The sequence below is a fragment of the Onychomys torridus genome, chromosome 5 (assembly GCF_903995425.1).
Source record: "Onychomys torridus chromosome 5, mOncTor1.1, whole genome shotgun sequence".
Taxonomy (NCBI): Eukaryota; Metazoa; Chordata; class Mammalia; order Rodentia; family Cricetidae; genus Onychomys; species Onychomys torridus.
The window spans coordinates 44417854-44489942 of NC_050447.1; the positions used below are offsets into that span (position 1 = coordinate 44417854).

Sequence of the window (72089 nt, forward strand, 5' to 3'; positions counted from 1 at the left end):
GAGATGGCTCAGAGACTATGAGTGCTTGCATGCTCATGCAAAAATCTCAAGTTGAGTTCCCAGCACATCAGATGGCTCACAACCATCTGTAACTCCAGCTCCAAGGGATCCACACCCTCTGCTGATCTCCATGGGCACTGCATGAATGCACACAACCAGACACACACACACACACACACACACACACACACACACACACACACACACAAGTAGATAATAAAATGAGTATTTTTTAAATAGTGACAGCAGTGAGTTTTCAGGAGCTTATCTCATTTCTGTCATGACTTGCTCACCGATTATTTTCCTCTTTTTAAAAAGGATTTATTTTGTCTATAATTACATGTCTAAGTATGTATCTGTGAGTGGGTATGTGCATGTATGTACGGGCATCTGGAGAGTCTAGAAGATTAATGCAGATCCCCTGGAAGTAGAACTTGAGTCCCTGGTGGTTGTGAGCCACTCATTGGGCATGGGTGCAGGGAATGAGCCTTGGCTAATGGAAGAGCAGTCAGGTCGCTTAGCCACTGAGCCATCTCTGCAGCCCCTACATTTCCCTTTTGTTCTTGAGTGGGTATTGCGTGAGTAGGAGATGAAACTAGGACACAGACCCATCCCAGCATGGAGTTTCATCTTACAGTAGACCTGTCACTAGATCACATTCATCCCAAGGAGTCATGGAGCAGTTTGAGAAAATGGAGAGTTTGAGAGGTGGAGACACTTTCTCTAGAATAGATGTTCAGAGCCATTTCTGGCTCACTTTACTTTCTGAAACTTTCTAGAAAACTATGTCTAGAAGCTTCAGTTTGACAGCACTCCCACTGCTGAGGTGTGGCATGAGACAGAACACGGGCGCTGGCAGAGTGACTCAGTGGGTAGAGGCCCCTCAACCAAACCTAATAACCTGAGTTCAATCCTGGGGCCCAGAATGTGGAAGAAGAGGACACTGACTCACACACACGTGTACGTACACACACACACACACACACACACACACATAAGTAAATAAATAATAGAAATGTAACAATTTTTTAAAAAACCACTGGTAGGAGATTGGGGATGAGCAAGGAGAGGAAATGTCCAGATGGAGTAGTCAAGAAAGATATCTCTAAAGAGGGAACATTGATGCTAAAGACCTCAAGAAAGAAGCTTGTCATGAAAAACACCGGAAAGAAAAGTGTGTTGTTGTTGGGTTGGTTTTTTGTTTTTTTTTTTTTTTCATTTTTACTGGAAGAGCAATAAAATGATAAACACGTCCATGGTAGCTTTCAGTGTCCCGAGTATTTCTGCATGCATTGTTCCACATCACCCCACACTGGAAAGGCTTTAGAAACAACCCCCACTTGAGGTCTTTTCTGCAAGCCTGTGTCTAGTTACTTGTTCTCATCCCCCTCCACTATCTGTGAGTGGGTTGGTTAATTGTTGCAGGTCATGAGTAAATGCTGGCATAAAGGTCAACAAACTCTGAGAGAAAGAGAATCCTCCAATTAGTTAAAAATTAGTGCAGAGTGTTGCCCATGGCCAGGGTGAAGAGTATCAGGTTCATCAACCATCATTCACAAAGCAACTCCTTGCTCCTTGGGGAAGGCCATGCTTGGCCTCTCTAATGAGCCTTGAAACCTTGAGCAAACACATTCTGAGTCCACAGGAGAGGCAAGCAAAGGACAATGAAAAAGAGATCATTAAACACTCTGGTTGCAGGCCCCTCTCCAGTGTGGAGCAGCGCCATGTGCTGGGTAGTTTTCATTGTCAACTTGACATAATCTAGAATCACATGGCAGAAGGACCTCTGAGGATGTCTGTGAGAGTTCCCTCTTTCTGTTATTTTTCATGGAAGGACCCACCCACTGTGAGTGACACCATTCCCTGGGCCTGTGATCTTAGTCTGAATAAGAATAGAGAAAGCTATGTGAGCTTTAGGATGCATGCCCTCTCTGCTCTTGACCATGGGTATGAATGTGATTGATAGCTTCAAGTTCCTGCTTCCTTGACATGTCTGCAGTGATGGCCAGTAAGCTGGGACTGTGAGACGAATAAACCCTTTCTCTATAAATTGCCTCCTTACAGGGTTGTGGGGGAAAGGAGAAACTCCTAAAACATACTTTGTTTGAAAATGCTACAGTGAGACCTTGGATGATATATTTTTTTTACTTAATACTTTTTAAAAAAATTGCTCTGCCAGGATATTTTATCGCAGCACCAGGGAAGGAAACTAAGACAGCTAATGATCCTGGCGAGCCATCAGGGAGACTTGTGGTCAGGAGGGACCTCCCTTCCCATCCTTTCTCTGTGTAATGCCCAACATCCTGGTCTTCCACTCCATATCTGATATTGAGAACAGTTTCCCTTAGAGTCAGAGTTGTCAGTGTGGATGCAGACACTGTCATTACACATGGAGCAGCAATTGCTGTCCTGTCACGTCAACCTCTGAATCCTGCTCAACACAAATCTGGAACCATAAACCCAAATAAAATTTCTTCCATAAGTTGCTCTTGGTGGCAGTTTTTATCACAGCAACAGACAACAACTATTACACCATCCATCCCCTTCCTCCCCCTATACCTCCCTCCCTGATTCATACCCTGGGAGCATCTCCTCTTTCCTTCCATGCAGCCCTATTATATAGCCCATCCCTCCATCTCCCTGCTAACACCCTGGCTGATGTAGTATTAAGTGGTCCTCAGAGCTCAAGATTCTAAGAACCAAAATAAGACCTTTGTGCCACTCAAAATCACACACACACACACACACACACACACACACACACACACACACACACAGACTTACACTCTCTCCTTCTTTTCTCTCTAATAAGTTTTCTCAATTGTAGGAGAAAGCAAACTCAGCTTGTATTAATAGCAAAGCCTTCGTCAGTGACTACTGGGCTCAGCTAATTCTTCTTCTCTTTCCATTTCAGTTTTAATTCCACCTCCTGCTGGATTGTACACTCTTGGGAAGAAAGGACCATACCTTTGAAATTTGAAATTTCTAAAAAGGTTTCTACATCAAGATTCAACAGTGTGTTTGTTCAACTGTATGGTCTGTTTATGGAAATGTGTAAAATGTAAGTTGTCTCCTGATTTAATTTTCTCTCTTGACTTTTTATTGAGAACATGGTAATATTCCCAAAGACTTTCAAGAGATTCTATTTAGCTTGATACCTTCACATTTACACTAAATTTTGAACACTTGAACACGCATACACACACACAGACACACACACACACACACACACACACACACACACACATCAGTTCTCCAAGCCCTAGAGTTAATCATCCAGGGCATCAGGGACTGGAATGAGGGGAACACTTTATGTTAAGGATGCTCTAACTTGAGCTTGTATAAAGAAGTATTAAAGGCTCCTGGAGACACAGATGTCAGGGTCCCACTCTCAAAGGTCCTGGCTCCAGCAATCTGGGAAAAGTTCCAAGTCCTAAGAAGGTTTCAGGCTTATTGACACTGCTGGTCCAGGGACCACAATCTTTGAAACACTGTCCTGTGCCTTTGGGAGTTCCTAAAACACATGGATCTACATTCAAATACTGCCAGAATAAGGATGAAGTCTTCAATCCAATTCTTAAACCTGAATCAACCAGCTATGAAGCCATATTTTCTTTAAAAGGGTACTGTGAGGCAGGAACTCTGTAGGATGCTTTTATATGGCTCTCAATCACTCCTCCACACCCTGTAAACATAACCCATCATTATTCTCAATCCACAAATAAGAGCAGGACAGGACTGAGAGACAAATTGTTCTGATTTATAAAATGACTCAACTGGGGCCTGTGAGATGGCTCAGTGGGTGAAAAGAGAGAACAGGTCATCATAAGTGTCCTCTGGTCTCCACACCCACGTGATACACATGTGCCCACATACATACATACACACACAATTGGTCAGAATGCAGAGAACATCTGATCATGGGGGTGTCCATCCTCAGCTGATACATCTACAACAAAACCGCTGTACCTAAGGCTCAGGACCATCTAGGAAGAGGGGATGGAAAGTTTGGAAGACCCAGAGGACCAGGATGTCTGCTTCAAAACAGTGTCTTCTATAGATGTCCAGGAAGCTGCTCATGAAATCTCAACTATATGACCTAAACAATGACAACATCAACTGATATGACAACAGGAATGGGGACATCTCACAAGTCCCCACCTCTAGATGAAGAACTACAAGCACTTAGCAACTGACTACATATACAATATTTTTATAAATATGAAAAATTAATAATTAAATAAAAAGAGGCCATGATTTGAGAGAGAGCAAGGTTTTTTTGTTTGGTTGGTTGGTTGGTTTTGTTTTTGCTTTTTTATTTTTTTAATTTTCTTTATTTTATCTTACATACCAACCAGTTTCCCTTCCTCTTCTCCGTTCTCTCCCCCTATCTCCCTTTTAACACCCCCATCCACTCCTCCTCCCATTCCGTTCAGGTGGGGTAAGTAAGGTCTCCCTTGGAAATCCACAAAGCACGCCATATGAAGTTACAGCAGGACCAAGCTCCTGCCCCCACATCAAGGCTGAACAAGGTATCCCACCATAGGGACTAGGTTCCAAAGAGCTAGTTCATGCATCAGGGACAGGTTGTGGTACCACTACTAGAGGCCCTACACAAGATCAAGCTACACAACTGTCACCCAGATGCAGAGGTCAGTCCCATGCCAGTTCTCTAGCTGTCCATCCAGAGCCTGTGAGCTCCCACAAGCTCAGGTCAGCTATCTCTGTGGGTTTTCCCATCATGATCTTGACACCAAGAGCAAGGGGTTTAGATACATGAGAAAGGTTGGAGGAAGTGGAGGGAGATGAAAAATTATGTAATTACAGTATACATATATGAAAAATGTAAGGTAGATTGTAGCTATCATACCAAAGAAAGAAATGACTAAATTGCTCATAAATTGGAATATTATATCATAAAAATCACATACCTTACCATTTTTATAGGTATTTCTACTTTGTAATCTCTGCCACCTTTATTAATACTGAACAATTAATCTAGGCCCATATATTGTTTTCTCAGACTACAAATAGGTTTTGTGTAATGAGATACGATGCCCACACCTTCCAGACTGGTTGGGACTCTGCAAAGAGTCCGTGTCTCAAGGAGGAAGTTCTGCTGTGGGGAATACGAAAACTATGCACAAAATGAGAATCCAAATTCTAATCAGCAAATATTTATAAAAGCGTGTATTTGTATATTTGATGTGCACCCTAATTAGACCAGAGCATATTTAATTAAGCAATCAGCCCCAGTGGAAGCCACAGAGTTCAATGCTAATAAAGCTGATAGAGGTGCCTGCTTCTCACACTTTTTTTATTTAATGCCTCAACCATGTTAAGTCAATCTGTAACATATGGGCAAGTCCCTCACTATGGATTTATCATTTGGGTGTTGCTTTCTGTGAATTAATGCAATCAAACTCCTGCCAGGGTTAATTCTTTTTCTCTGAGAAGCAAATCCCAAAATTTAGCAATAACCAGCTGTGATTTACCACTGGCACGGTATAATAGATTTCTGCTGTCTGCCCCTGTCCCGGGCAGATGGAGAGAGGCTGTGGTGCTCCGGGCTGACCTCAGCTTCTCCTCATCTAGACACTGGCGATGTTCTTGGCACTTGCAGCCGCTTCCCACCCCCACTTTAGGAGCCTGCTCCTTGTCATTTGCAGCAAGTTTCACTCCTAAAAGTCTTGCTTGTTGCTAGATGACCTCATGCCCAGGAGGGCTTGTTAGGTGCTCTGTACTACACTCACCTGCACCTAAACTACACTCTTCTCAGGTCCTGTTTCCAGAACAGTCCTTGGAGACAGGGTCTTCACCTCTGTTCCTTCGCAGTGCTCTTTCCAATGGCTGGGTGCTTTCCCCCACTGTAGCTTCTAATGAGTGATGGTCCCATGATGTCACTCTACCCTGACTATCCCACTGAATGCAGTTCTCATCCTACTGAAATGTTTCTTAATTCTCTATTTTATTCAAAATACATGATCTTAGTTGCCTAGTTTCTGGGCTCGCCTATTTGTTTGGTTGCCTCCCCCCTGCTCTCTCTCTCGCTCTCTCTCTCTCTCTCTCTCTCTCTCTCTCTCTCTCTCTCAACAGAAGCTCCCTGAGATGAGGTGATTAACTAGTTCAGCACCCTCAACTTCTAGTTCCTGTTAGGAGAGAAAATAGGAGCCAAATCAACAGTCTCATCCTGAATAAACAAGGAAATCTTAAGAGAGATGACTGTGTGTTTTCCTTTCCTGAGTCTTTGCTGCTTAGAAGATAAAACACTTTGTGGTTGGAATGACAAATGTCCCCCATCAGCTCATGTGTTTACACACTTGATCTCCAGCTGGTGGCGCTATTTAGGAAGGTTATGGAACCTTTAGGAGGTGGAACCTTGCTGGAGAAAGTATACTGCTAAAGGGGTAGGCTATAAAACCTAACAGACCTCCCTTCCCCAACCCTTCCTGTGTGTGGCTGAAATGTGATTTCTCTGCTTTCTAACCAATGTGTCTTCCCCTCTGAAACTGTATCCCCTCTAGAACTGTAAGCTACAGTAAACCCTTTTCTCCTTTAAGTTGCTTTTGGGCATGATATTTTATCACAGCTACAGGGAAGTAACTAGGGCAGCACCAAATAACTGAAAGCATTATCATGATCAGTGCTTTAGAGTATCTCCTGCTAGTCAACAAGAGAACAAAAGCAAAGTCAGCAGTCAGACACAACATGCAGATGCTCCTAGCTGAATGGTGAAATGGATCCAAATTTAGAGAGATTGAACTGGGTCTTGAATTCTGGTGGTGCAGCATCCAGTCACTCACAGCCCTCTCTGAGTTTTCATTTTCTTGTTATCCATGGTAAATGAAGCCATCACTCAACTGATCTGAGAACATAATTCTTCAACCAATGGTCTTTAACCTTGGTGTGGTGGCTCATGCCTGTGATGTGATCATTCAGTACATTAAGGCAGGAAGATGGTCACAAGTTCCCTGACAGCCTTAGCTACATAGTAGTAAGACATAGTCTCAAATAACAACAACAATGAGGTTCTTAAATCTGAATTGGAGGAAAACCATTCTCATGAGAAGAAGGGATGTCGTTATTGGAGATACTATCTGCACATAGCAACAAGCAAATGCCCAGCTGAGTTGAATATTCATAACACAGGACCACATGGTCCTATGGAATGTGGGTTTGTTGGACTGGTTCTCAATGGTAGAGGTCCTACTAAGGCTGTGCCAGCATAGCTTAATGGAGCACTGCTTGAAGAAAATTTCTCTGTCCTGAGCATTTCTGTTAAACAGAAAGAAAGGGAGAACTAGGCTGTGTTCAAATTGAGCTTCGTGGTTGGCATTGTTAATAGAATCCAGGGCAGGTGGCAAGGGGATTTGCAAGACACCCATTTCTTTGAAGTTCTAAAGAGTCTCTTTGTGTTGAGGATGCTGGGTCCCATCAAGGATGGCTGTAGGTGGTAGATACCAGAGGGTGGGATTTGCCCATGATATACATCTGGTCTATGGCTGTGCTTGGAGAAAGGGTGGGTGAGAATAGCTTGCAGTGGAAATGTGAGGTTGTTTGGAGACCAGTTCAGGAACATGGGGCAGTGGGAGGGGCAGACACATTACCAAAATTCTTCCTTGTTCAGTAAAAGAACTAAGGGTATTGACGAGCCCAGAGAGTGAAGCAGCTGGTCTTTGGGCCTCTGGGATTTCAAGAGGGAGAAGAAAGGAGCAAGGCCACCAGGGCTGGAGGATGAGTCAGAAGGGCAGACATTCTCTGGGACTACACAGAAATCTCCCAGAATTGTTTCCACCTAGAAAAGAACAGTTTGTGACTGGCTTTCTGGAGAGATGAGCATCGGATGCAGAAACTCACATTCTCTAACTATTTAGCCCCTCTGTGGCCAGAAAAAGAGAATTAAAAATACAAGACATTTCTTAGCCCTCTCAATTACCAAATTAAAGCAAGAGCAGGACCATACATTCTGCTGTTGATATTGGATAAGTCTTCAAGGATGAACAAAACCTATGCACAGCTAGGGCCTAAGGACAGAGGGAGGCTTAGGAGTGCTGGTGCACTCCACAGTGGCATATCTCTCCCAAGTGACAGTGTGCTCCATCTACAAATCTTCAGTGGTAATTTTGTTAGCTTGTCTGGTTTTGAGGTAAGGTCTTACTATGTAGCCCCCAGTGGCCTGGGACTTGCTCTGTAGACCAGGCTGGCCTCAAAGTCATATAGATCCACCTGCCTCTGCCTCCTGAGTGCTGGGGTTAAAGGTGCACATCACCAAACCCAGCTTGCTCATTTTCTTTTGGTTCACTAAAAATTCTAGACTCAATGGTTCTCAACCTGTGGGTCAAAACCCCCAAGGGGCCACATATCAGACATTTACATTACAATCCATAACAGTAGCAATATTACAGTTATGAAGTAGCAATTTATGGTTGAGAGTCACCATAATGAGGAACTGTATTTAAGGGTCAGAGCATTAGGAAGGCTGAGAACCACTAGAATCTAGAGAAACGTTCACATAAGGATTCAAGGATGTCCCCTACAGCCTTGTTGGTAATTCTTCATTTTAAAATTTCAGAAATAGGTTGTTTCCATGCAGTCAAATCCATGCGCCTGCTTAAAGAGAGTTTTAGCTTTGAAATTCTGACACAGAAAGATGTCTTTGTATGTTGTTGAAAAAACAAAGTAATTTACAAAATAGTACATAATACTATGATACAATCTAGTAAAAGTTAAAATTGTGAGTGTATATTATGTTTTTATACACACATGAACCTGGCTGGAATATACTTCAAAATATTCTTGGGCATTAGGCTATGAAGAAAGGTTAATTATTGTTTATTTACTTTCCCGACTTTTAGCAAGAAGGTAGGTTATAAAACTACAAAGACCGGGGCTGGAGAGATGGCTCAGAGGTTATGAATGCCAACTGCTCTTCCAAAGGTCCTGAGTTCAATTCCCAGCACCTACATGGTGGCTCACAACCATCTGTAATGAGATCTGGCACCCTCTTCTGTGTACATGATAGATAGATAGATAGATAGATAGATAGATAGATAGATAGATAGATAGATAGATAAAACAAACAAACTACAAAGACCTTTGAGGAATTCAGACATCTGATCAACATTGCTGTATCCATTGCCTCACCCATGAAGCAGGTAAGGGTTGGTAGCTGTTAGCAAGAAGCTATGAATTTAGCATGCTCTGCAGTTGTCATGGCTCCTACATGCTTGCATTTCCTGCGTGTCTGCTCTCTAGTAGGCACTAAGCTGCATGTTGGGGGATTAGGGTGTTCTCCAGATGGCCATTGTTCTCTGGAATTCACCACTGGCAGGAAATCTCCTTAGAAATACCATATAGCAGCAAGGATAAAGTACCTAAGAGAACTAATTCAATGGCTGAGGTCCAGTCACCTCAGAAGAGCATGGTCATTCCCTCTGTATCTCATCTCATGACATTGTTGATGCATGAGCTGTGTGATGGAGAGTAGTCCAAAACTCATCTCTGAGCCTTTGCCTACTCATTCACTGACAGAAGTGTGTTGAATGAAGAAACAATTTAACTATGAGCTAAGCAAGCCCTTAACAGGGACACATGCACATGTATGCATAGACGAACTTACACACTCATATACATGCATATAGACATGCACACACATAACATCACATGGACCAGTAATTCCATGTTGTCACTATCTTGATGTCACAAACTTACTTGTAATATAAGTGGGATTCAAATCGGAGCCATGTCCTTGAACTTTCAAATTACACAAGATCATCATGAGGATCCAAGAATAAAGGGTCTACATAGATGAAACCCTGACACGCTCTACAGAGTTGGGAATATAATTACCTTTAAAAAAATAATGAAGCCATAAACAGGGTTTATCCCATTGCAATTTCTGGTAGTATGCACTGTGGGACTTCTTCCTTCTAGCACCTTCCACTCTGCATTCTGGCAATATCCATTTCACATTCACAGTTAAGACAAAAAGATCCATCCACTTCCCAAATGCCCTTGCTTTTCTATCATCCATACACTGTTCTGCTGTGAAGCTGTGGCCATGCATCTTTTCTTGGCACCTTTCTCCTAGTTTATCTTCCTTGCACACCCCGTCTGCTCTGAGCCTTATAATGAAACCAAAGGTTACATGTTTGAAGACTCAACACCCACAACATTAAAACAATTGGATGGGAAATAATCTCATCACAGCATGCTGGGTGAGATTGCTGTGCGCCCATTAGAGTTAATGGGAGTTCCAGCCAAATAGAGGTGCGGCCTCTGCTCCCAAGGGTACAAGGATAGAGAGAAGTGCAGAAGCTTAAATGGGAAAATCTCCACGAAAAGCAGCAGGAAAGAGCCAAGGAGTCTAGTGATAGACTTTGTGAAAATCATGGACTTTTGAGAGACAGTCTCTAGTCCTGAACTCAGACAAAAGTGAGAAAATCCATTCTGTTCTCACCTGTCCTACTTATAACCTTGAGAAAGTGAGTCATTAGTACATCAAACCTCAGTTTATTCATCTGAGGAAGGGACAAAATAATGGCATATAATAACCCAAGGAGGCAAAGCCCCATTGGGATGTTAGACAGTATAATGCATAGTGTACCATAAAGATTTCTGTAAACTAGCTAGATCTGGATGGGAATTCTGTTCAAACAGTGGGGTTCTTGCTAAAATAAGACAATGCAGAGACTGACCCAGAAGCCTAAAAGCTGGGGTTTCTGAAAGTTTCAGGACAGCAAGAATAGAGATAGGTCAGTGAGCAAATATCCATCAACATTCCCATATGAATTCCCTCTGGAGATATCCAGGACACCTAGGAGGGCTGAGATACAAGAGGAAACTAGCCACAGAGGCCTGGCAAAAGTCCAGGAAAAGCCTAGCAACCCACATCCAGTCTCAGTGTAATGCCCAAACAAATGGCAGGTGCTGTCCTCCTGAGGGCTCTAGCCTCGGTCACCTCCCTCCTTCCCCACTGCCGCTATTCCAGGCAGGATTGGGAGGTCTTTAGTCTGCTCCACCACTTAAAATAGTCCACGCAAGTTTAATTTGGATAAAAAGAAATCTTGGTTATAAATTCCATCTAAAATTGAAATGTAGTGTCTCTGGGCTCAGGAGCATTTTCATGCCAAGTCTCTAATTTCCACTGAAGGCTTCAACCAAGAGCTGTTCACCTAAGCTTCAGGACCACGCCAGGGCAGAGTTATCTTCCATGCCCAGATAAATGACCAGAAGTAGAAATAGTTGCTGCAAAATGCCCAGGTCCAATGACACTGGCAGCAGAGGTTCAGATCTCCCAGTCCCAAACTCTTTTGCCATATTCTCCCTGTTTTCCCGCTGAGATCTGTCCTGGCCCCACGTTAAACAGACAAGCTCTCCTTCTCTAATACGTTGGCATCCCAGTTGGCGCCACTTTGTTTCATCTAAACTGTTCTTTCTTCCCTGTTTCCATCCCCCAAACATTGCAGCAGAAGTAAAGTGGGCTTCTTCCCTTGCATTCTCCAGAGGAAGGTAAAAAGGTGTACCTGTTCTGACTTTTCCAGATAAGAGTGGAGACTGGGCTTGGCCTCAGATCTCAGCAGCTCGTGTCGATGGTGTGTTTCATTCTTTCCCTACACCTTAATTTTCCCCGGGAAACAAATATGTGATGTGGCAGGTGTGTACTTGCGCCTTATTTTTTGTTTGTTTGTTTGGTTTGGTTGTCCTGGAGATCTGACTGTTCATTTCTTTTTCCCTTGGAAGGGCCAGAGTCTTTCAAAAGTTTCAACTCTGGCTTTTTGAGAAACGTATCCGTGTGGCGTGTCTGTCACTTTTCACAGTCCTCAAATGAGTCTTGGCAATTTTCACATAATGGCATTTGTTGACAGGTTGTTAGGCTGACAGTGAATATTTTTGAAAAACTGTCAGGCTGGTGGAAAAAGAACCAAAGAGAAAACCTCCTTCCATGTGAAACATCATGTTAAACTTCCAGCGTGCTCTCAAAAGCAACGTCCTCACTCTCAGCCAGATATATGCTCACAGCGACAGCCCGGGAGGGTAGGATCCCTAAAAATTAATGTTATCTTGTCACTTCAAAGGTCAAAAGGCACATTACCACTAAACTCTATTTATCTGCATAAAATTGAGTTGCCTTTAATGCTCAATAACAGGTGATGGAAGAGGGAATCGCCACGGCCCCTGCAGTCAGGGGAAGGACACAGGTGTTTAATTGGGTGAGCTGAACAACCCAAGGAGTTGGCAGGGAGCCCTGGAGTGTGGTACTGCAAGATCTTTCCCTGAGACCACTGAGGCAGATGATTGTTACTCAATGGGTCTGCAGGGTACCTGTGAGCTGATGAGAGGGGAGTGGGGGATGAAAGCCATGGGTGCACAGAGTGACACTGTCAATTGCCCATCAGTTGAGCAAAAGAAAACTGTCCTCCCGTGTCTCAAAAGCTTCCGCCGATAGGCATGTCAGGGGTCAAGGAGATGACCTTGGTGTGAGCACATGACATTTCTCTGGGATCACTGGAGTGTGGGAATGACTACATCTGACAGTTGGGCACACACTGCAGGTCACTCTGGGAAGCTCACAGCCCATGTAGGAACCCAGGACGGGCACCTAAACTACAAACTATAAACTCACAATACAGCTGAATAGAAGCCCCTCAAAGATTTAGAGGCCTGACAAGGTTGGTGCTGGTTCCCTCTCAGTCCTCTCAGTTCTCACTGAGCTCAGCTCACCTGTGGCTTTCCTCCCCATATCTTCTTCGAATATGATCTTCACTGTATTGGATATCTTAGTGGCTGGGCTGTGAACAACGGCCACAGTTAGCTTCAGCTGTCAACTTGACACACTTAGGGTTGTCCCATGTAGGTCCATGTGCATTTTCTTGATTGCTAACTGATGTAGGAAGGCACAACCCCCTGTAGCTGCTTCTATTCCTAGGCAGGTATGCCTAAGAAAGGTATCTGCTGCAGGCCTGGAAGCAAGCCAGAAAGTGGCATTCCTCGGTGATCTCTGCCTCAGTTTCTCCTCCAGGTTCCTGCCTCCACATCCCTTGATTTTAGATTGTATCCTGTAAGCCAAACAAACCTTTCCTCCTCAAGTCATTTTTGCTCATTGCAACAGGAAAGCAAGCAAACTAGCCATCAAATTGGCACATCTAAAACTCAGCTGTCAGGGGTTACCTAATAATCACATGTCCTTGAACAACCATTTTAATTCCCTGAGAGCTAAATCCCCAGAGGATGGAATGGTAGTATCTTTATTGCTGAGTTATCCTAAGGATGAAACACGAAATAATATATGTACAATTGTCATATCAAGTATATACTAGGTGCTCAAACTCTAAGAAATCAGGGAGACCAAGGTTATGGAAGTTTCCAACAACTTTGTTAAATGTTTCTAACTCTTCCCTTTAAAGTGAACCAAATTCCATTAGAGCCAGGTCGCTCTAGCTACGAACTGTGTTTGCTTCCAGAGACCCTGGATAAACCCTTCCACTGGTTAGGAATGTGAGTGTTTCCACAGGGTCTCCCTCCAGCCCCTGAGATCTACCCTTTGCCTGGAGTTTGCAAGCTCTGCAAAATGTAGCATTTAATCAAGCAAGGGCTTGGAGGCTCCAGTACACGTGGCCTGAGGGGCAAGCCTGCTGTCTCCTTCCCACATGGGGTAGAATTTTGAAGGGGAGAGTCAATTCGGATTTTACAATCCTGTTTCTGAGATTACCCAGCGGGTGGACAGAAGGCTGACAACAGAGTTTTGCAGAGCGCTGGGCGTGGCCTTTCAGAAGGATGCTCCTGCTGGAACTAGCATACAAAGGCAAGGCACTTGCAGGGAAACCCTCTGAGACAGCTACTCAGAGCAGAGAGCAGCCAGCGCTCTGTTTTAATGTTAACAGTTTTGATTAACGCCTAGCAAACACACAGAGCCATGCACAAGCCATCAATCTGTCTTCAGGAGCGGCTGCAGCTCGCCCACGTTCTTCTTACCAGGTTCAGAAGGATCAACAGTTTATTCCCAGCCCTCTGGTGACTTGTCTTATAACTTACCCCTAGTTACCAGTCTTCCTCCTCCTTCCCCTTTAAGGGCGATCTCTCCTCTGACTTCTTTTTTAAACTTTAATTATTTATTTTTGTTTGGGTGCGTGTGCTGTGTGCATGATGTGGATGCACAGGCATGCCCAGCGAGAAGCCAGAGAAGGATGTCAGGTGTCCCATTGCATCCTCTCCACCTTATTCCTTTGAGACAGAGTCTCTCATCGAACTAAGAGCTAGACTAGTGGCCACCAAACCCCAGGCATTCAACTGTCTCCATGTCTAACAGTGCCCGGATTACAGGCATGCACAGCTATGCCCTGGATTCTTACTTAGGTACTAGGATTTGAACTCAGATCATCATGCTAGGTTCTCTTACCCTGTGCTCCACCTCTCCAGCCCCGCCCCCACTCTCCTAACTCCTAACACTTCCTAGCTGCAAACATTCATTGTACTTTTCTTGGAACTTTACACGGACACACACTCTGCTGTGTGTGTCCTATGTGTCCAGTATTGTTTGCTTAGTGTGCTGCTTGTGAGGTCCATCCACAGAATCCTGCACAGCAGTCGCTCATCTTCATCATCACTATACAGATTTGTGCACACACTCAACAACGGTAGCAGAAAGTTCCTACTGTCTCACAGACCCTCAACACTTGGCATCATCAGACAGACACTGGTCTGCTTTCAAATCAAAGTTGGCTTTTACTGAGATGTTTGACCTGTGACGAGTGTTGTTCGTGAGCAACTGACATAGTTTCATCTGCTTCAATTTTTCAAAAGTAACAACCTCATTTTTCTAATTAAATAGCAACAATTAACGCAAGGGAGACCGTGAATTTGAAAAAGAGCAAAGAGGAGTATATGGGAAGGTTTCAGGCAAGGAAATGGAAGGGGGAAATAATGTAACTATAATATTAAAAATAAAATACAAATACAAAAAAAACCCCAAATGACAAAAAAGCACCCTGAAATGACTCTATCAATTTTTTTGAATGAAGTTATTTGCCCCGATTTACTTCATCCTGTGTCAGACCTGGGATCCTATTGGGGGTTGGCATGTGTCAGTACCACAGTTACTATGCTATTTTCAATTAGCAATGGATTGAAAGGCCTTTTCTCTTTTTTTTGTCCTTCAAAGATCACAATGGTTTCAATCATAACTACTTTTGCAACAAATGTGGAAGTTTCGGTGGTGTAGGCAAACAGGACAGGCTTTCTCAGACCCTGCTACACGGCCTGGCCCAGCACTTTGGTTGAGTCTTTGCAAAGAGAACAAGAAACCACAAGCTGGAGCCAAGACACAGAACAGGAGAAACCCAGGTGTTTTGAGCCATTTGCAACTGGACTGACCACCTTCAATGTTATAGTCCAAAGAGCCCGAACCTCAGTCTCATCACTTACCAAGTAGGAAAGTAATAAAGCATGCTCTTAAAGGTTAGATGCAGAATGCATGTAAAGACCTTACACATGTCTAATGCAAAGACACTTTGTCTCTCTGTCTTTCCTAGTATGCAGATATTCACTGTATTCCCATATTGGAAAATGTATTCTTAGTGTCACTGAAGCAAGGGACAGTTACATACCAAAGCAAGAAACGCTAATCCTTGATTTCAGTAATTTCCATCAAGAGTATGCAAATAAAACATACATCAAAGGGCTGTTGTGATGGCTAAGTTAACAAAGTTTGACTGCATCATCAGGGCCTGAGTTCCGTTCTTCAGAACCCACATTAAATGACAAACACTATGGCATGTATCTGTAATCCTGCTTCTGGGAAGGTGAGACAGGGGCATCCCTAGCGTTTACTGAATGCCCAGACTAGCTGAATTGGTGAAATCCAGGCTCAGTGAGAGACTCTGCCCCAAAAAACAAGGTGTAAAACTATTGAGCAAGTTACTTGGCATTGACCTCTGGCCTCCTCACATATGTATGTGCACCTGTACATACAAGAGAACATGCAAATGTATACACACATACTCTCATACATACACGCATAGACATATTTGCACACACACACACACACACACACACACACACACACACACACACACACCTAGAATCCCAGCAGTTGTTCCTCGGGAGCTAGGGACAGAGAAAGCAGAGCCATGTGGTCTTAGCAATGACTGAGCCATGTGGTCTTAGCAATGACTGTTGCAGTTCCCTTGCTGTGGCTATTGCTCCCTACCCTGTATCTTAGAGAACTAGCCTTCTCAAACTGCCTGGATCACTAGCACCCCTGACATCTGAAGCATAACAGGATAATCATGGAGGAACGTTCCAAGATTCGCTCATAATTTTTGTTGTTGTCATTTGTTGCCATTAACAAGTAACTTGTGACCTAATAAATGTCACTATCCATTTTCTTTAATTAAAATAATAAATATTATGCAGTCACACAGATTGGCATTATACCTCCATTTCTGAGATGTGGAATTTACAACAGAGCCTTGTATTTATTTTTTTTTGAGGGGCTCCACAAATAAAGATTATTAAGCTGCCTCGAGAGGATCCCAAGAGCCCAGGTTAGTGAAGCTGGACGATGAAGTCCAGGAGGGGAAGCCCTCAGCCAGAGAGGAAAGGGAACCCTCACCCAGAGCCAGCATTGTCTTGGGCTGACATCATATGCTCCGTTCTTCCAGACAGCTCACCTTGAAAGACAGGCAGGTCGACTCAGAGACATCAACAGCACTGCTGGAACTTGAGGGTGGACAGGCCTGTGTCCTACCTGTGTCCTTGGGACTCACTGTTGACCACTCACTTCATGGCCCATAAAAAGGGTGTGAGAGAAGTCCAAGTAAGCTCCCTCTGTTTTAGGAAGAAGGAAGGGGTGGGGAAGGAGACCAAAAGGAAAAGCAGAGAGAGGAGAAAAAAGAGGAGGGAGAAGAGGGGCAGAACCTTCCCTCCCCCTCCAAAGACCCAACAACAGCCAACACAAGCAACAACACACAAACAAATAACAGCAAAAGCCAGAAAAATAAGCTCAACAACACTGCCCACTCCCCTCATCTTGTCTTACCTCTGGGATTCTTCTGGCATCCAAAATGAAGGGAGGACTCTAGTGTCCTCAACCTAAGACCTATCCCAGTGTCAGGTGCATCTCAGGTGATCAGACCTAGCCACCTGCCATTCCTCTTCCCCGACCTTAGCCAAGAGCCTTGGCTCAGTGACCTGGACTCCAGTAGCCATTATGAGTCAGCACTCAGGTTCCTCGGGAATAGTTGGTTCATGTAGAGTCACACCTCCATGCCTGAGATTTCTCTCTGTGGACTGTTTTACACCTCAGGACCACAGACATTCCACTCACATCATTCCATATCCAGGTGGAAGCTAGGCCTGAGGGTGAGGACACTGCTAAGCATCACTCCTCAGTGACCAAGATAGGCCCGGATACGGACACAGCTCTCAGTGGTGTGTCTCAGTACCTCTGTTCCTAGCGGTAGCTGCTAAACTAGAGGTCATCCATCTCCATGAGGCTTAGGGCCCAGGGAAGCCAGCAATTCTCCACTGCAGAGTAGGTCCAAGAAGGGGAAGGGAACACAAGGGGAAGGAGGCTCAACTCTAAATGTGGCCAGAGCAGAGTTCAAATTCTGGCTCCACAGCACACTAGAGAAAACATATATAATGGAGACACAAACACTAAGCCCCAGCACAGAGAAAACTCTGCCTCCCCTTTCCTGCAGTGCCCCATGTCAGGTAAGATCTGCTTTAGGACTTTAGGGAAATGTCTCTATACTTTCCATCTCCATCCCTCCCTTACTCCCTCTCCCTACCTCAAGTTTGAAGGCCCAGTGAATTCCTTTAAGGAGCCCATAACTGACTTGGTGAGTGATTCCAACAGGACAAACCACACACATTCCATGACTGAATTCTCAACAGCTTTTTGAGCACCAGAAATGATGGTGTCCAGCCTCAAGAGAAGTGGCCTTTACAGGTGATGGAGACACAGTTGGCCTCAGGCTGCAAGATTAGCCATTGGTACACTGGGATGTGAGCCTGGAAGAATGTAGACCCCCCCCCCTCCAAAGAGGATGACAAAGAAACGAAAGTAAGTGGTGGGCAGACTTCACTGAACAGGCTTTCTGTCCAACTCGGGCATGTCTGACTTGGCTGTCCCCTCAGCGCAGGAAAATTGCAGCAATGATTCCTGAAATGGCCCAGCACACATGGAAGTCCAGTTTCACTTCACAAACCCCATTACCTCCCTGTTTGTCCATCTCCAGCCAAGTTCAAGCTGCCTCTCCTTTGTCATAGGGGACCACATGAATAATAGATATGTCATTTTTAACTGTCAACAACATAGCTTGAGTGGTGCCCTTAGGATTTTAAATAACACAGTGAACCTTTCTGCTGACATCATCTTTACCTACATGCTTTGGGATGGAACTAAACACACCCTGGAATAAAGTAAGCATGCATGCACACACACACACACACACACACACATTACACTACAAAACTATACTTGCCTGCATGTCTTTGTCTGCGTCTGGTGCTTCTCTGGGTTCTGCGTTCCCCTCCTCCACTGATAACAGCCATCTGCTGTGGAAGCAACACAATTAAACTGTTCTAACATCTTCCTGTGGTTAAATAGGCCCATCTTTCCCTATGACAGTTAGTTTATGGAATCGGGAGGGGATAGCTGTCATCCATCCCTACTTGGAAGTGACATCAGGATGATTAAGAAAAACAAACTGCTTCCTTCCAACAAGATCCTGGTTAGTCAGGTTTCAAGCACCCTGGGTTTGGACACAGTGACATGAATCTCCCACTTTCCTGGCATAACAGAACATTTGTCCTGAGACAAAAATCTTGTCAGGGACAAGTGTGTCTCCACACAAAGTAAATCTTTAGGCTGGTTTGTGGGGTGATATACAGTGACCTGGCACAGATACGATCAAATAAAGCTATGGGTTTCCCTGGGCTCTATCAGTGAAGAGACTGGCAAATGCCAGTCACATTGTGAGTACTCAACCAAAATTAAAATGTGATGAATGGGGTAGTTCACCTTGGGGAATGGAGTATTCTCAACTGTGTCACTTTAATGTGTTTTAATTTCCAGAAACTGTAGCACAGGCAAGCACAGAGAGGAGCATGGCATACACACCACAAAAGCACATGGGGCCAGTGAGATGGTCTAATGGGTAAAGGCACCTGCCATGAAGTCTGCTGACCTGAGTTCAATACCCAGACTCCACATGGCAGAGGGAAAGAGCCAACACCTGCACCTCTCCCGACACACACTAAATAAATAAACAAACAAATAAGTAAAAATAGAGCATAGTAGGTACCAAACTCACCCCATATACCATGCCAGCCCAGGGTGACTCAAGGGACTCTTGCCTCATTCATTCCCCACCTACTTCCTTCCCACATGTGGATCTTTGGGCGGCAAGTCTGAGCTGTTGTATCATCTTTTGCACAAATCTCAGTTGCCATCTAAATATTGTGCAAAGATATATTCTTCACTTTCCTTGCCCTTCTTCAGACCCTTGGTCCATTGTGGTGAATTAAACAGTGATTTTTTTTTTTTTTTTAAGATATGGCCAAAACCTAAGCCCTGGAAATTGTGACTATGACTTAGTTTGAGAAGGGTCCTCACAGATGTAATCACTTAAGAATCTCAGAATGAGATCATCTTGGATTTAGGGTTAATCCTAAATTCAGTGTTGGGTGTGCTGATGTAAGAATGCAGGGTGAGATGTGAGGAGTGCAGCTATGTAGGGAAAAGGCCATGTGAAGATGGAGATGAAGGCTACAGTGATGCAACCCCACAGGGAAGGATGCATCCCCGGTGTCTCTAGAGAGAGCTTGACCTCTGCCGACAGCTTAATTCAAAACTTCTGAGCTCCAGACCCACAAATGACTACAGTCTTTTTGTTCCCAGTCAACATATTGGGGGCATTTGTAACCGTAGTTATGGGATGTGAATACACCTGTCCTGAAATGCTAATCCATCACCTGCTAACCTATGGATACACATACAGGAGTCAAAAAGAGCTCCCACAGGACAGAGGACTTCGGTGAGGTCTCTCTTCAGCACAGAGTCCCCCAGACTCTCCCCTTCTTTCCTGTCTCTGTTACCAGTGTCTTCTCAACATGGAGATGAACATGACCTCCTTCCAGATGAGTAGAGGCCTCTTAAATGGGAAACCAGGCATGGTACTCTGCTTAAAAGCATTCAAACAATTCAGTTGCTGAGAACATGGACTGAAATTGACCTGCTCAGCCTTTAATGTCCTCCACATGGGGCCATTATGTGTCCTTTAGTCTTAGCACTCATTATTTCCAAACACACTTTAGCAGTTCACTGCCTAGACTGCTCTGGAGTCCCTGGTCCTCCAACAGCCCCGCCCTGACTCCTGCCCCACTGTCATTTCCTTTCAAACACAACTGATGAGATCTCACTCATAGTGCACAGAGATAATAGATGCACTAGGGAATGAATGAGATGCTCTATTCCAAGGAAACAAAATAATGGGTCCTCTTGGGTATGATGATGGAGGATACACAAATAAAGCCTGTCTCACATCCCTAGAAAAAGAAAATGATGTTACAGAACACATAAATGAAGAGAAAATGGGTAGGAAAATGATGTTAGAGATCACATAAGCGAATGAGAAGGCAGAGGTGGGACGAGAAAGGACAAGAAAAAGGGGGAGAAAGAAAAACTGAGAGAACTGTAGAAATTGAAGGAATGGATGGGTATAATGGCTCATGCCTGTAATCCCACACATGGGAGGTGGAGGAAGAGAAGGAGGATCAGAAATTCAAGGTCAGCCTTGACTGCACAGTGAGTTTAAAACCAGCCCAAGTTGCATCATGAAACCCTAGCTGGACAAGAAAAGGAGGAACATCTAGCTATAGGTTTCTGAGCCCATATTTTTGGATAAACTGGTGTTGATAGGCTGTGTTCTTATGTCTGGACGAGCAGATGGCTTGACTATAAAATGCAAAAACAAACCAGGTTCTGGAGAGATGATTTAGCAGTTCAAAGTATGTACTGCTCTTGCAGAGGATCCCAGTTCAGTTCCCAGTGCCCAAGTGGGAAGCTTACAACCACCTGTAACCCCACAGTCAGGTGATCCAGTGCCATCTTCTGGCCTCCACAGACACTGCAAACATGTGCACAAATCCACACAAAGATATGAACACATCTAATTAAAAAATAATAAAATAAATCTTTAAAATGCAGGAAACCCAATGAATGCTACCTGTGACCTTACCCCTTGAGCACATCAGTGTGACCGTACTCCTGGGTATATCCCTCTTTAAAAAAGAAAATATGTGGACACTGCATTGGGACACTGAGCTGTGGCCTTCCTCCAGGAGGACGAATTGGAAGCATGACTCATGCTTCTCTGGCTTTGCTCTTGCCTTCTTCCCAGATGAGGTCCATGTGCCAGACTCCATCTATTCACCATCTGTTTCCTGAGACCTTCTGTCATTCTTCATCAGGTGTTACCCTTCCCACAGCCTCCACAGTATTCCACTTTCTCTCCCCTGCAGTGAACTCTCTCGATTATATCAATATTACTTGTTTTTTTGGTGTTTTTTCACCTGCTTCTCTTATCTACTCATGCCTGTACCCAGTTCAACATCTGGCACTGAGCAGTCCCTCCATATACACACTTCTAGAAAATGAATAAATGAAGCATGTATGCTATACAGCTGAAACAACTGATATTTTAAGGACATCTTCATGTTGACATGATAAATCATTTGGAATCTAATTAATCAGTATAAATGTTTGGCCCATGGAGTTATCGTGTGTGTGTGTGTGTGTGTGTGTGTGTGTGTGTGTGTGTGTGTACATACAGAGGCTAGAGACCGTTGCTGAGCCTCTCCCTTTGTCTTTTTCCACTGTATATTTTGATGCAGGGTCTCTCACTGACCTAAAGCTCACTGATGTGGCTAGCCAGAGCTTCTGTGATCTTCTTCTCTCTGCCTTCCAGGCACTAGGATTACAAGTACCTGTCACTGTCTTCAGACATTTTTATAAATTGTGGGTTCTGGGGATCTGAATCCAGGTCCTCATTCTTGTGTGGTAAGCACTGTGCCAAATGAGCTATCTTCCCAGCCCCAAGGAGCCCTTTGTAAGTGAAAACAGCATAGGCCATAACCCCTGCTCTTTTCCAGACACAAGGAATAATAATGGCTGACACACATGGGATGTCTGTGTTATTCCAGATATCCTTCTAAATGTTTCATTAAGTCATTTAACTCTCACTGTCAACTCCAGGTTAAAAAAAGAAACCCCTACCTCCATTATCTAGACAAGAAAACTGAGGTCCAGAAGTATTAAACTTCTTAGGAATGGCATGTGGGTAAGGAGCATTAGAGAAAGACTCAAACCCAGGAAGTGAGGCTCTAAATCCTCCAGTGGGAGCCAGGGAGATACTCAATGGATAATCGAGCTTGCTCAGCAAATATTAGGGCCTGAGTTTGAATCTCCAGCACTCCTGTAAAAAGCCACACATGGCTGACATACCTTTGACCCCAGCAATGGTGGGCGGAGACATGAAGATCCCTAGAGCTCACTGGCTAGCCAGTCTAGACAAACCAGCAAGTATCCAGTTCAGGAAGAGACCTATCTCAAGGCAAGAGGGCTGAGAGTGATCAAGCAAGAAGCTTGCCCACTCAGGTGCATGCACTCAAACAGACAGACAGAAAGAAAGACAGAATAAAAACAAATAGATAAGCAGTGCTTCAGCATTTCCAAAAAGAAAGCAGAGCTGCAGTGTCTGTAAGTCCTCAAAAATCACAGCTATTCATATTGATGAGGAATCATTCTGTTGAGAAGCCAATTCAAATTAGCTACATAAGAAATGAGAGTTCACTGGCTTGTGTAATGGAAAAGTCAAGAATAGAGGTTCCTTTAGATCCAGCTGAGAGTCTCAGGTGGATTCATTGGGATGGGAATGTCTCCTCTCCATTTCTCAGACATTCGGTCTTCCTAGTTGCTTCTTTCTCTAACTGGTGTGTTCTGTGTGGTGACTCTGGAAATTGTAGTTGTGCATGCACAGTTTGGTGACTACAGATAGAAAGTCTATCTCACTTCCAAAGATAGTACTGAAAGCCACTGAGTTTAGTCTCATTGGGTCATCTTGGGTTACTTGGCCATGCCCGAACCAGTTTCTGTGATGAAGGAAATGAATATGCTGATTATCTAATTTGGGGGAGCAGGAAGCCAGCACCCACCCCTACCTACAGAACAGGAGTAGAGATGGGGCATCTCCTAAAATAAAATCACAGAGCTGAGACCAGGCTGAGAATAAATTCTAGACCTGTAAAATTGTCATTCCCCAATGTTCTATCCAATCCTTCAGTGTTCTAAACAGATGATTTTCCTGGCCCATTCACCACCCTGCAACCATGAGCCTCTGCAGTTAGTCTCAGTGTGGTCTGCCTTACAGACTCCTCTAACTCCAGCAAAGCAGCCCCAGTGCAGTCTGCCTTACAGACTCCTCTAACACCAACAAAGAACTGGCCCTGCACTTCAGCTACTGCAGGACTCAAATTAGTCACTCTGTGGCCCCTTCCGAGGCATATCAGAGACCAGCTGTGCAAAGGCCTGTCACCTTCTCATCAGCGAAAGTTTTCTGTCCAAAGAACTTTCATCACCATTCCTCTCTCAAGGAGCTGGGTGTCACTTGAAGAGACAGCTGAAGTCACTCACAGTGGCTGGTCTCAAATCAGCACTCACTGGCCTTGTCAGTAAAAGTCTCACCCCGCAGCGAAAACTGTCACTGATCATGTTTAGATATGGACTCCGAGGTATTAGATTAGAAGAGAGAATGCATGAGATGGGAGTGTAAAAGAGGCCAAGTTGCAAAGGCGATCTTAATGGGAAGCAGTGGAGGCTTAGGGCTGGGAGGAATAGGGGCACCTTTTAACCAAACCTGATTTGTGCTCCCCAGCACAACCAGAAAAAGCACATGTATACACACACACACACACACACACGCACGCACGCACACACGCACGCACGCACGCACAGATCAATAGCTTCATATACAAATCTTACTTCATTCAAAGGACACCTACACACCTGTATATACACAGGAGATCATTGGTCATTTGCTCCATTTAGAAAAAGGTCCCAAAGGCTCATTTTCACCCACTTATTAATGTTGCTAAATAATATCAGAAAATAAATATTCACTCACAAATCTCAACTCACTTATACAAAAGGTAAAATAATCCCTATACTAATCAGATCACAGAGTTTGTCTTTCTCTACATATGCTCTTAATTTATGGAAGTTTTTTTTCAGGTTCTGCATTAGTGATGTTCTGGAATGAGTAGTTCAATCTTCAGGAAAATTACTAGGGGAGGTGGCCTCATTCATGTGTGATGCTTGACAGCACCATTACCCCATAGTTGACAAAAATCATTTCCCTAGGTATCTCCAGATATCTCCAAGGGTCAAACTCCCCACACTTAATTGAGAACATCTAATTAAACAATTCTAATAAACACTATCTTTAGTGTTACTAGAGTATAATTGACTAATTATTAATTCGCATACATCAGGAAGGGATGAATTCTGTGGCTCAATTTTTACTAGTTTTACTTTGGATTTCTGTTACCATCAATCAATGTCTACATTTAAAAGATCAATTGCATTTACATGACTTAAGGGATTGGCACTCACTTCAACTGTTCTGCCTAAAACTTGAGAGAGACCATAGCATGGATAGAAGAGAGGCTGGGCTTTCAAAGCGTAAAGGGTTGGGTTCAGATGCACATGTACACCAGGTTCGAGCTAGTTTCCAGTCCTCTCCGTATTTGAAATTTCATCTGTGTGATATAAAGAATGTAACAGTTATCCTATGGGGAAGCTTTGAGAGCTTTATGAAACATGGTTGCAATAAACATGGTAATGCTAAACAATAGACACTCAACATTGGCTTACCCTAAGAACATACTTTGTTCTAAAAGAGCATTGTCCTCTGACTTAAAACAAGCCTGGGCTCCTGTGAGGGTAATCGGCAAAACTCAGTAGCATATAATGATAACACTGCTCTGCTAGGAATACCTTTCGGTTTTCATGGAGTTTCAAGTTGCCTTTCTACTCTCTACTATTTGTCTTTGGTAAATCCTTAAGTATTTCTTTTGTCCCAGGAAAGTGTAAAAAGCCTTTCTCTCAATATATCTTCTCTTTAGAGCCTTCCCATCTTCTTTTTCAACCTAAACAAATAATAGTGATCACAGGGGCCCAGATACAAACTATGATTTCTATGATTTCTCTTCCAAGACATTCACCATACAACTGTTCCTGGTTTTACTAGTGGGCCTCCTGTATGAAAGGCTGAAATATGTATACACATACAGTTGTAAACATTGGTCAAGGATGAGGTCATGTCCCTGATTTCTCATGTTAGCACTCGAGACACATACTTCTACACATAGACTGACTAATATAGACAGAAATAATCATGTTTTCTCTACTTGAGACCTTATTTTCAATTTCATAAAATGTGATTTAATAAAATTCTTTTTCTCAGAGTTTTCCAAATCATAACTGAGATTAGAAGAAGGCTGTGCTCATGGAATCATTTAATCTTCCACATAACTCTCGGCAGGATTCAACGATTCAACAGTACAAGGAAAGGAGAAGAACTGGCAGTCTGCACACAGAGCACAGCTGACTTGGGAACACAGGAATCCTCTGAAGAGCTAGCCCTCTGTCCACACTTACAACCTTGGGATTCCACACATTCTGGTGGCTTTAAATGTCGTCTATATTTCTATAGATCCCTAACTTTCTATTTTAACTTGGGCCTCTTTTCCTGAAACCTATGCTACTCTGCCTCCCCAACATCTCCAGCTAGAATCCTGACTGGAAATGTCTGATACAAGGTGTCCAAGATCACTCCACAGTCAGCCTTGAAGCTGGCTCCCTCACTGGCAGGATGAGGCTATCACCATCTTGGTGCCATTCTTCATTTCTTTCTCCAAGGCAATAGTTCTCAACCTGTGGAGCACAGACCCCTTTGTGGTCAAGTGGTCTCTTATCGAATATCCTGCATCCAGATATCTGCATTAAGATTCATAACAGTAGGAAAACTACAGTTGTGAAATAACAATGAAAAACATTTTATGGTTGGAGGTCACCACAACATGAGGAACTGTGTTAAAGGGTCGCAGCCTTAGGAAGGTTGAGAACCACTTGGCTAAGGCTTCATTCACATACAGACTAGCAACAAATCCAGTTGGCAACTCAAACATCCAGAACCTGACTGTCCCCCCTGCAGCTCAGTTTCCACCCTCTCCACACCAGCCCTACAACTGTCCCATCATTTCTACCTTTGTGCCTCCAGAGAATCTGCTCACTACAGCAACCTGAGTAATCTCCTTCAAGCCAAAGTCAAATCAAGTCCTTGTGCTGTCTAAGAAATGTGATTTTCCTCATACGTCACTCAGAGAAGAATCTATACTCTGTGGAATGGTTTTACCTGGCCTGGACTCTCTTAGCCTCAGATTTTTATCTCTAATTATATTCCCCATTATTGCTGCAATCCAGCCACCAGCCTCCTTGCCATATCTTGGACACATGCCCTACTTTATGACAAGATGTATTTTGCCTGGATCTTTAGCAATCACATGGTTATTCCCCTTACATGCTGCTGGTCTTTGCTCAAACCTCACCTATCCATTGAAGAGTTAACTACACCATTTAAAACTGAACCACCCTCCACTTCTGATCTCCTTGTCCTTTTTCACACCAAGGATTATTCATTTGCTTGTTTACTGCATCAATTGCTATCTCTTCCATAGCAAGCAAACTGCAGGGGGGTGATGGTCTTTATTTAAGAATATATACTGAGCAATTGGAATAGTACCTGATGTAGTTGTTTACTGAATAGGTATCAAGTAAGTGCATCAAATGGTCCCGTTTCCCAAGACTATCTAGAAGGGAGTCTAAATGCACCCAGTAACTATTACATAGAATGAATTTACTGACGGGTTGAGGAAGCTCAGAAGGAAGTGATGGAAGCTCAAGGCACTGAGGCTCTAAAATTATGGTGAAGTAGCTACACATGGGGTCAAAGTTGAACACACACACATACACACACACACATAACACACACACACACACACACACACACACACACACACACACACACACACTGCATAATGGTTTGGAAATGAAATTGGCAGCCCCAGAGAGCAGGGCTGAGAGAACCAAATCAGATGGTTGGGATGGAGGAAACATTCTCCGAGGGTTGGCAGAACAGGGAGCGTGGAGGGTAACGGTTGTGGCCAGAAAGGGCCATCTTGATCTATTTTAAAACACTGTCAAATGAAAACAGAACTGATTGATACAACTGCTTAATAAATAGACCCAGGGAAACTCTAAAGATATTTTGAGTTCTTGGTAAAAGGGCATATAATTAGAAGGGACTATTTTCAGAATGTAAAATGCAAATAGCTAGAATCTTATAAAAATGAAAATTCACACGAATGATGGTTAATATCTTCTGGTAAAAAAAAAAAATCAAATAGTATATTTACATTTTGTCATAGGAGAGACACAGAATTTAACAACCTATTTTAGAAAGCAGTAGTCAGGTGTGGACATATAATGAAATATAGTATTTTACATGTCAAATACAAAGTTAATTATTTTTTAAAAAGTACTTCTTCCCAAAAAAAAAAAAATCAGCTTCGAAGAGTGTACTGAGACACACATACTCAGCCCCAAAGCACACAAGAGCTTACACAATGCCTTTGAAAATAAATTTATAAAGTTAATCAAGAACATTAAAACATCCCATGTTTCTGGCCAACAGTTCTACTCCTAGAAGTAAATGCCAAGAAAAATTCATAAATGTGGACGGAGATTTATACGAAAGCTTCAGTATGAGGGAAAACAAAACGGCTGAAAAACACTCTAATGATTACATAGAGCAGAGTGCCAGGCAGCCATCTGCAATTCCATTTATGGAGTGTGCTAATGGCATGGGAGCTGTTAGGCTGTAAGGTCAAATGAAGGTCAAAGCACATGGGGACAATATCACTGAGGACATACATCTCAACTACAATTGTAAGAGTTATTCACATGTTATATTTTATTTCATCTCTACCAGGGTTGTAAAACATCAAATGAAAGCACTAGAGAGATGGATTGGCATTGAAGAATACCCACTGCTCTTGCAGAGGACCTAAGCTCAGTTCCCAGCACCCACATTAAGTTGTTCACAATCACCTGTAACACCAGCTCCAGGGGATCGGATGCCCTCTTCTGTCACTCCATCATCGAACTATAGCTCCAGTCCTTAGAATGCTTCAAACTCTTAAATTTTTTTCACACAAAGCTATAGCCATGAGCTATTAGGTATAAGAAAACAATTGTCAGGTGGTAGTGGCACATATCTTTAATCCCAGCACTCAGGAGGCAGAGCCAGGTGGATCTCTGTGAGTTCGAGACCAGCCTGGTCTACAGAGCGAGATCAAGGACAGGTATCAAAACTACACAGAGAACTTTTGTCTTGAAAAGCCAAAAAAAAAAAAAAAAAAAGAAAAAAGAAAAAGAAAGAGAACAATCTCCAGAGTCTATATGAATCACCCATCTAAAACAACATGATTCTAACTTTCTCTTCTCCTCTATATGGAAAAAGCCCTTTTTTTTTTAACTTTCCTTCAAAAATTCAACAAATAGACTCTCTGGTCCTCCTTGTTCCAGAGACAGCCTCATCCCTGAGACACAATGGTGAGGGTTGGAGTGAACATATTTGGCCATATTGGACTCCTGGTTACCAGGGATGCCATTGCATCTGTCAAAGTGGAAATTATTGCCATCAATGACCTCGACTACATGGTCTCTGTGTTCCAGTGTGACTCTACCCATGACAAGGTCAATGGCATAGTCAAGGCTGAGAACAGGAAGTTTGCCATCAATGGGAAGGCTGCCATCACTTTCGTCCAGTAGTGAGATCCAACCAACATCAAACCCAGTGATGCTGGTGGCAAGTATGTTGTGAAGTGTACCGGTGTCTTCTCCACCATAGAGAAGCCCAAGCTCATTTTAAGGGTTGGGCCAAAAGGGTCATCATCTCTGACTTTCTGCTGATGCTCCCATGTTTGTGATGGGTATGAACCACAAGAACCATAAGAAGTGTGACAATTCACTTAAGGCTGTCAGCAATGCTTCTTGCATCACCAACTGCGTAGCCCCCCTGGCCAAGGTCATTCATGACCACTTTGGCATTGTGGAAGCACTCATGACCACAGCCCATGCTATCACTGCTACCCAGAAAACTGTGGATGGTCCCTTCAGGTAGCTGTGGTGTGATGGCTGTGGGACTGCCCAGAACATTATCCCTGCATCCCCTGTGGGAAGCTCAGTGGCATGGCCCTTCATGTTCCTACCCCCAGTGTGTCCATCATGGATCTGCCATGCTGCCTGGAAAAAGCTGCCAAGACATTAAGAAGGTGGTGAAGCAGGCATCTGAGGGCCCACTAAAGGTCAACCTGGGCTACACTGAGGACCAGGTTGTCTCCTGTGACTTTCACAGTGACACCTACTCTTCCACCTTTGATGCTGGGGCTGGCATTGATCTCAATGACAACTTTGTAAAGCTCATTTCCTGGTATGAAAATGAATAAGGCTAGAACAGTAGGGTGGTGGATCTCATGGCATACATGGCCCCCAAGGAGTAAAAAGCTGTTTTTATCCACCCCAGCAAGGATATGAGAGCAAGAGAGAGGCCCTTAGTGGCTGAGCAGTCCCTATTACAACTCAGGCCCCAACACTGAGCATCTCTTCTCACAATGTCCACCTCAGAATAACAGGAGGTACTCTACTCTCTTAAATACCAACAATACAGTTCACTGTACGCCCCCCTAAAATTCAATGAATACTGTCATTTTAAAGATATATTTTATTTGTGTGAGTATATGTGTGCCATGTGTGTGTTGGTACCTGTGGAGGCCAGAAGAGTTGGACTTGGATGAAATTATCACGTGGGTCTGTTATGAGGGCCCTATCTAGGATGAGATGCTGGTTAATGTCTCTCTAGGAAAAGTCTCTCCAATTCATCAGCTTTGTTTTCTGTCCCTTCTCTCCCCACCCACTCTGCAGCACAGCAGGCTACGGCTGAAGAAAGAGCAAAGCTCTTTGAAGACAGCATTCACATGAGATGGGCCAAGGGGGGCTTACTCTCGACACAGGTCTCCCAGCTTGCTTATCTGAGGTCCCTCTAGGACCCACGAGATGACCCATGACAGATGCTGAGCCAAACTGGAGGATGGATGGGTGAAAGTATATATGGAAGCCTACGTTTATTTAAACTAAGACAGAGGGATGTCCTGCATCTCTACTTCCTGGGATCTGGTTTGGATTCTGGATATGCAATTTAGACTAAATCAAAGGCCCACATTAACATTCTTATGGAATCCATGCACGGACATGGTTGTCTAAACATAATTAGAGAAGGATTTTACACTCCCTCCTCCTGCAAAGAGCATCCCAGGAGATTGAGTGTCATGTATAGGATTGTTTCAGAAGCCTGTGGCCTGACCCACAGTAGACACTCTACAGATAGGCCCCTTAACCTGTGTCTTTGCATGTCTCCATCCTCAAGGTTTTGAGCATCTCCAATGTAGATATAATTAAGATAACAGCTCTGCACATCAGAAAGAGGAGGAGGGAAGAAAGATGAAGAGGTGGAGGAAGAAGAGAAAGTGGTAAGTGAGGAAGAAGAGGAGGTGGTGGGGGTTTAAAATATATGGAACAAGCATCGTGGTGATTACTGCTCTTCAGAGGACCTGAGTTCGAGTTCACTTCAGCATACCCACATCCAGCAGCTCACACCTTCTTGTGACTTCAGCTCCAGGGGATTCAGTTGCCTCTTCTCACTGTGATGGAGATCCACATGCATCTGTACTCTGTGTGTGTGTGTGTGTGTGTGTGTGTGTGTGTGTGTGTGTGCGTGCGCGTGTGCGCACGTGCACAAATTGAAAAATTTAAAGATAAAAATAAAATAAGGAAACTTGAATGGAGAAGGGACAGAATGTAGTCCCCGATCAGCTTCAGCCAAATGAGGATATTATTTTGCAGATTCTATTTGCCAAAGGAAAATTACATTCCACAACACCCGGAGGAGGAGGAGGAGGAGGAGAAGGGAGGAAGCTGCTGCTTCCAATGTGGACTTCATTCCAGAAATCCCACATACTGGCCTCACAAGAGCCCTAGTGTGATAAAGAGATGACTATTTCGGATGAGAGGATCCAGTCCTCCGGGAGAGGTGGGAGGAGGACAAGGCCAGGGCTCTCTCCCAGTCAAGTGCAGCTCAGCCCTCAATTGCGATATGAATGCTGCATTCCCAGAGTAATGATTTAAGCCCGGTGAAGCCAAAAACCTGTCGCCATTAAGTGTGTTTTCAATTGGGAAATGGAAGTGCATAGGTCCTGGCGGCAAAACAGGAAGGCGAGTCTGCATTAGAGCCTGAGAGTTCACACCCACAGCTGGGGCTGGCAGCTCAGCTGCTGCCAGCCCCAGCAGAGGTTTGCTCTGCCTCTCAGTCTCAGAATTCAGACCATAAGGACACCATTTTCTCAGTATATTTCCAGGTTTAAAAAAAAAATTGCCAGGACTTGGAAAATGGCTCAGTTGGTAAAGTGTTTGTGATATAAGCATGACAAACCGAGCTTGATTTCCTCTGCATGAAATCTGGGCACAGTGAAGCATGCCTGTAATCTCAGAACTAAGAAATAGAGACAGGGCCTAGCTGACCCAGGTAAAGTGAGAGGTAGAGAACTACTAATGGAGACTCCTGCCCTGGTCTCATTTCTGTTACTGTGGTATACATCCTGGGGGGAAAATGACATAGGGGAGTTCTTATACTTCCAAATTATAGTTCATTATTTTGGGAAAGTCATAGCATCCACAATCAAGAGTAAAGAATAAATACACCCTTGCTTCCTTGCTCTCAGCAAGTTTTCTCCTCTTTTATACTTTCAAGACTCTCTGCCTAGGGGATGGTGCCACCCACAATAGGCTGTTGTCTTCTACTTCAATCAATCACTGATCAGGACAATGCCTCCTAGACATGCTTATAAATGAACATGATCAAGATAACTCCTTACCAAAACTCAATTCTCAGGTGATTCTAGATTGTGTTGAGTTGACAGTTAAAACCAAACCAGCACAATACATAAAGTCAACCTCTAGCTTAAGCAAACACACACATTCATGTACCCACAGATGAATATGTACATCCACATACACAAAAGCATGCCAGAAAATGTTATTTTCATTTCCAACTGAAAAATATAAGCAATGCCTCCCATTTGTGTTACTCTTAAATTTTTTCCTGAACACTCTACCCTTGGCACTCAACCTTTTACCCATGATTCTAGGAAAATAGGGCTTGACCACCCATGTGAGTGACCAACATGATCCCTTTTAATTCCGTCTAGGCGTGGTAGAATGACATTGGACAGATGTGCCCTTTTCCTCCAAGCTCTGTCCATCACTGTATCTCACTCTTTCCCTCTTGCCTTGTTTTAACCATCATGGAAAATGATAATCCCAGAAATATCTTGGCCAGGCAACCATGGGTGTGGTCTGGGCATGGTCCTGGTTCTCATGTGGTTTTGCATCCAGGCAACATTCCTTCTTGGTGAAATAGAAAATGTGTGGCAAGAGTTTAGTGTGGGGTTGTCAGGGATTGCTCTGTTCCTTTTGATCTTCCTTCTAGACTATTCTGTGTGAAGATGATCATTACTGCTCAAAGGTGCAGAACATAAAGGAAGCCAGGGGAAACATTGGTGATGGGCTGGGGGAGCCTGAGCAGTCTCCATGCCCAGACAGCTTAAGAGCAAGCTCCTGGGAGAGGCAAGAGCCATGCTAGAACTTGATACTCTCGGGCAGAAGGAAGGGGACACTTTGACAGAGCCTAGGAAAGCAGAACAAATGTTGGGATGCCAAAATTACGTGGTAGTAGAAAGCGTTTAGAGTTTGGTCAGTGATGAAGGTCCCTTGAGTCACTAGAGCTGGCCTAGAAAAGGTGCTCAGGAGCATAGACTGTGGTAAAATGAGCTAATCTGTTTGAGAATGTTCTTTGCTGAAACCCATTATCCCATCCGTTTACTCCACGCCCATTCTGGCTAGGAGGCAGAGAGGGTGTCCTGACTCTCATCCCTGTATACTTTGTCTCACCCAGGGCCTCTGGAACCTGGGTGTATGTTCGTCAATGAGGGGTAGTGTCCTGGATGTATGACAGCCGCTCAGAGACAGTGCCTATTCATTTCTCCCAAGAAGCTCATCCGGTTGCAGCATCCCACAGACAGGAAGTCCATTAAGGCAGATCCCAGGGCCTCCCTTCCTCACAGCCACCATCTTTCAGGGGTGTCTGCAACCATGGTTTCACTCCTCCTTCTTGGGTCTCACAACCCAAGTCTGAGAATGAGCTGGATAAAAACTGCAGTGGAAGAGCCACCCACCCCTGAATGCACAGGGAGCCTGAGTCATCACACTGGCTCCTATTTGTCACCCATCCCTGAGTGTATGAGCATCCTGGGTTGGCTTGCAGGCTCTCATTTCCAGCCACTATAGCCTGTTTTAGAAGGTTTGTTTTTAAAACAATGAACATGTGAAAATGCCTTAAGATTTCTGTTCTCTACTGTGTCCAAGGTAGCAGACCTCATGCAACAAATGATTGGGATGGGGGAGTGGGACTCTCTAGGTCCCTTAGGGGCAAATCTCTCAGGGGTACACAAACTTGCCCTGTATCTCCTATGATTTATGACATGTCTCCCACCCCGAAACAAGTCTGCAAGATTCCTTTGCTTTTCTCAAAGCCACTGACTTATTGATGTCTGTAAACTGGTATTCTAGTCTCCTTTCTGATAACACACTCTGATCAAAAGCTACATGGGGGAGTGGAGGGTTTCCTTGGCTTCTACTTCCAGGTCATGGTCCATCATTGAGTGATAGTAGGGAAGGAACTCAGCAGGAACTTGGAGCAGAAATCTTGGAGAAATGCTGCTCTGGCTCTCTCACAGTCTCATACTTAACTAGCCTTTTTGTACAGCCCAGGACCACCTGGCTGGGGAAGGGCACTGCTCACTTTGGGCCGGGCTCTCTTACACACTAGTTAATGAACAGGGGCATCTCCCCCAGAGACATGCCCACAGGTCAGTCTGATCTGGGAAAGTCCTCAATTTGAGACTCTTAGGCTATGTCAAGTTGACAGGAACAATAACATAGATGAGAAAGCAGAGAAATGTCACACAAAAAAGGGGAAGAATAGGTGATGATAAAGAATTGTAAATGGACAATTGTAATTGCTTGTTCTTGATGCATACAGGACCAGAAATCATGGGCTCACCTGTCACAGATCCCTGGACTCCCAGCTACAAGTAGCATTCCCCCTGATAATTTCCTATACAGAAAGATGACTTCACCTTCACAAACCCCAGGGAAAACTATGCCCCATGAGAGGGAAGGAATTGGTTACTGTTGTTAACTGTTAGTACACAGAAATGCAGGAAGACTCAAAAACACATGCGCACAGCGAGAAACAAGATGCAACAAGCAGCCCTGGATGGCCAGTGTCCCCGGGTCTCATGTACACTGAGAAAATTTTCTCCTTTCACCTGACGTACACCTGAGTGTCTCACACACATGTGTACTTGCACACACCACAGAGAGACATTAGTGTGGGTATATGCACTAAGACCGCTGACATGTTTGTCTTCAGAAAGGTTAAAGAAGCCTGGCACAGAGATTGACACCCTCATCCACAGCTGATGCCCAGGAAATTTCTTGAACAAAAGTAGCAAATTTTTTTTCTGCTGAAGGTTGCCTAGTAAATATTTCAGGCATTATTTTCCCAATAGCTTCTACTGAAACTACTGAACTTTGATGCTGTATCAAAGGAGACCAGGCATGAAGCAGGCACAAGTGGCTAGGTTTCTAATGTGGTTTACCCGGATTGTCAACTTGATGGGACTTAGAGTCACCATGGAAACAAACCTGGAGGCATGTCCGTGAGGGAGTTTCTAGACTTGGGTACAGTGAGGTGGGACAATCCACCCAGAATGTGGGCAGCACGACGCCCTGGTCTGGGGCCCCAGGCTGAACAAAAAGGAGAAAGCAAGCTGGACATTCGCATTCATTTACCCTTGCTTCCTAACCATAGGTGGAGGGTGATCAGATACTTCTGTTTCCTGCTGCTGAGCCTTTATGGCCTTGATGGATGGCACCTCTGCAAACTAGACCTCAAAATAAGCTCTCCCTCCCTCTCATTGCTTCTTGTCAGATATTTGGTTACAGCTGAGCATATAACACATCTGTAAGACAGGAGGTGACTACATTTGGCTCTGGGGTTGTTTACAACTTGGTGGAAAGATTCAGAAGGCAGGAGACAGACCAACGGTCACTCCCCCATCAGAAGGGAAAGCTCTATTCAAAGGCATGAGCTGATTCATTCATTCGTTTTTGTTTGTTTGTGGCACTGTGGATTGAACTGCGACCATCACTCATGCACCCGTGCTAGGAATTAGGCAAATGCTGTACCACCGAGGGCTATCCCAAGCCTGCCTTTATTTATCTATTTATTTATTGTTTGTTTGTTTGTTTGTTTATAGGCAGGGTCTCAATAAGTTGCCCAGGCTGCCCTTCAACGCACTCTGTTGCCTAGGCAGTCCTCAATTTTGTGATCATCCTGCCTCAGCCTCCCAAGTACCTGGGCCTACTAGACGGAACCACCAGGTTCAGCTGCCCTAGTTTATTATAACCAATGTTTCTGCTTTAATGTGCAGTCTCTGATACAGTAATGTCTATAATTAGATCAAGTGGTTTTAAAAAATCCCCTTTCTCGCTAAGCAAGCCTTTCAAAATCACCAGTTTCACCCCAGTTTTCTACCTGCCATCTCGGGGGAAGGGGGTCCCACTGACATGTCAGAGAAATACCATGAGTGGGGTCTGGTGGTGCCCTTCTCATATTAAGCACCCTGGATGACATACCCAGCTGGAAAATGATTTATTAAAGACTCCAAGATAAATACCGATAAAGACTTCAAATAGAGAGAGGCTCGTGACACCTACACAGGACGAGATAGATTAATAGGGAAGGAGACGGCCTGCAAATTCAGACTACCTTCCCCACCTGTGGGAGTCACCCAGAGAGAGTCCCTCTGGTCTGCAAACAGCCTTCCCCAGTAGGATGATAAAATACCTTTCTAATAACCAGAGCTGTTCCACACCATTTTCCCCTCAGGTCTGAGAGGTAACTCACAAGGCCTTTGGAGCATCCAGACGTGAGCTTGTACTGTCTATTCTCAACAGGCATCCACAAGACAGAAAGACCCTGCCTCTGTTGAATCCTAATGAGCGGGTGGATCTTCTTAGCCTGCAGTCTCAGGCTGGAAAAGTTTGCCAGTGTGCTTCACATGCCCTGTGTGCTGGCCTCCTTCCCTGGACGAGCTGGGCCTGTCAGGGTCCAGTGCCTGCACTTAACTCAGTGTTGTGCTCAACTGCTCCCCCCAACCTTGCCCTTTTTCTAGAGACCAGAGATGTCCTCTGAGGATTTCACACCCCAGTGGGGAGGTGACACTCCAATTAAATCCACCCCTTGGATGGCTCCCCCTTCCTACCTCATATTCTTGTCCTCACTTCTTTCTGGGATGCTACCCTTTCCTGCCTGGAGCAGTGTTGGGTCCTGGAGATAGAGGGTCATTAAGATTAAATTGGAGCATGTAATAGCTTGTAGCCTATGGGGTAATGCAGAAGTATGCACAAAACAACACAATGCAACCAGTAATGTTACCAGAGTTTACCAAGGGTGCAAAAGATAATACAATTACAAAAAAAAAATTGTAATTAAAAAAGTCTAGATGGCTCTATTTCAAATAGATTACAGTCAATGTTTCTTTCCTCTTTACAAAAATAAGTCTGAGGGCCAACATTAGGTGAACGTGGCCATCTGGAAGTACCCCACCCTATATTCATTGGCCAGGGTCTCACCTGTCTCAGGCTGGCCTTGAACTTCTGATCTTCTTCCCTCTCTATCACAAGTGCTAGGATTATAGAGGCACATCTCCACATAAAACGTATTTGATGTTTTTGTTTTTTTTTTGGTTGTTTTTTTTTTTTTTAATCATTCTCAATGGTACTGTTTCTCGTGCTATATGTGATGGCTAATCTTCATTGTCAACTTAATGGAATCTAGAATTATCTTGGAGACACACACCTCTGGGCATGTCTGTGATGATATTTCCAGAGATTAACTAAGAAGAAAAGAGCCCACCCTGAATGTGGGTGGCAGCATCCATGGACTCAGGGCACAGAATGAACAAAGAGGGAAAAATAGAAAGTGAGGTGGAAATTCCCATGAATTGTCTCTTTCTGTCTCCTGTTCTGCCCAGATGTGAAGAAATGAGAGTCTCAGCTTCAAGCTCCACTACCACAGCTGGTGTCATCATACCTTCCTTGTCATGGTAGACCATGTCCCCTTAAGCCATGAGCCAAAATGTAGCCTTTGTTTTCCTCCTGGTCAGGTACCCTTGGTCACAGCAGTGAGAAAAGTAATTATTATGTCATATGACTTGATTTGGCAGCACCTTCTATATAGTGGGGTCAGGACTTGGGTAAAGAAAGTAAGATAACTGGGGTGTGGTTCATACTAGGCCTGGCAGCACACATCCTCAACCTTGGCACTCGGAGAGGGGGGCAGAAGCAGGTGGATCTCTGTGAGTTTGAAAACAACCACGTTCTTATGTTTTTATAAAGCTATTCACACTTAAGGCCCTACAAAGGTCATACAAAGAAGGATCGATGGGCTGTGAGGACTTTGGAACGGCCTTAGGGAAGCCTCACAGGAGAAGGACCTTGGCGAACAAGCATTGGCCTCCCTGAGAGATGGAAGGAATTGCCAAGTACGAAGTGACTGGTGACTCCTTCCAGTAGTTCAACTGAAGAGTGTGGATAGGAAAGAGACAGCAAAAAACACACACTTGTTTCTACTGCACACCTTGAGACTAGAACCCTTTGCTATCGTAGGGTGACACCAAGGGACCGGCAACCCAGCACCACCCTTATGGTCTAGTTGTCCTCCTGCAGCTTGTCATCATTGCAGTTAAAAATCCCAAAGACAAGACAAACCAGATTCTCTGTGTAATATCCATCTTTGTAAGACTGAAATGCCGCTGTGGCTGCTGGCTCCGCCCACCTCAGCTTCCCAACATGGCGGTGGTACAGTTTACCGCCAGCTCTGGGTCTAGAAGCAGTTCTATCAAAGCAGTGCATAGCCCAGAAACTTTTTTTTTTTTAACTAGCAAAGGCTAAATCTACCACGCAGCAGAGTAAAGTGTCGCTTGTAGACTCCTCATTCCCGCCACATCGCAGGTCAGACGCACACGCCAGGAACCCGCCATAGTAGGTCAAACCAGCAGGCTGCCACTAACTTGAGAGACACAACTAGGAAGCTGTTTTTAGCTCCGTTTTAGAATCTTTTTTCTCAGGTTTTAGGTGGAAATTCTTGCCCCACGTTGGGCGCCATTTGTAGATGTAACCAGCTTGTTAAATAAGAAACACAGAGCCAGTTGCAGAGTTAAAAACCACGAGGTCAGAGCCAAAGCGGAAAACCTTACCCTTCACTGCTTCTGCGGTTCCTCCTCTCCGCAAGAGACCTACTTCTGTGCTTCCTGTCTATTTAAAGACTTTCTGTTCTGTTTTCTCATTGGTTGTAAACCCAGCCACATGACCTCCTTGTCACTGCCTGTTTGTACAGACCTCCAGGTCGTCTATGGTTGGTATTGAGATTAAAGGCGTGTGTCTGCCATGCTGGCTGTGTCCTTGAACACACAGAGATCCGCCTAGCTCTGCCTCCCAAGTGCTGGGATTAAAGGCATGCCCCACTACTGCTCGGCTTCTGCTCTGGCTTGCTCTGACCTCAAGGCAACTTTATTGACATACAAATAAAATCACATTTCAATACAAATAAAATATCACTATAGCTCATGCTTCCTCTCTCTTGTGTTCTCTTTCTTATGAATATATAATAAACTTTTCTTTAAAACTCACTCTCTGTGGTCTATGAGTTTCTTTCTTTTAATCCACAAGATAAGAACCCAAAGCCTCTAGCTCAGAGTGGCTTTGGAAGCCATTGAGATTTCCATGATTCTAGGTGCCCGAGTCAAGCACACCAACAGAGAAGTGTTCTGTCAAACTCAAAGGCGTCCCCCAGATTTCCCAAATCATATATACCATGGGGGTGCACCTTTATTCTGTAGACTAACTGTTGGGATTTCATTTATTGAAAAGCCATGGGGGGGGCAGATTTAGATAAGGAATCGAGAGGAGAGACAAGGAAGCCAGCCAGAGTGCAAGTCCCAGTTGTTTGAATACTGTGTGGGCCCAGTACACTGTTCTCCAACATCACACTGGCACTGCCAGCAAATGACAGCTTGGTCATCTAGAAGTAAGGAAAGACTCTCTCCCTGGGCCAATTCTCAGTGCATTTTCTGTATCTGCAGGGGTGCTGGACTACAGAAGAGAAACTAGTGATGCTCCACTCACATGCTAAAGATGGAGACACCATGAACCGCCAGAGCCCTCTGCCTGGATAAAGAAAGCCACCTGTCACAAGAGCAGAAGGATGCTAGGCACTAGAACCAGGAAGAAGAGCCGGGACATGCTGGACCATGACAAAGGAAACATCGCCACCTGGTGGTGCCAGGAGAGATGATCCACTCTCCCGGCCCATTGTCTCCTGGGGGCACAAAGTTAACTCAGCCAAAAGAAGTTTAGGGGGCCTGAGAAATGAAGGTGGGCAGAGCTGTTTATGGACCAGATCACAGGGGAGGCAAAGCCTGTCCCTGTTCCATCCTGTCTAGTCTGCAGCTAAGGGACAGAAATGTGGCATTGAGGTTAACGTCATCCTAAGTGTGGGTCCTACTGGAAAGGGCAGAACTTTCTTAACTTTGCATGATGCACCTGCCCTTAAATTTGCACTGAATGTCCTTTTGGTGTCCGTGGGACCAAGATGAAGGTTACAAGATCAAGAGAAAGGAAAGAAAATCTTCTGCTGTGTTGTTATTGGTAATGGCAAAAGCCAAGTAAGGGGGTCAAAAGTGGATAATGGTGGGTTTGAATGGATAGAAACAATGTATGCGAGCATTATCATTGGGCCAGAGAGATAGCTCAGTCAGTGAAGTGCTCACTATGCAAGCATGAGGACCTGAGTTCAATCCCCAGAACCCAAGATGGCGTCACATGCTTGTAAACCTAGCACTAGGGATGTGGAGATCCCTGGGATTCACTGGCCAGTCAGCCAAGCTGAATCAAGGAATTTGAGGTCAAGCAGGACAGACTAGCTCAAAAAGCAATGGTTGGCGTCCCGAGGAAGGACACTGAAGGCTGACTTCTGGCCTCCACATGGACATGCACATGTATATACATGCATGTGTACCCACACATGCAGACACACACGCACACACGCAGAGGGAGAAAGAAATGATCATAATGAAACTCGTTATTTTGTGTGCTAACTAAAAACAATTTTAAAATGAATAAAGCAGTTAATATTTGCCTGTCACCTTGCATTCATTAATGAATAATTGATAATTAATTAATTAAAAACAATAATAATAGATCACTGAATGATCATTTAAAATGAGGCCTCACAGAAATCCCCTAAAGAAATAAAGGGAAACAAAATGCTGTTATTGCATGCACCTTACAGATGATCAAGCTGAGTCCCCAGAGATGAAGGCATCTACCCGGGCAAGGACACTTCCATAGAAGGACTAGAGCCAGATGCAGAATGCAGGCCTGACTCATCTAGCCTCACACTCTGTGGTTTTTTGCTGTGTGTGTGTGTGTGTGTGTGTGTGTGTGTGTGTGTGTGTGTGTTCCTTTTTTCTTTTTCCTTTCTTTCTTTCTTTCTCCTTTCTTTCTTCCTTTCTTTCTTTCTTTCTCTCTTTCTTTCTCTTTTTCTTTTTGAGACAAGGTTTCTCTGTGTGGCTTTGGATCCTGTCCTGGAACTCACTCTGGAGACCAGGCTGGCCTTGAACTCACAGAGATCCACCTGGCTCTGCCTCCCAAGTGCTGGGATTAAAGGTGTATGCCACCACTGCCAGTCTCACACTCTGAATGATGGCTGCAGTTCCTCATTTGTTTCTCATGGTGGTCCATTTGCACTGGACATACACAGGATGCATCTTAAAACATAAATCTTTGAGGCTGGAGAGATGCCTCGGAAGTTGGGAGTACATACTGCTCTTGTAGAGGATGCCAGTTCTGTTCCCAGCATCCCCTTTGGGTGTTTTATATCCAACTATAACTCCAGTTCCAGGGGGATCCCACACCTCTGGCATCTGAAGGCACCTTGACTCACATGAGTGAACCAATCTATAAGAGCTATGGTTAGATTACCCTGCCCACAATTACATGATGAAGCCCTGGCTAAACCATAGGGTGATGGCATTAACATGATGGAAGTTAATTAATTTTAAATGTGATCTGGGGAGTGACCCCCCCCCAGAAGATGGAATTAATACCCTTCTTCAAAAAGGAAGAGACAAGAGTTCTTTCTTTTTCCACACAAGGGTTCATCAAAAAAAGTGGTCATGTGTATGCCAGGATAAAGGGCTTGCACCAAAACTCAGCCAAGTCAAACCTTGATCTTGAACTTCCCAGCCTCCAGATGTAAATACTGTTTAAGCCACCTGTGTTCAGCCCTGGGTAAGCATCACTGTGGACCAACTCATTCAAGGTGCTCAATAGACACCTGCTGAATGAATGAATGAATGAATGAATGAATGAATGAATGCCCAGGGCTCTGCCCCTCTGCATCTCTGATGTAGTGCACAGTTTCCAAGACGTAGCCTTAAGACAGAAGAGGGGCCCTGCTCTTCCCAGGCACTGGGCATGGTAAAGCACTGTTAAGAATCACCATTTAGTGTTCATGACAAGTTCTACACATGTATGTTGTAATCGTTCCTGCTGTTCAATTTTCTATAAACAAGCAAAGACATGTGACAGGGATATCAGAGTTCCTACCTAGCAGCTACTGGACTCTGTGCTACCAGGAAAACCTTGAGCACAAGGAGAACTGGTCATCCATCCCTCCCAACCATCCTCAAGCCTGCACTAGTTGTCCTGAACGATTCACAGATACCTAGCCACAGCTATGCACAAGACTTCAGCTGACTGCTCCGGATTCCTGGGAGCATGGGTTGGAACCAGGTGGTACTAACTAAGTCCTTATAATCACAGGCCTCTCTGGACCAGAAGATAGTACCTTCCCTGGAGAGATGGCCCACTAGGATTGGTGACAATTCTGTGATTGGTTCAAATCACAAGCCTTCATGACTGATTGATGCTAGAGGCAAGGCAGCGTGGACAGATAAACAGCCTGAGAGGCTGAGCTGCCCAAAGCTGTGACATTTGGCCCAGTAGAATTAGCTACGGTACTGTGTCCTCTCCTCTTCATTGGAACTGTCAGTCCAGGCTGAGCTCAAAATATGAAGCAGGAGAGAAAGGCCTGTAGCCACATATCTAGAAGATCTCCCAGGCACCAGGCATCACCCGGTCTTGTCAGATCAACCAATCTTGCCTCCACCCTGAGAATCTCAACAGCAGCTAGAAACACTCCAGAGTCTGACTTCTCTTGGCACTGTCCTTACACCTATACAGTTCTTCCTATCCCCTATCTGAGCTACCAGAATAGTCCAGTAGGCATTCCTGAGTCCCAGGCTTCCTGGTCCAAAAGTATCCTCAACTGTTGGACAGCTGAGGAGGTCCAGTGGCCACAGAGAAGCCAGGTTTCTGATTCTGATGCTGGTTTCTGGAACAGCCATGCTTGTTACTGCTGCCCAGGTTCCCATCCTTATCCCAGCTTCACAAACAAGTGCTGCCGTAAGAAGCCCTGCTGAGGAACAGACTACCTGACTGTGGAGACTTCAAACCCATCTTTAGCAATCACAAGCTTGAATGTACCATGCTATTCTACTACACATCTCAACAAGGGGTCCCCAAAACCTGACAGGATCCTGCTCCAGTGAGAGGGGATACCTGTTCCTGAATGGGCCAAGTGGTGTCCAGTGCCCAGATCCTGGATGGCCCTCTGGATGAGCTGGTCTGACAGAGGTGGATACCCTGGGTTTTTACACAGTGGTTGGTAACAACTCAAGAAACTGCTGGACAGTTTGAGAGCTGACAGAGCAGGAGGAAAGGAAGCAGAATCAGAACAGGAGAGAACAGAGCTGGTGGGAGTCTCTGAGGAGGCAGAGAGAAGGGCCTATAAGCCCTGGTCATGGCTGGACTCCAGGAACCTGTCAGGTCTTCAGGGCCCAGTGTCTCAGATCCCAGGCTGAGCACTGTAACATCAGCCACTGTCAAAGCCTACTGAATCTGATGCCACAGGCAGACACAGGGACTGTAATATTAGAGGTCGGCTGCCCCTACCTGCCTACTGCCATCACTTGCTATCTTCAGACACCAAAGGAGACACAACTGAGAGAAAGGCCTGTCAAGGTCTCTACACAGCCAGCGTTTCTGTCCAGGCAGAGCAAGAGAGCCCTCAACTGGCCAGTCACAGCAGCCTCTTCACGTCATCAAAGTGATGCACGCTGAAGTCGGTTTTCTTCCATATCTAAGAGTGGCCAGCCTCCTTCCTACGGTACTAAGAATTCATGAGGACCTCTGAGAACAGAAGTGACAGCTGGTGTCAATGTGGGGAAGCTTTGCTTGCCCAGGCACTTCACAGTCCACACAACTCTGGAGTTCATGATCCCTTCTGGTGGCTGCGGCTGCCCTAGGAGGTCTGAGGCTAGAGAACTCTGACTTTGCTTCAGCAGATAATAAAGCAAAGGCTGCCGGGGTGACAGAGCTTGCACACAGCCATCTGCTGTGGCATGGAGAGCGCAGCTCAGCCAGGAAACAGGAGAGAAGTGGTGGAAATACGTTGGGTCAACAGAGAAAGAATTAGAGGAGCCCTGGGTTCACCCGCAGTGCTTTGAAAAGAAAGGAGGGGCAGAGAATGAGGGAGGGAAGGAGAAAAAGCAGGAGGGGGTAGGAAGGAGAGAAGGGGGTACTCAAGGGAGGGGAGAGGGGGGTGGGAGAAAATTGGTTGGCCATGCATCTGATTCTTCCCATCATGAGATAGTCAGGCCAGCCTCTAAGTATTGGAAGAAAGAAATTAGAGGGTGCTGCATGATTTGAGAGATGGCTTCACCCCTTCCATCAGTTACTAGTGCCAAGGAAATTCAATCCAGAAGCCCAGTGACAATGACAACTTACAAGGTTTAGATAAGGGCGGGGCAGCAGACACGCAGAGAGTGTTCCTTTGAGACCAGAATGGAGTGGATCCGTGTCTACTCTCAAGACAAGAAGAGTAGGTCCTAGACACTGAAAACAGCACTTTTGTTTGAAGCTGTATGTGAAGAGTCAAGCAATAACCAAGACTAAGGAAGAAGAGCCTCTGCCTCTGGGGAACCAGATCTGGCCAGCCACACCACTTTCTCCTCAGCCACTAAGGAAGATGTGAACCATAGCCTTTGAAAGGACCCCCTGTGGGAGCCTGTTTCTCAGCCTCCTTCTCTGAGATAGGCTCAGAGCTCACTGAGAATGAGATTCAAGGGCCATCCCTTCACATTGGAGCCCCTGCAACTGGTCTTCCATTAGCCCACCCCACCCCTAACACAGTAGTATCTAATGGCTCAGAAGTTCACCCAACGCCATTTCCTGTTTCAATAGAATAGGATCAAAGCCTGCCACTGCCCCTGTTGCTACAGCCATTTACATTCTGCTAACCTTTCTTTTTTTCTTTTATACTTTAATTTAATTTTACATATAAGCCATGGATTCCCCTGTCCTCCCCACTCCCGCCCCCCTTTCCCCCAGCCCATCCCCCATTCCCATCTCCTCCTGGGCAAAGACTCCTCTGGGGATTCAGCTCAACCTGGTAGATTCAGTACAGGCAGGTCCAGTCCCCTCCTCCCAGGCTGAGCAAAGTGTCCCTGCATATGCCCCAGGTTCCAAACAGCCGGCTCATGCACTAAGGACGGGTCCCAGTCCCACTGCCTGGGTGCCTCCCAAACAGTTCAAGCTAATCAACTGTCTCACTTATCCAGAGGGCCTGATCCAGTTGGGGGATCCACAGCTTTTGGTTTGTAGTTCATGTGTTTCCATTAGTTTGGCTATTTGTCCCTGTGCTTTTTCCAATCTTGGTCTCAACAATTCTCGCTCATACAATCCCTCCTCTTTCTCACCAACTGGACTCCTGGAGCTCTACCTGGGATCTGGCCATGGATCTTTGCATCCCCTTCCCTCAGTCATTGGATGAGATTTCTAGCACAACAGTTAGGGCTAAACGGCCATCGGATCACCAGAGTAGGTCAGTTCGGGCTTTCTCTCGACCATTGCCAGTAGTCTACAGTGGAGGTATCTTTGTGGATTTCTGGAGACCTCTCTAGCACTTTGCTTCTTCCTATTCTCATGTGGTCTTCATTTATCATGGTTTCTTATTCCTTGTTCTCCCTCTCTGTTCTTGATCCTCTGCTAACCTTTCTGATGCATTCTTTGCAGTTACTTAGAAATAGATGAGAAGACAGGATACTTATGCACTTCTCTCAAAGGCAGCTTCCTTAACCTCAACCAGAGCTTCCTCTAAGCCAGAGGCTATCATGGGCACTCAAGAACATTACATGTACCCTTGGTCTTGACCTACTAGTTTTCAGTAGCCAATTATGACACCCCAAAATGCTTCCATCTGTTGCCAGGGGTCCCCTAGAGCATGAAGCCACTCTCAAGCTCCTTGGGAACTCCTGCTCTAAGTCTCTCCAATTTGATGAATTAATTCTTTTGTTAGCTGTGGAAAGGCCAGGGCTGGTATGGGATGAGTGATATTATTGATCCTGCCTTCATTTCAATTTGTATACACAATTTCTTTATTTCGGAGCTTTGCATTAATTTTTACTTTTAATATTGCATTAAAATATTACCCTCTGATGCTAGAGAAAGATGACTCAAAGGTTAAGAACCCTTGCTATTCTTCCTGAGGAGATGAGTTCAGTTCCCATGCCCCATGATGTAGCTCCAGTTCTGGGGACCCCATGTCCTCTTGTGGCTTCCTCAGGCATCATATACACATGACATACGCTCACACACATATATACATAATTAAAAATAAAATAAATCTTAAAAGATATCTTATCTCCATTATTGAGTGATTTGGGTTGTCCCTCAAACGCTGTATCTGAATTAAGTCCCTCTCTGGTCTCCATTTGTCACAGCCCTAGGTAAGGTGACGATTATGGAGCCAATGACCTCAGAAAAGACTGTTCCCTTTCTTCTGCTGTCACTCATTCATTCAGCTCTCTGCCATATAACTAGAAAAACTGTTTACAATAGCTGCTTAATATCTATAATTGTAGGGCTCAATCATTTAACGTTTCCTGAGTGTTCCAATTTCCTTTTCTATTCCCATGATAAACACCTTCACCAAAAGTAACTTAGCAGGGAAAGGAGGTCTTTGTCAGTTTGCTCTTCCAGGTCACAGCCCGTCACCGAAAGAAGTCAGGCCAAGAACTGAAGCAGAAACTGCTTGCTGGCTTGCTCTCGGGCTCCCTCAGCTTGCCCACCTGCCTAGGGATGGTCTGCCCACAGTGGGCTGGGTCTTCCCACATCAATCATCAATCAAGACCATCTCTCACAGACCTGGACACAAGCTAACGTAATCAAAGAAATTCTTCAGCTGAGTTTCCTTCTTCCTAGGTGACTCTGGATTGTGTCCAGTTGACACTATAAACTAATGAGGACATGAAGTCATGGGAAAGAGGAGTCATATAGAGTCATCCTGGATGCTACGTAGAAAATACAGATGAGAGAAATACCAGGAACTGGAAACCAGCTACAAAGGCAAAGAAATTGTCCAGACTAGAGATATGTCTGCACTGGACTGGGAAACTGGCTGTGGACACGAGCAGAGTTGGGAAGAATTTTAAAAGCAAAATCAGAAGGTGCTATTGATTAATAGAATGTAGGAGGTGAGGATAAGAAAGCTGTCAAGGGTCCATCCCAGTTTTTTCACATGAGTAAATAGATACAATTTCTAAAAGAGGCAAGCTGAAGGAGAAGGGCAAAAGTATGGCAGGAGAACAGGGACCACCAGAAGGGGAGCGTCAAGACTCACATATGAAAGAAGCTAGTTGGCCAAGGATTGGAAACCCTTCCTTACCTGGTTCCATGCAACAAACTTGCTCAAGAAAAGCCTGCACTATACAAGTAGGGAAAAGAAGGTCCTGTGTAAATGATCTATAAAGGGTCATCATAGCATTGAACTCACTCCTCTTTTAATTTCTTAACAATCCATCTCTGATTCTATAGCCAGTTAGATGTCTCTGGTACATTCTTTATGTGGAGATACGAGAACTTGGAAATGTCAGTGAGAGCCATCTAAGCCCTGCCTATAACAGGAGGAACTATACATCGGGGACCACAGAAGTGTTTCAGGATGGTCACATGAAGGAACAGTAATGCTCCCATGGGAAGTCCTCAGGAGAGGAAGCCTGGAGAGAAAGGTGATGTCAGGAGTCCACAGGCTTCAGATGGTACCTTAGAAATACAGTATGCACAAGTTCCCCTGGAGACTGGCAGGGGTAAGAGAGGCAAGAGCCAAGACTTAGGGAGCATTCTGGTTTAAAGGGCAAGTTGAGAATTAATGCCAAAATTAGTAGGGGGACAGTATGAGGCAAAAAGTGGTATTTGCATAATTGCAAAGCTGTACAATGGTTCTAAAGGATGTCAGCATTCCCGGGCTCTCTCCTTGGGATAATTATTAATTATGAAGGGGAAGGAGTAAGTCTGGACTTGATGAACAGCTGAAGCCTCCCTAACCCAGCCATAAGAACTAACATCACAGCACGGATACCAGGAAACAAGGCCCTCTACAACAAATGAGCCAAGCTCCTATGAGCTCACAGCGACTGAAGCAGCATTCACAGGGCCTACGCGGGTCTGCACCAGGTCCCCTGCAGAGATACTATAGATTTCAGTGTAGTGCTTTGATAGGACTCCTGAATGTGTGAACAAGTGGTTCTCTGATTCTTGTGCCTTCTCTTGGGGCTCTCTTTTATTTTTTGAATTGGCTTGGCTTATCCAACTTCGATATGAGGGATTTTGTTTTATCTTATTATATTTTATTTTGTTGTGTTTTGTTGTAATTTCTTAGAAGCCTGATGAGAGACAGAAGAAGGGAGTGAACCAGATGGGGCAGGAGTTAAGAAGAAGCTGGGAGGAACGGAGGGTAGGGAAACTGTATTCAGATGATGTTGTATGAGAAAAGAATGTATGTTAAATGAAAGGGGAAATAAATAAATAATGCAGTCGAATTTTAAAAAAATAACCTCACAGCAGCAAGGCACATGACTCCTGTGCCCCTTGACTCCTGTGCCCCTTGACTCCTGTGCCCCTTGACTCCTGTGCCCCTTGACTCCTGTGCCCCTCGACTCCTGTGCCCCTTGCAGGGCTACATTGACTAGGACCCAGCATCTCACCTCTGACTCTTTCCCCGGGGTGTACTATCTCCATTCGATGCTGTGCAAATGTCACAAAAACCTAAAGAGCCAAAGTAAGTGTCCAGCGCTCTTTACATCTATCAAAGTCACAAAAGACAAAGAGACATGGGAGAATTAGAAAACCCCAAGACAAAGTGGCTGAGAACAATCTGATACCCTGGATTGGAGGCTGGAAGAGAAAAGGGATCTGATTGGCCATTTGGAGACATGTGACTATGACTGGCAGATCAGGCAATCAGTTATTAACAGGGTGGATTTGAGGTCCATACTATGGTTATGTACAGAATTAACATCCTAAAGATGGGTGAGGACTCTACAGGATTTCCTTGGAATAGTTTTGCAACATTTGCTGATCATGAATGTTGAGATAATGGAAGAATATTAAAAACATGAAATGTGAGAGGGGAGGAGCCAGCAAGTTAGTAGTCAGAGAGGAAGCCAGGAGGGGCACAGAGGAAGATGTGCAAAGAGTCACAGCAAGAAAAAATGAACTGGGGGCTGGAGAGATGGCTCAGTGCTTATAAGTACGTACAGTTCTTGCAGAAGATCCAACTTTGGTTTGCTTCCCTTCACCAACACTAGGAGGCTGAAAAACACCTGTAGCTCCAGCTCCCAGGGATGTGATGCCTTTCTGGACTCTGCCAGCATGTGTGTGTGTGTGTGTGTGTGTGTGTGTGTGTGTGTGTGTGTGTGTGTGTGTGTGTGTGCATTAAGTCTCCAGCAGTGCTATGCTATTTCCTTTCTAACTTTGGACAACTTATTGTGTCTCTGAACTTTGTTTTCATATGCTAAGACATAGACCTCTTCAATTTAAAATGTAACAATACATTTGCAGAGACACCTGGTGGGAGAAACATAAGGTTTTCCTGGAAAATCCTGGTGGAGCTTTTCTCACTTTCCTCCATAAATCCTCGCAGAAGCAAGATGGGCTATCTTAATCCTACAAAACTGAGTCAACCAAATGCCCATATCAATGATCAAGTCCTAAAATAAAATGGAAATGTTTAACAAATACAGCATGTTGCTGGAAGCCATCCAGAGTTTCTCTTTTCAGTGTGGGTAGAAAACTCTTCTCTCACTATGGACCCCGTTGTTCAAAATCATTAAACCCATACCTGGAAAACAGGAGCCAAACCCTCTACCAACTGTATGCAAGCTTCTTTGGAGGATATGGGGGTGGGCAGCTCTCTGCCCCAGCTCAGTGCTTACCTTAAGCAGAGAGAGAGACACTGTTACACCCAGATCCAGAAACTCAGGACACAAGCACTTGGAATCCTGCAGATAACACATGGCTCATAAGGTGGCGACTTCTACACAGCAGAAAGGCTATACAGCTCTCTCTGCAAGCAGTGTTACCAAAGTTGGTCCTTCTGCTGCTGGGACAGAAGCTGAAGCACAGCTAGAAAAGGACAGACAAGAAAATGCAGAGAGATACAATTCATAAACCATGGCTTCCTCCAAGGCAGCAAGAACAACAATAACAATAAAATGTTATCTGAGTCACCCTTCCAGCTTGCCTGGCTAGTACAAGGAGTCGGGTGCCCTTTGTGACTCAGAAAAGAATCGTCAATCAACATAATCTTGGAAAATGTACCAGTAAACACATGGATAAGGCAGGCAGATCTATAAAAATCCAAGGCTGGGCAGAAACATTGCTTTGTCTGTTGTTTTGTTCATTTGTTTGTTTGTTTTTACAGTGGAACAAAAAATTAAAGCAAGTACCAGACTTTGTATCTCCGGTATGAAATATCAGGAAAGAAGAAATATGTTATTGCTTTGAGGAAGGGTGAAAATTCTGTTGCTTTATTGTAAGGTGAAAAAGATATTCTCAGAAACAAGCATATTAATTGTATTGGTCTTCAGAAAGAAAAAAAAAAGACTTGAAGATACATTCCAGTCAACAGAAACATTATTTAAAATTGGGTCAAATGAGGGAGCTGGACTGAGGACTGAAAAGTTAAGAGCATTCTCTGCTCTTTCAGAGGATCCAAGCTCAGTTCCCAGTACCCAGGTCAGGTGACTCACAACAAGCTGGAACTCCAGGTCCAGGCGATCTAATGCCCTCTGGCCGCCATAATCACCTGCATATACATGCTATATATAAACACATGCAGACACATGCAGACACGTAAGGTAAATGAGCAAATATTTCAGTTAGATCAGACCACAGCAGAATGTGCTTTTCCTGCCAGGAACTGAGTTGAATGCTAACAGAGGCAGGCACTCTGTGAACTCTGATGAGATATACCAGTGTCCTCTGCTGCTGTGACAAGTGACTATGTACCCATGGTCTCAGAGCAACATCTCTCTATATTGCTAATGCTCTGAAGGTTAGAAAGGTGAACTGGATCTTAGCGGGATGAGAGCAAAGTGACATCCAAGCCCTACTTCTTATTGAGGTTTCAAGGCAGGCCACTGACTTCCCTTTTCCAGCTTCTAAACAACCCATGATCCTTTGCTTGTGGCCCCTTCTACTTTTAGTTCCACTGCTGGGTGGGCGGAAATGGGAATCTCCAGGGCTTTGTTGGCTAGTTTCAGACCAGAAAGGGACCCTGTCTCACAAGCACATGCCCACAAAAATAGAATAGCAAAGTGTACACCCAAGGCTGTACTCCAGCCTCTATATGCATGCACATAGGCATGAACACTAAAGTAAAATAAAAGCCGTGCATTTGCTGAGGGGCCCAGAGAACTATTGATAAGCACAAAGATCTAATCATGACACATTGCTACGCCCCAGGTCTCACATGCCTCCAAATGAGTCCCTCATCACTTGTTCAGAATCCAAAGTTTTCCAGTAGGTCCTATGTATGGGGTGAAGCCAGGGTCTCTAGAGCAAGACTCATCCTATGAGAGCTTCCAACTATCAACCCCACTCTTTGCCAAGTCTCACAGTGCCCCAAAGGTCTGGATTTTCGCACAGAAAATGTCTCTCTCTCCACAAATGGGGCCACAAGGGCTCTGTCTCCCGCAGCCCAGGAGACTGGAAAAAGTAATAATACATGCAATAAAAGAAATTTTTATACAGAAATGTATTCTGAGGCTACGATGTAAAAGTTCCCTTAGCAGGAACCACAATTTTCTTAAATAATCGTTCGCATAATTGGCTACTTGTGGGAACAACTAATTGTGCGCGTAATCACTTGCCTGTACAGCTCAGCACCAACCAGTAATTAAAGGCAGGGCCGTCCTCGCTAAATTTGGCTCTAGAAATAATAGTAATATTTCCAAGAGTCCAATGTCTCCCTGCCAGGGACTCTGAGCCCCATTCAAATGAGTATTGTTATCTTTAAGAACATCTTGAGAAAGGGAGACCCGCATGCTCACCCCAAACAAACCCACATTCAGAAGAGAAGTTCCAAAGAATGGTCTTTGGCTTCCATTTACTCTGCCAACAGATGTACAGGGGCTATGGGGCATCTTCCATAGGCGCTCTCTCCTGTTCCTTCTCCCTTGCCTCCTCCTCTCCCCCACCTCTGTGTGTGTGTGTGTGTGTGTGTGTGTGTGTGTGTGTGTGTGTTGTTTGTGTTGTTTGTGTATATGTGTTATGTGGGGTGGTGGTGGTGGTGTGTGTGTATCTGTGGTGTATGGTGTGTATGTGTGTGGTGTGTGTGTGTGTGTGTGTGTGATATGTATGAGTGGTGTGTGTGTAGCATATGTGTGTGTGTGGTGTGTATGTGTGGTATGGATGTGTGGTATGTGTGTGGTATGTGCGTATGGTGTGGGGGGGGAGGTATGGTGTATGGTGTGTATGTGTGGTATATATCTGTGTGGTATGTGTGTGTATGGTGTGGGGGTGTGGTGTATGTGGGGGAGTGTGTGTATGTTGTGAGTGGTATGTGTGTTGTGTTTATGTGTGGTGTGCATGTGTTATGTGTGTATGGTGTTTGGTGTATATGTGAATGGTGTGTGGTGTATGGTATGTATGTGTGTGGTGTATGTGTATGGTATGTGCAATGTGTGTGTGTGATGTGTGTGTGTGTGTGTGTATGTGTGTGTGTGTGCCTGCATGTGTGTACGGTGTTTGGTGTGTATGTGAATGGTGTGTGTGTGTATGTGTGGTGTATGGTGTGTATGTGTGTGGTGTATGTGTATGGTATGTGTGATGTGTGCATGTGTGTTTCCCTTGCTCTCTTCTCCTCCCTCTTCCCTTGTGTGGATGTGTTTGTTGATATGAGATGTCTTCCTCAGTCACTCACCATTTCAGGTATGTCAGCTTGGATCCTCATGTCTCTGCCTCCACGGAGCTGGGGCTACAGACACTCCACACTGCAGGTGGCTCTTACTGGGTGGTGGGGATTCCGATCCAGGCCACCTGCTCACAGAGCACATATTTCACCCTCGGGCTCTCACCCCTGCCCCACCCCCCAGTTTTCTCAGCCCTTTTCTTTTATACCCTCTCAGAAGGAGGTAGGAACACTTGAGCAGCTGTTTTAGAAGAGCCACCGTGGTTTGCCTCTTTTAGAAAACAGGTGGGCCCCACCAATGCAGTAACTCCCACCCTCCAGTCCCTGTCTGCCACAGGGTCACCGTGTTTGGGAAGCTGTGGTCATTTTTGTATCTGGACACTTACAACAGCCTTTTAGCTGGTGCCCCTGATCTCAAGCTCATGTCTCTTTGGCCCAATCTTCTGCATGAAGACAGTAAGCCATGACTAAAATTCAAAAACAGCTCAGATCATCCCCTGACTCACAGATGAATTATCCTTCTCAAAGATGCACCCGGCCCTTCCCTCTCAAAATCTATTGTATTAGTTAATTCTCTCTAATCACTGTGACAGATGTCTGACAAAGGCCATTTAAGAAAGGAAGGCCTGACATTGGCCTCCAGCTTGAGGGTGTGGTCCATCAGATCAGGGAAGGCATGTCAGCTGAAGCATGGTGAGCTGCTGTTCACATGCATCCATAGTCAGGAGATATGAATGCTGGTGCTCAGCTTGCCTTCTCTGTTTCATCAGTCTGGAACCCCAAGCTGTGGCATGGTGCTGCCCACAGTCATGGTGGGCCTCCCCTCCTCAGTCAACCCTTTCAGAAAACACCCTCACAATCACACCCAGAGTGTGTCCATGATGACTGTAAATGTCATCAAGGTGACTGTGAACTGGGGTGCTGACATCTATGGAGAGCTCACATTTGGAAACTCAGGCCTTTGCAGATATTACTTATGGGCCCGCCCCTAAAATTAAGAATTTTGTCCTAAAGAAATGTAAAATCCTTGAAGGTTCTTGATTAGAAAATGATTTATACAAGCAATGATCATGATATTTCCGATCCTTAATGATCTGCCTGGCCTCGGACCTCAACACACAGCCTACCTCTTCATCCTACTATCTAATCCCTGAAGAACTTCAGCCTACCCTTGGAAGGAACTCAGTGCCCCTCTGCCATAGGATCTTTATATATACCAGTTCCACCAACACTCACCATCCACATCACCCTTTCTTGTTCCCTTGTCTTATAATAGATGAGATAAAACTCAGTGCCTTAAACCTGCTTAGGGGGATAATATACCAAAACCTCCTACCTCTCTTCTGTTAAATATCATCACGTTAATTCTGAATTGAGTTTAAATTATGTCACAACCTTCAAGGTTTGAAACAAACCACAATGTCTTAGAATAGGGGTTGGAAAGCTTTTAAATGAAAAGAGTCAAGTACATATTTGTAGGTTATTTAGGACTCCATGGGTCATTTAGTCTCTTGCAACTATTTACTTCTGTCTTTGTAATGTGACATATGATTGACAATACAGAAACAAATGGACATGCTTATGTTTCAATAAAGTATTATTTATAAAACACAAGCAGGGGCCTGGATATGGAAATGGGGTAGGGATTACCAACTCCACTTTAGAAGACAAAAACCTTGAAATAGTTCATGGTAGACTACTTCGATTTTGGTTCCTCGCCAACACAATCTAGACATTAAATAAGCACATGGTCAGGCAGCATGGGACAGTGATAGACTTATACACTGACATCTGAGTTGAGAACTCTAAGAAGAAAGTTTGAGAGCAAAAACTTGCAGGAAGGCTTTTCCTCCCATTAAAAGTTAATATTTTAAATGATTTCCCCTTGAATAAAGAGATCATCTTTTGAAGGAACTAATCCCTAGTAAATGAGAATCTTCACACCGAACTGAACAGAGCCTCTGTGTTCCCCTAGCTCTATTCCCTCACCCCCGACCTCTTTAAAGAGCCATTGATTACTGCCAAGCCTCCATTGGTGGGATTAATTAATTTATGAACTTGTCATTACAACTCATTGATTAAAACGTCCCTTCGTAAAGATTTAATTATACCCAAAGATAAAAGATCTGCTAATTATTGTCCTTTATCTAATTGAAGTTTTTGTACTACACACCAAGTTCAAAGGTTGAAGGCAGTCGCCCTTTCAACCACTTGGGCGACAAAGAGAATTTAATTAGAGGCATGTTATCATTGTCTCTGATCTATTCTAATGGGAAAAAGACATCAGGCTGGACAGCATGGCCCGTCAGGGTGGGGCGACCTGGGAATCTGTTAACCTTCTCAGTACTTAGTGGCTTGAGTCACATGTACTGTCAACGGGCTTTGGGCTACAGACACCAGCAGAGCTACCCATTGGGTCAGAAATAAGAACTCCTTCAAAAATACTGTGTCTTTAAGACACTCAAACATTTACAACGTCTCTCTTGAACCCAGCGGCATAGCTCAGTTGGTAGAGGGCTTGCCTTAGCACCACATAAACATGGTGTATATTGGCACAGGCCTGTAATTCCAGCACTTCAGCAATAGAGGTAAGAGGATCAGAAGTTCAAGGCCATGCTTGGTTACATTGTGAATTTGATACCAGCCTGGAATAAGGAGACTCTCTCATAGATAGATAGATAGATAGATAGATAGATAGATAGATAGATAGATGGATGGATGGATGGATGGATGGATGGATGGATGGATGGATGGATGGATGGATGGACGGAAGGATGGATGGGTAGGTGGATGGATGGACAGACAGACAAATAATTGTCCCTTAGGGTTTGGCTCTTGAAATGTCCCCCCAGACTCACATGTCTGAACAGGTGACTTTCGAACTGGTTGTACACACTGGGAGGTTGTGATGATGTTAGGAGGTGGAGCCTAGCTGGTGGGTGGAGGTCCCTAGAGTAGTGTTGGGGGGGGGCTATCACCAATGCCACACCCAGCCTGAGCTCTTCCCTGTCAGATGGACTATATCCTGTCACACTAATCCCTTCCTCCTTCCAGTGTTTCTCTTGCGTGTTCATCATAGCAACAAGAAAAGTAGCAAATCCACGAAGCTGGATGCAGAGAGAGCAGGGGATACACATCTGTTCCTTTTGCAACAGGATCCTTGTATAAGAACAGAGTTGCTCACTTCTGTGTCCTCTGAGGCTGGAATGGAGTGAGACTCTAAAGAAGAGGATACCCCTGTGCATCCAATGAGGAAAACTTTGTGCACCAAGTCCCCAAAGCAGATTTTCTCTGGGGACACACAGCAGGGATGGGAAGGATGAAAAGAAGACCTAAAGCCATTCCAAATTGGTCCAAAAAAGAAACATGTTCAGGAGGGAGAGGGGTGAAGGTTTGGAAGGGGTGTGGAACTCTGCGCTATGAGGAACAAGGGAATCTAGGTTAACGATGCAACTGAAATTGAGGAGATAGTCTGTAAGTCACCTCAGGGCCCTGGATCTATGTACGCTTGGCACCTAAAAAGCCAGGCTCCTGTAGACTGCCAACATTGTTGCCCAATTCCCTAGGGCCTTCTCAGGTTGCCAACTTGAGACTTGTGTTAGACACTGTCTCTTGTCCCGAATGCTGATGCCAAAAACAGCTCTCATCTCAAAAGAGTAAGATTATTTATTCTGGCACCAAGTGTGCGTGACAGTGGCCCAGGTGTGTGGATTCAGTTAGCCCAAATACCAGTTCCAGCAAGGTAATAGTTTCACAATGTTGGGATTTTATGCTTTGCTTTATTTTACTTGTATGTGTGTGTGCCTCCACATGTCTGTGAACCATGTGTGTGCTTGGTACCAGAAGAGGGCAACAGATCCACTGGAACTTGACAGTAATTGTGGTACCATGTGGGTGGTGGGAACCAGGGTCCTCCGCAGGAGCAGCAACTGCTCCTGACCACTGAGCCATCTCTCCAGGCCCAGTTTAATGGAGTTTTTTAAATAGTAACACAACAAATAAAATCATAAATCAAGACACTTTTCACAAACATTTGTGGAAACAACAGGTTTTAGCAGTGGAGCAAATCTCTGTGACAGGCCTCAGAGGATGCCAGATGAAACTCTTAGTTTGGGGGAGTTGTTGGTAGCTTGTGCACACCCTGAAAAGATAGACATAAGGATGTTAGGTCACACAGAGAGGTGAGTGATATTAAGGCAGCTAAAGATATCCCAAGGTAATAGGCCCTGCAACATTCCAACTCTGCAATAAGGAAGTTGTAGTTAATCAGCCTTGTAGGTTTTTTCACATACGTGTGTTGTTGTCATTGTTGTTGTTGATGATGATGATGATGATGATGATTTTGTCACTATTGCTCTTCTGGAAACCTCAATTCTCCGTCTCCAAACTTAAGTTTCCAAGACTTTTAGTTCTTTTAGTTCCACCCAACCCAATCCTTGCCGACAGCCTAAAGTCCGACCTTTTCTTTGCAACCATTGTTGACCTGATCTGGCTTGTTAGCTTTCCTGTTGCATATATTTGTGTGTTCATTCTGAGCACAGTTCTGTGTAATCTGAAAGAGGTGGGAAGACATCTCTCTTGCAGAAGGTTCAGAAGGGAAAAGAGATGGAGGCCACAGATGGAGATGCAGATAACCTCAGGCAACACTGGGGGTTAGGAGAGCAAGCATGAGGGTGCTAGCTGTGCAGGCAGACTGTGTGAGCTGCTCCCGTGGCCTGGGCAGCTGACCACTGAGGGATGCGATTCTGGTGTCCTCATAATGTGTGGTCGTTCTCTGAGGGGGACAAGGGATCCAATAATCTCTTCAGATGCTTTAACAGGAAGGGAGCCCAGGACCAAAGGGTGAAAACCTGTGCAAGCAGAAGAATGACTTCTGTCACACCATCCCTCAGACCGACACGACACAACTTTGGATGGAGCTGCAGACAGAAGGTCTTGAGAAGAGACAGCTAGGAACAAATGAAGTACTTCAATCGTTGTCCTGAGAGTGGCTGGGAAAAATGCAGAGCCTCAACAACTTGGACTCTGAGGGAATGTTTTTTTTTGTTTGTTTGTTTGTTTGTTTGTTTTTTAAATCTGTCATTGATGTCCTCTCTGGGGTGAACAGACATTTGTTCACAACTCCCCAGGAAAAATCACACAGTATATGCCCTCAAGGCCTATTCAATAGCAACTCACATTTTCCAAAAGAAGGACAGTGTCTCCAGGCAGTTTCATATTCTAGAACTATCATTTGCAAAATCTATTTTCCTAACCTATTGAGAAAATACATTGCTTATTTGCTCTGAGTTAAAGAAACCACCTTATTACTGGCACTAAGCATTTGAAAAGAATTCACTGTCAATTTACATTCCGTAGCAGGGTGCAAGGCCCCGTGCATCATGATTAAGTTATCTGCACATTGAAAGTCATTCTGAGCTATAGCATGGACCTATGGGGTGCTAATTAACTTGGCACTCAAAAAGAAAATAAAAGAAATTTTGGCACCATTTCAAAAGGAAGTGTTTCCACTTGTGAATACTTATTGGTAGCACATTTGGGATATTTTTCTTTTTCTCCTTGTTGCTACTTCCTGGGATAAATAATAACTTGAACAGGTACATTTTCCCATTTCAGTCCAAAAGTCATTGCTGCAAACCCCATGACACTAAAGGAAAGGAAGTCACCTTCTATTGGCAACACAGAGATGGCTACATCAGGGACAGGGTTGAACACCGACGGTCAAGGGAGCCCGAAACAATGTTTTGTGTTTCCTCAGTGTTCAGCTTTCTAAAAATTTACACACACACACACACAACCCATGAGGGAAAAACTTTCAAGTCTAAGAAGACCCTTAATTCCATTAGGGCTGAGTTTTCTTATCTGCTCCTAAAATATACAGTGAGGGCTGGAGAGAAGGCTCCATGGTCAGAGTGCTCACTGCTCTTCCAGAGGACCCCAGCTCAGCTCCCAACTCACATGTCCAGTGGCTTACAACTACCTGTAACTCCAGCTCAGGGGGGCTTAATATACTTACTCTCTTAGACTCTATGGGTACTAATACTCACACACACACACACACACACACACACACACACTCTTAGAAAAGACTTTACACCACTTCAAAATTAATATGTGGAGAGAATAATTGGAAAGTAAACTCCAAGAGAGAAAGGCTTTTTGCTGATATTATAGACATGTCTCTAGAGCCTGGTATTTGGCACACAGTGGGCCTTCAAACATTCTTGCTTAGAATACTAGTGAGCACTTTCTGAGAACTGATCTAAGGACTTTACCTGTAACCTAAATCAATGCACTTACTTTTTCCTACTACCTTACAATATATTTAGAGAGATTTTAAGTACTTTGTAAGAAGTCATGTGACTTCTAAGTCATCAAGGAAAGATTCAAACCCAGGAAGTCTGGATTCAGAGCTAGCACTTGTACCCAGAAAGGACCCATATGTGACAGATGTTTCAGTTATTAACTGCTGTATAGCAAAGTGCCCCCAAACAATTCAGAGCTTAAGACAGCCATTTTGTTTTGAATTTTCCTTTGACTAAAAATCAGAAAGGGCTCAGCTAGGCAGTTTGTGTATGGTACATGTGGCCTTTGCTGGGGCAGTGGGACTGAAAGAGCTACTGCCAATATATCCTTTACATTCTCATGTCTAGAGAGTGACTGGAAAGGCATACCAGTGGGCTCCTCTTTCCCAGGGTCTTTGGCCTGTCCTGGGGAGACTTGAGCTCCTGGAACAGATGATTCAAGAGACTGGAAACAGAAGCCACTTTAGTATGGGCTAGAAACTGGTACAATGTCATTGCTGCATTGACCTGGAACAGCTGGATAGTTAGTCCCCTCAGAGATCCCACACTTCAACAGGAAGTGTGTCAGAGAATCCGTGGTCAGTTACCATGCATCTACTTTACTTAATTTGTATCAATAATCCATAGTTTAGAATTTGAGTTCTAGAAGAACACCTGCTATGGTTTGGGTCCGAATTGTCCTCCAGAGTTCTTAAGGTGAAGTCTTTATCCTCATCTGTGATGTGGTGGTGGGAACTGTAGGTGTTGGAGGAAGTCAGTTGCCTCCCACTTCCTGCATTCCCTAGAAGGGAGTAATGGTATGCCTTATCTCTGTGTTCTCTGTGTGTGTGTGTGTGTGTGTGTGTGTGTGTGTGTGTGTGTGTGTGTGTCTGTCTCTCTCTGTCTCTCTCTCTCTCTCTCTCTCTCTCTCTCTCTCTCTCTCTCTCTCTCTCTCTCTCTCTCTCTCTCTCTCTCTCTCTCTCTCTCTCTCTCTCCCTAACCCCCACTATTAGTCTTACCCCAGACACTACGAGGTAAGCAACTTTGCTCCACCATCCCCTTCCCAGATGATGTTCAATTTCACCTCAGGACCAAAGGACCATGGAACCATGTAATGAAGCCTATGTAAACGTAAGTCCAAATAACTCTTTCCTTGCTTCACCTCTCTGAGGTACACTGTCACCACAAGGGAAAGCCAGGGAGCACAGCACCCTCATTAAGGCATCCACATGTGAGAACGCCTTCATCATTATGACAGGACTTTACCATCGTGGAACTTGAAAAGGCATTTCTTCATCTTAGCACAAATATCTGCCACCAAACTTTAATTACTTGGGTGGGGGAGGTCTCTTCAGTCATTCCCACGTGCATTTTATGTTCCCAGATGTTCTATTGTGGCTCAGGAGGAAACGCTTCTAATTATCATAAAATTTACATGCTCATACATTTCACTGAGAGACTTCCTCATTCTAGGTGACAATAAACAATTCAGTAATTTGGAGGAAGGATGTCACAGAAATGAGTGTGGAAATGTCTTCTCTTGCCTTCTCCAGGAGGCCAGAGGCTTCAGGTGCCTCAGCAGAAGAGGCACCAAGTCCTGCACTTGATTCAACCCACATCTTGAGAAGCCTGCTCAACCTGGGGAGGGGGGCGGTGGCTGTGTTTCACTGTGTGATGAACAAAAGGCTGTTGTGGATGGGGTCTTCAATCTCTTCTCTTCCTTCCAGTCCCAATTCTGCCAAGAACTGATTCAATATGTCAAAACAAAAAGCATCTCACCTGTTTAGATGTAATGACAACATGAGGATCTAGGCAAAGAGAGCTGGTACCAACAGCCCTTGTTCTCAAACTCTCTTGCAGTTCTTTTGGAGACATACAACTGCAACTGACTGTGAACAGTTAGAGCAACATCACCTTAAGGCCAGGACCAAACTTATATCTTTTCCCTCTCCAACTATAGCCTCTTTCCTTTTCATATAATTAAGAATCATCTCAGTATAGCTATAAGACCCTATGAAGATCCTAAATATGTTTTGACTACTAAAGCTTTTGTGAGCAAAATCTAAAATTCTGATATTGGTGTTCTATGTTCCATAGTTCAATTGACACTGGGAATAAGAATAATTAGATTTTAATTGATTGGGAAAAAAAAACAACTTGACTTTATCCTGTTGGTTCCATGTTCATTGAACTTGGGGTCCATCTGTACTGTTTGTTTGATTGTTTGATTGATTGGTATTAAGTAGGCTCAGGAGTCTATAGACTCCACATCAATTCATTTGAAACAACAGAGTCAGAACCAAATATTCTAGACTTGTTTCGTTTGATCAGAGTTCAGTGTTCAATACTGACAGTTTCTCCAGATTCAACCCTAAAATTCACCTGAACATTGTAGCAGGGCCTCAAGTCTCCATCACTACTAGCACATCTAAGTTTGTTTTCCTGGAGTTTGCTATTTATTAATAATTGATATGTTTAAATTCTGCCATGCTTGGTCAGAACATATGTCACCCTCCTGAAAAATTCTAACTTTTGGCCACTTTGTCTTAAAAGGGTGGAACTTACTACTATGGCCCTCATGAATTCCCACACATGAATGTAGTAAATAAAGCAAATGAAGTTATTTTCATAGAATAGTTGACTCCCTTCCTGTGTGTCTAGAATCTTCTAAAGGTAGACGTCCACTTTAAATAAAAATAAACATAAGAGAAATAACATCTGCAAAGGCTCTGCATTATAAAAGAGTGAACAGAGGAGAAAACTGGGGCTGCCAGAGTGAGTCTGGATGCAGACATCCCTTCAGAACACAGTGTGGAGTAGTCTTCACAAAATGCCCTTGCCTGCTGTCCCCAGGAGAAACCTGATGCTTTTCCTTCTTGCTGTGACAGAATACCTTATGAAAGCAACTTAGCTCTTGCTTTGGCTCCCAGTTCAAAGTCCCAGTCCAACATGGTGGGTTAGTCACAGCAGAAACAGCCAACCTCCTTACATCCACAGTCATGAAAAAGAGAGTGGTAAGTGCTTGTGCTTGCCCCACGTCTCCATTTTATATGGTCCAGAATCCCAGCCCAGGGAATGGTGCCACCCACAGTGGGCAGGTCTTCCCATGTCAGTTAACCTACTCAAGATAATCCCCCATAAGCAAGACCAGAGGCCCATCTCCCGAGTGGCAATGCCCCCACTCAGCCTTCTTTTAGCCTTGTTTTTCCATATGGAAGGGACTCATGTGCATTTGGAAAATGCCATAGCTTGCCAGAGAAAATCAATGTAAGTAACAAGACATGATAACACAGAAAAAGAGATGATAGCAAAAGAGATGAATAAATAAACAAGTAACTCATTATCTTGTAAGACACTAGCAAACTACTTACACCCTTGGAATGGGAATTGGATATTACATAAAAGGAATAACTCAAGAACATAAAAAAATAAAAATGTAGAAAATCCCTTAGAACTTAGAACAAAATAGCAAACAAGAAAAAACTCAGTAGGGGGGTACAGACCTATATCTATGCTCATAAATAAAAGGGATCTATGAGGATACCTGCCCAGATGGTGAAATAGTTGCCTCTGGGAAGTCCATTAAATGGACAAAAATGTAATTCCTTTTTGTATACAATTCTGTAACATTTGATGAGTATAAATTTAATCCATACTTTAATCTCACTCTCATCAAACAGTTTTTAGAAGTGTGACACCAAATGGACCTACCCTCAGGATGCAGAGCACAGTGGTAACAAGAACACACGTTCATTTCTGCCTCCAATAGATCTTTCTGAGGATTCCCTTAGCCTGAACTGATCTGAGCTACAGCTTCTCACCATGAAGCTTTACCTATGTCTTCTCTGGAATTAACATATACTAAGAAGCATACAGCTGGTCTCTTCCCTGGTTCCTCACATAGGAAGCTAAAATTGCCAAGCAAACCTTTCATTCTCTACATGATGTTAAATCTGATTTGTGGTACAGACTTCCAAGATCCCTTAGGACTTTCAGATGCTAGGACCACCTTTTGTTCTAATGAGGTGACTCTCAGTGGGCACCTTATGGGAACGGACCACCAGAAAGACTACACTAGAAAGGGAAGTCTCAGCCTCATTCCTTATCCTCCCGAAGGATAAAGATGGAGAGAAAATTAAGAATCCACCATGTTTAGTGATGAGGCCTCCATAAAACCCCTGAGCTATGAGCTTCAAAGAGATTCCCAGATGTTGATGAAGGAAATGATGAGAGGGAGGTACATACACTCAGAGCAGCCATGGAAGCTTTGCAGTGCATGCCCCAAACCATCCCTTGCACCCATCCTTTGTCTGATTGTTCATCTCCATACTTTTTAATAAATTAGTACATCTAAGTGAAATTTTTTCCTGAGTTCTGTGAGTCACCCTATCAAACAATCTAACCCAAGAAGGGATATGGGAACCCTTAATAAATAGCTAATTAGTCAGGAGTTCTGGAAACTCCTGAAGTAGAGGCAGTCTTATGATACTCAGCCATCTTTGACCCATAGGATCTTATGCTAATTCAAGATGGTGCTAACTCAGGATAGGTAATGACAGAACTGAACTAAATTGTGGGACAGCAGGGTCGCATCTACTGGAGATCTGGACATCAAAAGTGAGGCTCTATATCTACCAACGTCCATGCCACCCACAGTTTGGGCTTGCCTGGGCTGCATAGTACTGATCCTTGGAGGCAGCGCCCTCTTCAGACAGGCAGTGGCATTGCTCCCCAGTATCTACTGGAGCAGCCACATGGCTTCATTGATATTCAGAGCATATTAGTAGATGCTTGATAATCCAAATCTGAAATTAAAGGCTCTGTGCAGCTGGATGGCTTCCACAATAGAAGATGGGCTCTTGATATTCTGAGGGCTGGAAGGATAAGATCCAGCTACAGTGCTCCCAGGGAACCCGTCTTCCTGGCTGGGAGATAGACACCTTCTGGCTGCACCCTCACATGGTAGAGACAGCAGTTGTAATCTTTCCTTATAAGGGCACTAATTAATCCCACCATGGGAGCTCCACCTCTGTGTCCTCCTTTAAACCCAATCACCTCCCAAAGGGACCACTACTGTGCCAGCCCACTGAACATAGACCTGATTTCCAGGTGTGTTAGAAGATTGAGGGAAGCTTATGCACAGAATTTGAACTCCTCAGAGTTAGAGTTCAGCAAACCAAATCAGCATGTGCAGAGACAATTCTAGCTTGGGGTATTTCAAGTTCCTATCTGGTAGCTGGGCCACGAAACCTCAGAACTCCCTTTGCGTGGCCTGCATGGTCACCTAGCATTCTAACAGAGATACAACAGGTTCCCAAGGCCAACCTGTCCTGAGATGCCTCCTCTGAAGATGCTGAGCTTTTGTTTACTCCTGAGCCGATTCAATAAAGTGCAGTAACCATTATAATAAATGTAGATGTCACTAATTACAACCCTAGGCTTTAAGTGCAACACCAGCATCTCAAGTGGCCTTTAAAACTGAGTAAAATCACAGCCGATTCAAATTTAATTAAAACTATCAGTTCAATTTAGTTTGCTTTTACAATAAAAAACTATGCTAACCCTTCTGAACCTCCTGTTACTGAGGGCATCCAGTAGCTTGCAGGCCTTCACTTTGGTAAGCAAGGCATTCCATCCATTTGCCATGTTATCCAGTGAAGATCCCGTTGTTTGGGATCCGAGAAGTGACTGGTTTGGGGTCTGAGAACATGAAGTTCCTGGACTCATTCTGGTCATTCGCCATGTTATTAGTTATTTCACTGCTGAGACTAAATGCCCTGACAAAAGCAACTTAGGGTCCAATGGGTTTGTTTCGGCTCACAGTTTGAGGGCACAGCCCACCATGGCGGGAAAGTCACGGCAGCAGAAGGGAAAGCATGGTGGCAGAAGCATGAGGCTGGCAGGTCCCATTGGATCAGCAGTCAAGAAAAGATAGTTAGCAAGAAGTGAGGCTCAACTATAAAGTCTCAGGGGTGTCACTCCATGACCCACTTCCTCCAGTCAGTCTCCACTGCTTACAACCATCCCAGTGCCACCACAGGGGAACCAAGAGTTCAAACACGTGAGCCCATGGGGATTCTTTCACATCCAAATGGTAACCATGTAATTAGAATAGGCTTTTGTCCAACTGCTTAAGTTTCAGAAAATTCATGCCCAAGGGGCCTTCTGAGGACTTGAGGACCGTTTCCACTCTTGGATTGAATTCATATTTTCCAGGAGGAGTGCTGTGGTTTAGGGGTGGCTTCAGTGTGCTCCCCAAAGGCTGCTGTCCTGACAGTTTGGTTCTAAGTGTGAAATTGTTGAGGCAGGGTCTAGTGGGAGGTCTCTGGGATGTGAAGTCTCAACCCTTACATACAGGTTAGAGTGGTCTCTAGGACTAACTTGTTGCAAGGCAGACATCTTGGGCTTTGCCTCAGAAGCCATAGCAAGAAGAAGAAAACAATATGGTATTCTAGAGGTCTATGGCAGTGGTGACAGAGCTATTGACACTGCCTAGGAGATGGAGGAAGGGAGGGTCAGGAAACCTTTACCTGGAGTTCTCTTCCCCCATCTGCAAGTGATTTGGGGAGATGCTAGAGTATATGGGAACCAGAAGGCTGATTAAAAACAGGACTGAATGATACTGATTCCATTCATGTTGGGGTAGGACTTGGAGGAAATGTAGGTGTCTGAGGGTCACCCATGTTCCCTGTAAGTAGCCCATCACCCATGCTCTTTAAGAAAGCTCAGTAAAGTCATTAGTATTTCTACATTGGATGTTGGTGAATTTATGCTTTGGTCTGTCACTGGTTCCCATCTAAAATCAGTGGACATTTGGTTGCATCTCCCTGGGAAAAGTTAACATGACCAATTGTTAAGAGTGTGAGACCACTCCATGTGGTTGGTCTCCATGCTTCCAGGCCCCTTTTCCTATCTCTCCTATGTTGAGCTGCAACCAGAAGGGTCACACGAAGATGTAGGAGGAGATACTATGTTGTTCTGACCCTCTGGCCACCAGCATCCTGAGCCAAATAAACCTCTTTACTTTATAAAGTACAGAAAATAGATTAATGCACTCAGCATTAATCTAAATGTGGATCTCTGGGAACAAATGAAAGAACATCAGAAGTCAGTCGAAGCTGGCTTGACCTGTGTCTAGCCTTGCTTCTGTAGAGGTGTTGGTTTAAACAGGCACCTCTTCCTTTCTTGGGGCTTCATTTTTGTCATGTATAACACAGGGAGACTGGAATAGATCCAGGCTTCCAAAACTTCTACTTTCATAATCATTGTCCCATCCAGGTATTACCTGACAAAACCTATAACTCACTCACACTAAATATAATAGATTCCCAAGGCACCATCTGCTCCAGCCTCATCTTAGACAATAATATTTATGAGTGCATGCAGTTTAATGTACGAGTTATATTTTCCTAAGAAGATTAAAGTAAACATATAACAACTAAAATCTCTTAAAACGCTTAGCTGACATTGTCTTGCATACTCCCAGCAGACTACACACCAAATTGAAGCATTTTAGCCTTCCTAACCTCATAGATCCCTTCCCCCTTCAGGGAACTGCAAGTCTATGAAAGATTTTTTTTTATCACTCTGCTCAGGTGAGCAAACACATGCACAAAAATGATGGCCTGCAGGCTGTTTTGTTTAGAGAGGGTAGTTTCTGGTAAAAGATGTACTGGTTGGAAATGAAATTTAGAGGGTTCTATATTTTAGTTCCAGAGAAAAGGGCACCTGGTAACTGAACAGATTCAGGAGAATGTGAACAATCCACCCAACACCAGTGTGAGAAAGCTGAACCCTTTAAGATGGAAGAAGAATAAACAGACCTACTAGGCACTTTATGACTTTTTCAGCACACATGAAAGAGGAGTCTAGAATGTGCTTACATGTGAGACCATCAGTGAGTGAATGAGCGTTTCACTGAACACAAGCCCTGGGTTCTATGTCATTCCATCTGAAAACAAAATGGCTACTGAGTGACTACTTGGGTAGTACTTGGGTATGGTGTGGATGTGCTAGGCAAAGGGATGAGTCAAGTCCACCTGGCTCAGAGTGGGATGGCACAAGATTCTATCCCATTACTCAGGACAGTACACAATTTAACACATAGGAATTTCTTTTCTATAATGATCTGTTTCATAATATCAGATTCCAGTTTAAAAAAATTAAAAAAAAAAACTCAAAAACAATAAACAAGGGATTCTAGGGTACATTTTTAAAGGAAAAATTATAATAGAAAAAAAAATAAGTGTATGTTAACTGGCCACTTCCTGAGGTCATCCAGAATGGTCATTAAGAGAAGGCTAAGACTTATACAAAGGTGGGAGGTGATTGCTTCAGGCTAAATTGAGAATCAGACAAGTTCTCTCCTGGAGACATTAGTTAAGTCAGTATCTGACAACCAGGGAGCCCCAGACTCATTTGACTGACTTGCTTTTCACACTGGCATGGCTGCATGGGTGGAAACATGGACCTGGAAATGGCATAATGCCCTCATGAAGAGAAGGCTTCTAGCGTGTTCTTTCTGCCTTAATGCCATCCAGGAAGTGATAGAGCCAAGGAAGAGTCAATAATAATCCATATCACAAAAGAGGCTGTAGGTGAAAATGGACAATGACAAGCTCATATATGACAACGAAAGATCACCTTTCAGGGTCTGACACCATCAACAGCAAAGAGACAGGATTTGCATCTAGACTTCCTGATTTTTGTCTCCACTTGCAACTCAAGGCCAACCAAAGAAAAACAGACTTGTGCTATTTCTCTAGTTTCCTCCCTGTTGCTGTGATAAAATACCTAACAAAAAGTTATCTATACAAGTATAATTGGTTTACAGATCCAGGCTACAATCCATTATTATGGTAAAGTCAAGGCAGCAACTTAGAGCATCATGTCCACAGTCAAGAGCATTAAAAGAATAAATGCATGGATGCTTGCTTGCTTGGTTGCTCCCCACTAGCTTTCTCCTCCCTTATACTATTCAAGACCCCCTCTGTCTAGGGAATGGTGCTGCCCATGTAGGCTGGGTCTTCCTACATCAGCTAACATTCAAGGCAATTCCTCACAGACATGTCCACAGGCCAACCTGATCTAGGTGACTCCTCTTTAACACTCTCTTATCAGATGGTTCTAGATAATGTTGACAGTTAAAACTGAGCAGCATACCTATCATTCAATGACATAGGGTGTTCTGTTTCTATAGCTTTTCCTCCATGCTCTAATCAGAGCACACATGAAGTCTTTCTTTTCTTCTTCTTTTTATTCCTATGGATCTTTTCCATGTCCCTGCCATTCTTTGAGTCTACCATAAACAAGACATCACATATGATACTCTTGCAATACAATGAAGCATTAAGTAGACCCTTTAAATTTTGTCATTGTCCATTTTCACCTACAGCCTCTTTTGTGATATGGATTATTACTGACTCTTCCTTGGCTCTATCACTTCCTGGATGGCATTAAGGCAGAAAGAACACTCTAGAAGCCTTTCTTCAGTAGGGCATTATTCTCACTGGTGCATGTTTTGCTTATTTCTTCATCCTGTTCCCATTTTGAATCACCCTAAGTTTTGACTATGGACTCACATGACCCTAAGTCTTCTGGCTTACTTGAGATGTTGACTGCATAGCTTTGGACTACACATATCAGATCCAAAAATAATTTTCTCCTGGCTGTTTTTTTCAGGACAATCAACACAACCCATAAGCTTGCACACATACATTTTCTCAGCTACAATGACCTTGAGTCATTGAAGTCTCCATTCCATATGTGTTCAAGGCCTCTACCTCAGTAGAATGTGAAGCCTGCATTGGGGGCATTTTCTTCAGCTTATGAGATATCAAGTTAGAAACAAGTGGAGGTATGTTCTTATTAAAAAAAAAAACTATTACTTGACATTGCTGCTATAATCCAATGACACTATCAAGATGAATGACTTCTGGACTCAATAGGTAAACTACCGAATAAGTTGAAGTTTTGGGGCCAGAGATCCATAAGCTATGACCAGCTTTTGTAAATAAAATCCTATGGCATACAAACACTCTTTTACCTATTCTCCATAGATGCCTTATCATGTGATAGAGTTGAACAGGAGAGACAAAGGTAGCATGGTCTGCAAAGAATAAGACCTACAAAAGACTCTTGGATAAAAGACTAGCCTCTTTCAGAAGGACCTGTTTTCCAGGTCCCTCCTAGTCTTTTCATGAACCCTAATCACTAAGTGTCCCAAGTCAGTGGGTCATGGTCAGAAGGTCATGTGACAGACATTACTGAAGATATATATATATATAAACTTAGATAGCAAGCTGAGTATCCATGTACAGGTAAGGTAGTACCTTTAAGGAATGCCCAGATAAGCTGGAGAGAGGAAATGGAAGCAGATGGCAATGAGAAGTATGTGTCTCTGGTGACATAAAGTCAAAGATACAAGACCAACAGCAAGGCACGAAGCAAGAAGTCAATGGAAAAACTACCTAGTCTTTGTGTTGTGTTGCCTCTTTGATCTTCTGCTGCTGGGACACACTGTTTACATTTTTTTGTCCTGTTCTGTGACGTGGGAGTCTGGGCAGATGGCTTCTACCTGGTTCTCTTGCTTTTGACATGAAATGGATTTTGGCCCATGTGAGGACCTTTTAGTATGATGAAAAGAAAGAGAAGCCAGAGTATTCCTGTTTCACCCTACTGGCAGTGTCTCCATGGCTATGGCTTCTTCCAGATGTTTCTGCCTCACATGTCCAGTGATCAATGTGTTGCCGTGTGTGTGTGTGTGTGTGTGTGTGTGTGTGTGTGTGTGTGTGTGTTGTGAGTGTATGTCTATGTGTCTATGTGTGTGTGTGTACAAGTATGTGCAGGCATCCATGCCGGGGCGAATATGTGGAAATCAGAAGACCACTTTTTTGGGAGTCAGTTATCACCACCACCTTGTTGAGGCAGGGCCACTCTTTACTGTTTTGAACACTGCTGCTGCAAATGCTCAGCTTAATTAGCCCATGAGTTTCTGATCTGTTCTTCTATCCTTGCCTCCCATCTCACTGAGGAAGTGATAGGATTAGACATGCATGTCAGTCACTGCCTTGGACCTTTTTCTTATGTGAATTCCAGGGATCAAACTCTGGTTGTCAGGCTAAAACAGCCGGCCTTTTACCAGCTGAGATTCCTCCCCAGCACTATCCTGGGGATATAAGTAGATTCTTTATTGCTAATAGCCTCTGGGGGAATTCACTACCATCCAGTGGACATTTTCATGGCACTGCCTGTACCTTAGTCAGTAATACTCTTCCACTTGAAACTCTTTGGAGTTTCATTTGGACATCTCTTTCTTGCTGGGACCTTGACCTCTGTATCCATCTCTCTGATATTTCAATAACTCAGGTAGTCAACTGGCTTAGCATCTCACCAACAAGGGCAATACACATTCCCTAACACATGCATAAGCACTATTGTATCAGAGGACAGCCATTTAAAATCTGATATTTATGCTCATAAGCTGGCCCAGTTTGATAGTGTAGTTTAAGGATAAAAAGCTCTTTCTGAGAGCAGTGAGAGTTTACATAAGGCCTTCCGTCCCTGGGAGCAGATGAGCATCATTAGAAGCCCGCTCTCGAGATTGCAGTGTTCCTAAACATTATTGCTACACAGTCGACAGTTATAATGAGCAAGGCACTCGCTGCCCACCAATAAGTGGCGCTGGCCCCTTTGTTCTCTTCTCTTTATTGTTTTCACCCCTTTAGTGGAGATTGTTTTAATATGTCCAATTTCTGAGCAAATTCTCTCAGCTCATCTTCTGAACTCTGAAGTCCCACTTGGGCTCCCACTGGGCTGTGTTTGTTTATAAGGTCAAACAAGGTTTCTTTAAGCTAAATCAAGCTGTGTAGCATTTTTGTGTCTGAAGTTTTCTATCAGCAATATCCATAGAGAGACAGAGCAGGTTTTAAATCATTTGTGGGAGATGGTGCTCAGCATCCAGGCTCACCCTAAGGACATTCCTTGCCTGTCTTTTTATTTATTTATTTTTATGTTGAGTGACATAATGGATGTGAAAGTTCTTTGTGAACCATAAAGACCTTTGTAATTGGTGGGGGGGGGGATATGACAATGGTCTAACAGGTTGAGAACATCCTGTCTTCCTGGGTTTATGTAATTCCCCATTTTTAATGCATCATCAAGTTCTCAGAGGGACCAGAACATTTTCTACCAAGATTTCTTTTTCATTTGTGGTGGAATAGAAACTAATTGATAATGAAGGTATTAATTCATTTGCTTATTTACAAAGACATATTAAGTACCTAAATCTGGGAATAAAGGGTTATGCAGAGCAATTTTCTTTAAGGGGTGCACACTTCCTCCTTACTTCTTCCCTTACTGGGTATCTGTAATGATTGCCTTTATTTTCAACTTAACACAACCTAGAATCACTTGAGCAGAGAGTCTCGCTAAGGGATTGTCTAAATTGGGTTGGCCTACAGGGGTACAGGGAGGGATTGTCTTAATTAAATTAATTGATGTGGGAAGACCCAGCCCACTATGCATAGCACCACTCCCTGGGAAGGAGGTACTGAACTGTAGTGGAGAAAACAAGCTGAGTACAAGCCAGTGAGCAACATGCATGGATTTACTTCTCTCTGCTCTTGACTGTGGAGGTAACACATCCTCTGAGCCTGTGCCCCTGTCCCAGATCTGCTGTGATGGACTGTGCTGGAACTGTGAGCTGCATAAGCTCCCTCGCCCCAACTCGATTTTAATCAGGATGTTTTATCATAGCAACAGCAAGGAGGCTAGGATAGCACCAAGCTAAATACTGCACACAGATGAGTTCAGTTAGTCTTTGCAGCTCACCAAGTCAATTACATTATCTACCATTTACAAATAGCACATAATAACAGCAATCTCATGAGTATTTATTGAGGGTTGGTGTTATGTCAGACAGTGACCAAAATGCTTTGCAAGAATCTCACTTAATGCTCAAAATATTTTCCAAATCAAAATTATTCCTTTTCCCAGATAACAATGAATATTTTGATTGCTATGATTATAACATTTAATAGTTGTTTCTAGCTTACCAGGTATA

General features: G+C 44.1%; 1 pseudogene; it reads left to right on the plus strand.

Moving 5' to 3' along the window:
- Positions 1–28735: 28735 nt before the first annotated feature.
- Positions 28736–29688, plus strand: LOC118584876 (annotated as a pseudogene).
- Positions 29689–72089: the final 42401 nt, after the last annotated feature.